The sequence below is a fragment of the Marmota flaviventris genome, chromosome 1 (assembly GCF_047511675.1).
Source record: "Marmota flaviventris isolate mMarFla1 chromosome 1, mMarFla1.hap1, whole genome shotgun sequence".
In the NCBI taxonomy this organism is placed as follows: Eukaryota; Metazoa; Chordata; class Mammalia; order Rodentia; family Sciuridae; genus Marmota; species Marmota flaviventris.
Window position 1 is genome coordinate 32,205,042 of NC_092498.1, and position 60,948 is coordinate 32,265,989.

Sequence of the window (60,948 nt, forward strand, 5' to 3'; positions counted from 1 at the left end):
CATTGTCAGAATGACTTTGGGGAAAGAATGAGAGTGTACTGTGATGAGAAGATAAAATTTTGTTAGACTTAATGAATAGACTATGCCAAGAGTTAATGTTCTCTTTCACATGACTGACCATAAAGCCCCCCTAAGAACTAAAAGATGTAATGTGCCTGATTTGGAGCAATATTGAAAGTCCCACAGATTGAATTTATATGGTTTAGATATATGCTCCTAGGTTTGGTTGTTTCTTTGGTGTGACATTTTTAATCTCCTTTCATTAGCCTCATTTCAATTTCTACTTATCCTGCCTCTTCCAAAAAATCTCTCCATAATTCCAAAGTGAACTTTCTTCTCTCGTCTTCATGACTTAATATGTACTTCCTACTCATGCACTCACTCCCTTTTAGGGAATTATTTCCCCTGTTTGTGAATTATCAGCAGAGTCCTGACAAGATTATTCCAGCCATGCTATGGCTGTGTTCCTGCTTCTCTGCTCTTCACAACTCCCTGGAGTCTTCCCCAGCCCCAAGCATGCCCCCCCTCCTTGGTCAATCTGGCCTCCAAATGATTTCGAGAGCACCTGACACTTTCAAAACAACCTCCATTTTTGATTAATTATTATTGGGCTTCTGTTGCTTGCAACTAATATTTCTTGTTAATATATCAAATATGGTAGCCATTTCTAATATATTTTCCCTAATTTTTATATTTAAATGTTGTCCCACCAACAGGATTTTAAATTGCCTAATTAATATTTAATAAATACTGAAAATCTCAGTATACTAGAAAGCACAAATTAAAGGGAAATTTAAAAATAAGTTACAAATGAAAAAGTGAATGCTGCAGCTAGTAATTTGCTATAGGCCACACAATAGTAGAGTCAGAACTAGAACAAGGATTACCTGTTCTGCTACTTATTACTCTTTCTATCAGAACAAGTTTCCTTCTTGTTCATTAAGTGATTTTAAAAAAATATTAAGACTAAACTGTGAATCATATTCTCAGATAATATTCAAATAGAATATAATATGCATTCAACAAGGAGCCCTAAGAGCAGTTACAGAGCACTCTAGCAAAACAATGGAACTGCATCCGTCATTTTAGGATGTCATCCCGTGGAGCTAATGGAACACAGGAAATAATTCCCAAGAATGTGCCAAAGAAAGTAATTTCCCTTAAGAACCTAAGGAAATATACTGCTATAATGATGACTGCAATAACTGATATACTATTCATAAGCCTTCATTTATCATGAGCTTTATAGAGTTATTTCCATACTGAACAGAAAATTTTTTCTCAGTTTCTTCCATGAGACAGCTGCAATACCTAATATTCCAGGATTAACTAAAAGGTATCATGTTGGATACAGAGTGACTATTAGCATAAGTGTAGCAGGTAGAAGTTTAAGGATTGTGCTGAGAGGTCTGTAATTCATATTAGAGGAGAATCCAGGAACATTGCTGCAAAAGAGCTAAGCACACGTCTCTCGTAGTCTGTGCATTCCTTAACATGGTTATAGAAGTGTCCCCTAATGAGAGATGATGCAGATGGCAGAGATTTCCACCTTTGGGGTTTAAAGTTAAGTCTAAGGAGGAAAGCTTTCCTGTCCAGGGTTTTAAGTCATAAATATCAAAGAGCAGAACTTTTAGTTGCTGTGTTTTCATTCTTTTCCATATGCTAGCAAATTAGTACCTTTCTCTTGGCATGACTAAGATGAAGTATTTATAGCAATACTTGGGCCTATTATTTCAATCTATGAACAAACTGATACTTCATTCAGATCCTAGATGTCAATTGTAACTACTTGAGTATGTGTACTCACTTGAAGGACAAGGATTGAATCCTTGGGTACCAAGAGCTGCCTGAGATGAAAATTAGAAGACTATAAATGAATTTTTCACAACTTTTTAGGTATAGTAGTACAAAAAAATCACAAGGAAACAAATGTGAGATATCTTAGTTCTTTCCTCTGAGATCAAAATTATTTATGTGATCCATTAAATAAAATTAGGTTAATAAATCTAGAGCCTTCTATCAGGATATAAGGGACAAAAAATGCTTAAAAAATTTTAAGGAAGGCAAATTTGTCATCAAAATATTTTACTATGGCCCATAAAGTCTTGTGTTACTTGGCCTCTGCCCACTTGGTCAGAAGTGTTTTCTCTCCCTGCCCAGCTCACTTCACACACCAAACTCCACTCACACAGGGCTTCCTTCTCAGTGTTAGCCTTGGGGCATTTTATACTTTTATCTCATTTTCTCTCTTGCCATTCTTGGAAGGAGTGGCTTTGGGTACAAAAGTCTCCCAAAACTCCTGTGTTAATGCAGGAATGTTCAGAGGCAAAATGATTAGATTATGAGAGCTGCTACCTAATCAGTGGATTCATCTATTTGATAGATTAATAATTTCAAAGGACCACCATACTGGGTAGTAAATTAGGCAAGCGGGGCATTGTTGAAGGAGGATTATATATTGTCCCCTGGCTCCTCTTCTCTTCTTCTTCTTCTTCTTCTTCTTCTTCTTCTTCTTCTTCTTCTTCTTCTCTCTCTCTCTCTCTCTCTCTCTCTCTCTCTCTCCTCTCTCTCCTCCCTAGCCACCATGAAGTGAGCAGCTTTCCTCTGCCATGCCCTTCTGCCAAGATGTTCCACCTCACTGGGGTCCAGAGTAATGGACCCAGTGACTATGGCTGAGACTGCTAAAACTGTGAGCCAAAATAAATAGAAGTTGTTCTTGTGGGGTACTTTGGTCATGGTGGTGTAAAGCTGAGCAACATATCATGGAAGTTCTCAGCCCAAATAGGGACTTTCAGACCACCACAACTGCATTAGCCTTCTACCCACTCCTACCTTCATAGTCACTTTCTACTCATTACCTCTTCACAGCATTTACTCTAAGCAAAATTAGCCCACTTATTTGCAATAAGTTTATTTGCAGTTGCATCTCAATGGAGGAACAAACATGAAACAGTTTTACACTTTTCCAGTCACTGCCTTCAGCCTTGCATGGGGCACTTTTGTTTTCCTGTCTCTTACCAATCTCTCAGGCAGCTCTCAAAGCTGTTGGGTGACTTTCAGTTATTAAAAAGGCAGTCTAACTCATTTTTTAAAAATATTTTTTAGTTGTAGATGGACACAATATCTTTATTTTTATTTACTTATTTTTATGTGGTGCTGAGGAATCTTGGACACAGACCGACTACTCTGGCTTTCCTCTTCTAACCTTCCAGCAGTGGTTGGAGGCTCTCCACAAAGTTCTTACTCACCAACTAAGTGAGTCAAGAGGTCAGTCAAGTTCATTTACATTTTATAGAGTCCATGTGAACTGGGAAAGCTTCACATCCTCGCCATGCAAAGGTATTAGAACAGGCCACTGCCTCTCTCTACTCGATCACTTAAGATTTTTTTTCCCTTTATGTCATTGTGGCATTGAGGCAGATCCACAAGTACTTGCATAAGCAAATGACCCATAAGAAAATGAGCTGCAGTCTCACTTTTGTTGCACATACCCCCAGTCTCTATGGGTGGTTCTCTTGAACTCCCTCATTTGGTTTTGGGGGTTAAAAAATGCTCACTTGACTTTTATGAGCTGTCTACCCAACTCCATCAAGTAGAGGAAAAGCAAATGTCAATTACTCTCACTTCAGAATGGTTCTCTTTCTTTCTCCCCATGTTCTCTAAAACCCTCTTCGAGAGATTGACTACAGTCAAAGAAAAAGGAGCTAGTGAGAAGTTGAAGAGAACCCAGCAAAGCAATCATAATCCCTGAGGGAATGTCTCCTCTCAGTCAAGGAGTTTAAGGAAGATTGTAGGTTGAGGGTTCCATCACTACTCAATGCTCAAGAGAAGAAAACGGGCATCCAGGACTGCAGTAATGACCAGATTGACATTCCTGTGACGCACTAGTGATCAAACTGGAACTAGAGTCAGACTAGGGGTATGTGCAGGTTCATTGTTGCTCCTTTCTTTCCTTCTTTCTTTGCTTTAATTGTCTTCAGGGTGTTTTTTTTTTTCCATCCCTGCCCCTCCTCCTCTTTCTCTCCTTGTCTTTCTCTTCTCCTCATCTTCCTCCTTCTCTCTCTCCTTGCTTTCTTTCTGACTCATCCCTCCCTTTTCTCTTCCTTCTTTCTTAACCTGGAACAACAACAACAAAAAAAAAATAGTACCTCATTCCCATATATAAACAGAAGAGACTGTATTAATAAAAGATGAAATTTTGAAATGTTGAAAAACGAGAACAGCAAATTGACTAGAGTGATCTTTGATATAAAATATAACTTCAAATGACCTTAAGCTAAGCAAACAGTAATTTCACTATAAAGGAAGATTCTGATGTTGTTTATATCTTTAATATGAAAAGGATCCCTAGTCACATAATTACCTTTTCAGCCAAACTTTTAGAAAAGGATAATATTTCCACAATTCCTCCTATTAACCTTTCTTTTTTAACTCAGAATATTCTCCCCAATTTTACAACAAGGAAGGAAGGCACCGAGCAATGTCTCTCTTGTTCACTTTAGGATTTTCCTAAACTCCCTTCAAAATATTTTCTCTGGGTTCATAAATTATTTCTGACCAAGTGCATCAAAAGGTGACATACTCTCTGCCAGTTCTGAAAGGGAGAGGCAAGGAGCAGCTAGAAAAAGCAGACACACTGTTTGCGATGGGATCCCATTATTAATTGAAGTGGCTGGAGGAGGGTGAGGCTGATAATGATGGAGTGGATGGCAACCTCCACCCAAGAGGCTCCATTTCAATGTCACAGAATTTGAGTTTCCAAAATGATCCCTTCTTTAAAAGTTTCCTTCCTATTTCCATTATTGACCCCAAAGCCAGTGTTAAGTCATTATCGTAGCACACGTGAAACAACCCATCCAGCACTGGCAACAGCCACACTCTCAATAGATGATCTTTAAATCCCTTTTCCCACTAACTATATCCAAGAAACTATCGATTTTTGTGGTTTCTTCCCTAAAGTATTTCCCAGATCTGTCCCAGCACCTTCCCATATCATCAGACAATTCCAGCCCACTATAGGGAAAGAATTGCACTTCAGTGTAAAAAGTATGTTTTATTTAGATTTTACCCCTCCAGGAAGCTGATTCTTGTCCTTACTTGTCCTTGAGCTATATTACAACTCTGAAAGATATAGATAAAAGATAACAATGCTCATTATCTATCAATGAGTCAATTCTATCTGGTAGAAAATCAATTGAATTTCTTCCCATCTGCCCCCAAAGACCAATTTTACCTTCATTTGCACATTTATTTAAATATTTCTGAATTGTAATTTTTCAAAAAGTTCTCTCTTGAACTTAAACATTCCACCTAAAGCTAAATAATATCTTTAATATATTTATTTTTATATTAATATGAAAATTGTGATATTTTATCTTTTTGAGAAATGGGATCTTTGACCATGCTTAGCATGTGCTCTACCACCAGCCATGACTTTACCTATTTTAACATATTTAATAGTGACATACTGTCATTTCTTAACATTCAAGGTCATCAGTAATGTGGCCCTTTTGCTCATAGTACTCCCCATGTAAACTTTAATATTAAAATAGCCTAAATTATGGTGCTGAAGAGCTCAAGAGCTTTCATTTCTTTCTTTCTTTCTTTTTTTACTCAGCAAAGAATAATCAAATGTTGATGTCTTCTCTAACCCCACAGCTGGATGGAGGAACAAGTGGGTACATCGGAACACTAAGATAGTCTTGATTTCATAGTCCAGAAAGCATCTCACTATATCTAAGTCTGATGGTACAAAGCCATATTTACAAATACTGCTGTTTCATTTAGAAATCTGGTTTTGTGATATAATCATTTGGTGATGTCCCTCAGGATATAATGGGGATCAGTTTCTATTGGATGAGAAATGAGGAAAAATCTGGTTTATTAGCCTTTTTCCATTTATTTCTCATTTTGACAATATGTGAACACAACTCAGTCATGAAAATATTTACCGTCCCTGAAAGTAAAGTCATTTCTTTGACATCTGCTCTAGTGATGTTTTATGGTTCCATGTCTGCTGCTTCATGAAGTTGTAGGACAGAAACTGAAAATTGTCAGTAGGTCTGTGCATCTTTAATTGTGAAAAACATTTACCTCTATTTGTATGAGTTTGATATTTTAACACCCCTGGAGTATATAAATAAATTATAAAGACTCTCACATCTAAAGTACTACATTCTAATTGGTGTATAGAGAAAAAACAAGTACTTATATAAATAGTATTCTCAAATTTCCCAGGAAATAAAGAAAATTGAACATCTAAAACTGGCTTCAAAATTCTTATGGAAACCTGAAGGTCAGAGGGAGTTTGGATGAAAACACAAATTCACATCACATAGGTGACTTTTTAACAGATTAGGCTTGTTTGACAACTTTTGAGGTGGGAACAGCTGTATGACTCTCTGGGTTTATCAATGTGGTTGAACTGGCTTCCCCTTGCCATAAGAATATTAACATACTTCTCAGCTTAATACAGCAAACATTTATTAACTCACAGTTTCTGTTAATTAATCAAAACTAAATTTATTAGGCACACTACACTTGAAAGACCACCACCTTGAGAGATCCTTGTATTGCTCAAAATGGAAAGGTCAGAGACAAATGTTTACAAGGTTTGTAGATTGGGTTTACGTGGTTGAGGCAGGTTTGCAAGACAGGAAACTGAAGCAGGGGGATAATGCATGACATGATAGTTGAGGATTGGGAGATATGAGGAAGTGTTTTGTTGTTGTTGTTTTTGTATTGATTTGTTATGGTACCAGGTATTGAATCCAGGGATGCTTAACCACTGAGCCACATCCCCAGCCCTTTTTTATATTTTATTTTGAGACAGGGTCTCACTGAATTGCTTAGGACCTTGAACTTGCCATCCTCCAGCCTCAGCCTCCTAAGCTACATGCACCACCACATCGACCAAGGAAGGCCAGCTTCTTGACATGAATCTTGATAGGTAATTTTTGTTTAACAAGCTAATTTTTTGTCTAGGTGATCAAACACTTATCTACATGGGAGAGCTCTTGACCAGATAAACAAACTTTATCAATAAATCGCTTTTCAGAAATTTCTTAGTTAACAGTGAAGTTGTTTATGGGTTTAGAGCTTTAGCTTCCTGGACAAGAATTTCTTACAACAAATAGTGAAGTCAAATTGATACAGGGTTTTCAAAAAGAAGGAAAAATTTATATTGGGGATCTCAGTTCTCAGTTCCAACCATTAAATTGTGTGAATACAATGCTCTAAATTCTTAAATTATTGTACTATACCTATAATAGAAAAAGTTGTAGTTTGTCAACTTAACCAAGATCCTTATTCAACTCTGAAACCTTGGACTATTTTTTGTTTGTTTGTTTTTAGAAAACGCACAAATTTATTAATGTGCAAAAGGGGAAAATCACAGTATAGGGAAAATAAGAGGAATGTGATTATTCATCTGCTTAACATGATTCATAAGCTTTTACAACTTTTTTTTTTCTATAAGAGAGGGGGAGGATAGGGAATTTCTAAGACATGGGAATAATTATTAGAGGAATTAATGGTCCCAGAAACAGTCTCTTTGGAATTTGAGTGCACCTTCTACTATTCTTAAGTTACTTAATGGATAACCCTGAACATCTTGGTAGTTTTTAAGCAACATACAATACTGAAATTTGGCCACCCAGTTTTCAATATATGCACGTTTTTGTTTTTTTTCTTATAGTGAATACATCTGTTGGCAAGTTAATGAGTATGCTTACCTTGGTAATTTAAAAAGTTTAAAAGATGTGTGTGTGTGACTCTTAAGGGGTTATGAGTACAGTCATGAGCTTTGCTAATTTGCTAAACTGTGTGATAGGTGCTTCTTATACTCCCAGTTTTCCCTTTGAAATAAAATTTAGCTAATTTGGCTGAAAGTTAAAATTCACATAGGAAATCAAAGACTACAGTAAAGCAATAGTTACCGAAAAGTATGACTATGAATGCAAGATCATGAAAAGTGTTTTTGTTTTTAAGGATAGGAGGATAGTTTTATCTTAAAGTAAAAGGTCTTTTTTTCTTCTAGAATATAAGAAAAGATCATGCAAGACAAATATAGAAAGTCATAGATATACAGAAAAAATATTTGCCTCAATTGCTGATTGTGAGTTTTAAAAGAATCCAATATATTCAAATTTGATGGGTTTATTTATTAAAAAAATTAAAAATAGGGCAGGGAGCTCATGAATTCTTTTCTATTACATTAATGTAAAGCTAGAATTTGGTTTTATGTATATTAAGATGATAGCTAATTAACATAAGCTAACTATTTGGTCTTCTCTTATCAAAGGATATGTGTGAGTCAGCTTTGCCTTGCTGTTACACAGATACCTGACAAGAACAACTTAGAGATGTAAAGATTTATGTTGGCTCATGGTTTCAGAAGTCTCAGTCCATGGCTGACCAAGTCCATTTCTCTGGGCCTGATGTGAATCAGAACATCATGGTGGAAGAGAATGGTTGAGGAAAGTTGCTTAGCTTATGATAGCCAGAAGCAAAGAACCAGAGAGAGATAGGAAAGGCCCAGGGACAGATATAGTCCCCTGCTGCCTACTTACCACCCAGTAGTCCATTCAAATTAATAATCCATCAAATGGATCCATCCAGTGATGAGGTTATAACCCTCAGGATGAGATTATAGATTTCATGATAATGGCCGCACCCTTCAACCTTGTCATATTGGGGACCATGATTTCAATATATGAGCTTGCAGGGGGGAATTCCAGATCCAAATCATAATAAGATAGTAAAAGGTTTCTCTTTCACATTTTATGTGATCTGTCTATATGGCATAAATTCCATATCCCATGAAAATATTTTTCTGTATTTTGTACTGATTTTGTCAAGCCTTTGATCATCAAGCAACAAAAACTTAAAGTTTCTCATTTCTGAAAGAGTTAAGACTTCTTTCTTTTGTGTCACCTTTTGTTATTTAAAATATTGTCACTTTGATTAATATGTGCCAAATTTATTGTTTCTCAGGCACACTAGATCCTGTCTTAATAGGTGATCTGATATACTCTGATGGCTGTTTTCATTTCACTTTCTCACTATCATATCCCAGATTCAGAAAAATAAAATCTTTAGGATTTTCTTTATACATAAAACTATCCTTGAAATTTCCCAGAAAACACCTGTAAAATCATTTTAAAAATTGTTTTTTTTTTGCCTTATGATAGAAGTGATGCCCAAAATAATTGATGCTAACATATTGTATAAATTGTTCAAGAGAATGGCCAAATTAAAGGATAAATTTTATAGATAAAATACTCTTTTTTCTGAGGTGCTAACCATTCTAATCAAGTTTCTATTAAAAATTTACCTATTGTACCTCAATAGAGAATTTACCTAGGGCTGGGATATAGCTCAGTTGGTAGATAGAGTGCTTGCCTAGCATGCACAAAGCCCTGAGTTCAATCTCCAGCACCACCCTAAAAAAAAAATTTCCCTGTCTTACATCTAATATTGTTGGATACCCAGTAAATTAACCATAATTAGCCATAATCATTAGTCTTATTGATAAATTTTCTATTATCTTCTGATGCTTGTTTAAGAGATCCTGGGTTAAATTAAGATTTTTGTGTTCAAAAATGGAGAATCTCAAAATTTCATAGAATGGACTGCATTTGATACATTTAATTATTTAAATTCTAACAAATAAGTTCCTAACAGCTTTGGAACATGAAGATAACATGGCTGGTACAATTGTCAGATGTATAGGAGAACCTGTGGGGAGTCTCAGGACTCCTATTGGAGCAAAAGCAGATGACTTCATAGGAGCAGCCTGATGACTCAAGTCACAGTAGAATAAGAAGTAAGTACTCAAACTAAATGAATTGATGAGTAATATTGAAGAAAGCTCTTTATTTCAGTGGGAATTGAACACAGGGTCTCACAGATGAAATCTTTTTTTTTTTTTTTTCAAGATTGGGTCTCACTAAGTTGCCAGGCTGACCTCAAACTTGCAATTCTCCTGCACTAGCCTCCAGAGTACCTGGAATTATAGGCAAGCACCATCCTACCCAGCTATTTCTATCTCTAACCGTTTGCATCAAATCAAATATTTAAAAAATTATTTCAAGCTTTCAATCCCCCTTTAGAATTTAGAACAAAATATCTTTACTAAATCTTCTCAACTTTCAATAAAATAAAGTTACTTACATAGGGTCAAAAAGAAGCTGTCTTCCTTCTTGCCAGGTACCAAAGTCTTCTTTAAAGAATTATATAATGGGGGCTGGGATTGTGGCTCAGTGGTAGAGCACTCACCTAGTATGAGTGGGACCCAGATTCGATCCTCAGCACCACATAAAAATAAAGGCATTGTGTTGTGTCCATCTACACCTAAAAATAAATATTTTTTAAAAAGAATTATTTAATGAACCCCAATAAAGAATTTTACCATCTTCAATAGCCACATAAGGTCATACCTAGAGTCATACTTGAGAATAAATGACATTTCAACTGATATTGAAAGACCATAATTATAGATGTTACCAATATCACCAAAAAAAAAAAAAAAAAAGACCTATTTTATTGTTAAAACCTCACAGGTGATAAGTACTATCACTTGCTGGCCAACCAGGAATCTCAGTGTATTTGGAGACTTCAAGAAGAAAGGAATTTGCCAGAATCTGTAAGTAATGGAAGTAAGATCTTCAAGGATGAATTTTATTAGCCTTTGTTTCCTAGTCTTGGATGAAGAAAAAATAATAGAAACATTTAAATTATCAAATTCAATATTCCTTAATGAAATTACTCTGAAGAATTCAGTTCTTCAGCACCAGTAGTTGATCAATACCGAATGCTCAAGGAAGCACAAATTAATTAATACCTCTTACTGAACTATGTAAACAATTAGGCCAAAACATAATGAAACTAGTTGTGTGTGTGTGTGTATGTCTGTGTCTATGCATGTGCATGTGTGAGTGAGAAAGAGAGAAATAGAGTGAGATATATCAACAATAATCTCCAGAGTATTTTATAAAAACTAGTGACTGTTAAGCAGATGCATTTAAAACTTAGAAATAAGGTGGAAAGGTGGATTGACAAAAGATGGGTCCTTTAATGTCACACTGTTTTTTTTTTTTTTTTACAGCCTCAGCAAAAGTTTATTTAAATATCTAAGGGTACGTATCTGCACTTGGCTATTTTCTGCCAATTAAACATTCAGTCTCTAAAATATGGGTTTACTCGTAGATTTATACTGGTGGAGGGCAATTTTAAGAGCAACTGCTCATGAACTCACCAGCCACAATGAAGTTTGAAGGAAGAAAGAGTTTTTTACTGAGATCATCTAAATGTCAAGAACTATACATTACTCATTTAGTCATAAAAACAACTTTGAGTGATAGATGTTATTATCTTCATTTTACAAGTAAGAAAGTTGAAGTTCAACAGGTAAAATGATGTGCCACATTGTTTAGCTGGTAAATGGTAGAGCCAGGTGTCAAACGCAAATGTTCTTTCAAAACCTACGCTCTTTTTACTACGTTATTCTACCCCCGTAGTAAAAACTTTTCTCTAACGACCACAAAGTTATACCTGCCACTCCTGCAAACTGAAAATGATATCTAAATGTCACAAAGGAATTTGCTAGTTAGAAAGGCAGAATTTCGTGATGAGAACTCTAAGTATATGTTCTGTGTGCATGGAGTAAAAAGATCTATGAGTCATCTCTTGCAACCCACTAAGTGTTTAGTTGAAGATTGTTCTTTATCATCTAGCTGGATGGCAATTAGAAGTGTGTGAGACAAAGTATGCCTTAGGAAAAAGTGGCTAAAGAATAAATCATTTAAAATGCTTTACAGAGGCTACCTAATACATTTTCACGCGTCCCTGTGAGCTACACAGCCTTACACAAAAAGCAATCCTAATTTGTTTACAGGCATTCAAAGGTGATGTACTGTAAAGTGGAGGCCAAGATGAAGCTAACAGCATTAGACTTACCTGACACCTGGGGCAGTTTGGGCCATTTCAGCTATGACATCTCTAAGTTAATTAACCTCCATTGTTTTCCTTAACCTGCTTAATGAAAATGTCAGAACCATTTGGGCCATGAGACTGAGACCAGGCAGGTCATTTAGAATTTTCTTTTCCCCTTCAAATTGCCCCACTCTGATCTGATCAATGGTTAACATCCTTCACCTTAGAAAAAAATGGACATATTCATATTCACCTTCCCTAAGGGACAAGGTGGCTTTTAAAAAGCAATGAACTGTGAATTCCCAGCTAATCTAAACCACTGTTCCACAGGAGGGAGAATTTGTCTTAGCCTTTGAGGAAGTCTCCGGGCAAAGTAATTATCACACTACCATTCCTTCTCCCAGTTTCTTAGAACTCATTGATGGAAAATGTGAATTTTACTTGAAAAAAAAAAAAAGTGTGGAAGCTGGGAATAGAAATGTACTTTTTGAATTTTTGTCCTGAGAGAAAAGGTATTAAGGATGCTAGAGAAAGTGTTTCAGACATGAACATTTCATATATGTTATATTTTTTGTGTGTTTTAACTTGTAAGTATACTTTAATGTAAACAAGAATAAAATGAAGAAATACCGTGATAATCTCTTCTAAACTTGTCCCTACTCCAAGAATAGGTTTCAGTCAGGAAGTGTTCATTGCAGCTACCAGTTTCCCAATACAGAAACAGAACTCACTCTGATTCTCCTCCCCCTTATCTTCCGCTTGCAATCCATCAGTAAATACATTTTACTTCTAAAATTTGTCTCTGATTTGTCTACTTTTCTCTCATTTTCTCTGTTTCCATCTTTTCCCAAGTTATCACAAGAAACTGAGGCTAGGAGTTCTCTCGTTAAGTGCAGATATTTGGTAAGCCCTACAACTGGAAGCAGAAAGAAACAAGATAGAAGCTTAAAAAAGGGTAGGGACTGGGGACAGAATACACTTGGAATAGAAGAGGATTTAGATAGAAAGGACCAGAAATTCTCAAGCACTTGCAATCTAAAGGCATACAGGGCAATTGTGAATATAAGGTGCATTCAGGGTGTGTTTCTTATATTGAAAAATTGTTATATAATGGAGGAAGCTTTTATCTGCAAACTCAAAATAATTATTCAAAATAATTGAGATTTTTTTAAATCTTTTTTTTTTCAAGGTAAAAATGTCCAAAAAAAAAAAAAAAAAAAAGTGACACTAAAACCAGAAAATAATTTTTAAAATTCTTTAGAATTTCTTAGGTTTATTCTTTTGTATTAGTTTTTAAATAGTTGAGTAAAAACAAATTGGATATTTGATTTTTGTTTTGTTTGGGACATACTCAACTCTATCCTTTGATCTAAAAGCTGATCAATATTCAAATTCATTGTGATAAAAATAAGCCTTCTTCAATTTTCTAGGGGAAGTTGTTCTCTTATTTAGATAAGCAAAAATTCGGTTTTAAAAATGTTTTCTACCATTATCATAAAAATTCTAAGATGAAAGTTATCTGTTTTCTAGTGTTATTCATAAAATGATCTTTAAGCTGAAATTAAGAATTATTGACTAAATTCAAGGAAAATGCCATGAGAAATCAGAAGAGGAAAACATTTATACTCCAGTAAAGAGCTATAGACACAAATTAATGAAAGAGTCAAACTAGAAAATCTTTAAAAGAAAGATTTTAAATAAGTAGAATGAATAGAATATGAGATGTGGGGAAAGTATTTCAAGCTAAAGGAGTAGTAAGAGAAAATCCACAGATATGTAATTTTCCTGGCTTATATTTACTCATAATTGGATAAAATGAGAGCTAAGAGGAAAAAGGGAGATTTGGGTCAAATAACTGACAATCTTAAACATGCAGAGGAGTTGGAAATTCATTTTTGTTCCAGTAGACAACTGCCACAATTTTTAAGCAGGCAAGTGACAAGATCAAATATGTCTTAGACAAATAATTCTAGCAGCAATTGGAAAAAGAGAGAGATTGAAAAGTGAGAAAGTAGAAATAAGGAGGGTTGTAGAGCCTGTTATCTTGGTTAGATTAGAGCCTAAACCAGAGTATTCTGAGAAAGAGTGAGTTTAGGGGAAGGCAGAACAAAGAGGATATGGTGATTCAGTGACTTCAGTGTTTTGTTGTTGTTGTTGTTGTTTTGATGATGCACTCATATCGGTTAAAAATTTGAACATGTATCTCTCCAACTTATGCACATTTATGAATTGTGGGCTGATATACTAATGTACTAAGATAATGTATATAGTATGAAATAGTCACGTGTGCTTAATTTTTTTGCTCTCAAAGAGTATTGATTTAATTCCTTTATGTTTTAGATGCTTAATTGCTAAATATCTTGTTAATTTTGATGCTCTCAAAGCAGTAGTTAACTCTCATCTCAAAGCCCTGTACACTTATAGCATGATCCATCTTTAACAATGAGTTGATGTGAATTATTATTTCAAATAGTTTTGATAATCTTTTTTTCTAATGTCTTATAGATTTAAGCGGTCATCATGTGTGTCATATGTATCATAAATACACATAGAGACACAAAGATTTTTCATTATTATTTACTTATTATTCTAACTTGTTATATATGATAGAAGGATGCATTACCGTTCATATTACACATATACAGCACAATTTTTCATATCTCTGGTTGTATACAAAGTATATTCACACCATTATGTCTTCATACATGTACTTAGGGTAATGATGTCCATCTCATTGCACCATCTTTTATAACCTCATGCCCCTCCCTTCTCTTCCCACCCCTCTGCCCTATCTAGAGTTCATCTAATCCTCCCATGACAAAGATTTTTTTTAAATGCTGTAATATAACTGATAAAGAGCTACTGTTCATGGAAGATTTCATTCTGGGTTTTTCTGTCTGCTGGTATTTGTATGATTAGAATTATCCACAATTCACAGTTACCTTAGAAGGATTTTTTAAAGTTCCTTTCCATTTTATGAGTTTAACAGAAGTAGATAATATAATCTCTTGATTATTTAAGAAAGTGACAGTTTGGGGAAAGGTGAAGAGATTTTTTTCATTGAGTCAGAGGGAAAGGATAAAGTATGGTAGTTTGTTTTAAAGTTCCTATCACAGGGATCTCCTTTCCTATCTACCCCCTCCTCCACCCCACACTCTCGTCTTCTTTCAGACTATTAAGAGGTGAACTAACCTGCTAAGCAGCAGTGAACATTCTAGATAACTTAGGGTTAGCCAAATAAGTACGGAGCCACTAAATAGTTTTCATCAGGAAATGACATATCAGATTTGAGTTTAAGAAAGTTTCCTCTTACCAGAGGGATAGTAGAATGAGAACAACATTGGATTTTTGAGCCAGACCTGAGGAAGATGAGTTAAACAAAGGCAAACAAGAAAGTATGGTACAATTTGGTGGATAGTGAAAAGGGAAAGGCATATAGATTGAAAGTAGATGAAAGAGGAAGGATGGTGATGAGTTTGTATTGGGAATGAGAAGTATTAAATTCCTGAGGGATAGAGAGATCCAGCAGACAGATCATTCTGCAATATGGAGATAAAGATGGACTGAAAAATTGAATGTGTGTGCATGTGTACCTGTGTGTATGGAAAGTAATTGATCCTATGGGCATGATGGGGATACACTAAATGATAGATAAGAAATTCAAAGATTGCTTAGGAATAGCCATGGACTAACAGATTCCTGGTTAATACCATTATTTAAAGGAGAGACCAAGGAAGGGTCTAGAAAGGAAGAAGGATAAATTGATGGATGAATACCAAATAAAGTAGAATGGAGCAATGTCAGACACTATAAAATGATTCAGGAAGATAAGGAATATAAGTGTTCTTTGCAATTATCAGAGATCTTTCCACACAATCTTGGTGAAGAAAACTGAAGTGTGCCAAGGAGTAAGTAAAAGCTGCAAATTAACACTACTCTTTCAAGGTGATTGTCAGAGGAGAGAAGAGATGGAGAGGTAAACACACACGTACATAGACCCATGGATGTTTTTCATTAAAAAGAGAAACTTATCAGTGGAAGGCAAATAGCCAGGAGAGAGGGAGAGTTTAAAGAGGGCACACAGAGAGGGTGATTTACATGAGGATAACTGATGGAGGCACCAACATCCCCAAGAAAGGAGGGCAGGAAGAGATTCAGAGCAGAAGTAGAGGGATTAGCTTTAAACTAGAGGAAAAGGAATAAAAGAGGTTCACAAGCTATTTACAATATTTCAGAAAGCCTTCTGGAAATCGCAATTAAATAAAATGTCAAGTTTCTTTACTTTTGGCAGGCATTAAATCAACCCTGTGGGCTAACACTGGTTATTGAAGTCTGATCAGAAATTCTAATTTGCTGTTGATGACATCATAGAAATGTCTACGATGTGATTGGCAGACCATATATTGTTAGCAGAGTTATTTATCTGGTTTTTACAATATCTGATTTAATTCTGCCAGCATGTGATCAACCTCAGATCAGAAGAATGACAGCCAAAATTAAGCGACCATTTTCAGGGAACAGTGCCTAAGTGTTTGTACACTTATTTAACTTTATTGCTTATTAGCATTACATTCATGACAGTGATGTATGTGATTTCATTTAAGTGACAAAATCTTTCAAGATATGAGGCCCATGGCTGAAAATATAATAAAAAGAGTCCTTGGATGAAGAGAATGGGAATGGCTAGACAAGATCTCTACAGTCCCTTCATATCTAACATTCTATAATTTTGCAAGGGGCCTATAAGCACAAGTTCAGGAATGGCTGCTAAATGGGAAAGTTGTAAAGAAAGCTCAGCTCAACAACACCTCCAACTAACCAGTGGACTCATTCTAAGCAAGGCAAGAACCACAAGCAATGTAAATAATCATTCCCAAATGAAAGGCATCATAAAAAAAGACCAAGTATATATGTACACACACACACACACACACACACACACACACACACACGTTCGTGATAACAAATGATTTACAAAGGAAAAGGTGGGATCGTTTATTAATAATGGCCTGCTCCGCCCAACCTTAGGAGCAGGGATGATTGTCATATGCACATTTTGTTTTTCCTTTTCATATCCTAGTCAACCTTTGTGTAAATACAAGTAAGAATCCAGCTCTTTTCTTATTGACACTTTAGGCTCCTTCTGTACCTTCCACTCTGTACTTTGGTGCATTCTAGGTCCACTGGAACTGGGCAATCAGGACATTAAAAGAAAAAGTAAAAGTTTCAAGAGATAGGGACAAGTCAGTACTAAGACCGATCTTACCCAGTGGGTTGGGTGCTAGGACTACCAGCAACCCCAACACCTGGCCAGCACCTGGGAGCAGCCAGACTGGCCAGACAGGTTGGGGAGAACCTCACACTAGCCCCACGACACTGGGCGGGTTCGGATAGTAGAAAGTTCAGAAAAGGGTGTGATAGGGAAGGAGGGAGTGGAACGATGTGTACTTTTCTCCCGGAACTATAGTTGTATTGCCTCAACCTGGCTCAGGTAGCGGCCGATAACCAGCAGACTGCCCAAGGGCTCCCATCCAGGCCAGGCTGGAACCCCTGGTCCCCTCGCCCAGCAGCCCCATGTCTCTGCAGCCGCCGCCGCCCGCCGCCGCCCGTGACCCTGTGACCCCGGAGGGCCGGATGGGGCCAGTGACCCCGGAGCACCGGGCATCCGGACCCCCCTTGCAGGCGCAGCCGCTATTAAGGCAGGAGGCTAAAGAGGAGGAGGAGGAAGGGGAGGAGACAGGCGTCCAGGGCGCCTGGGGAACCGGCACGGCGGAGCAGCGGCGGCGGGGCTGGGGGGAGGCCGCTGAGGCGGCCGCGGCCGAGGAGGGGCAGGCCGAGGCCGAGGGTGCCGCGGCCTCGGGGTCAGGCTCCCAGGCAGGAGGCGCGGGTGGCGGCCGCGGGGGCTGGCGGCGGCAGCCCCAGTGCTGCCCCTGTGCGGCGCCCCTTCCCCGCTCCGCCGCGCACTGTTGTCATGGAGGAACCAAGATGGCGGCTCTGGCCTACAACCTGGGCAAGCGGGAGATCAACCACTACTTCAGCGTGAGGAGCGCCAAGGTGGTGGCGCTGGTGGCTGTGCTGCTGCTCGCGGCATGCCACCTCGCCTCCCGCCGCTACCGAGGTGAGCGGGCCCTCCCCCTGGCCCGGGCCGGCGGGGGGAGGCGGCGACGCGGCTGCGGAGGCCGCCCCCTCGCCCAACACACGCCCACGCTCACGCGGCCTCCCGCCGGCCCGGCCCGCGGGGGAGGCGGTACCCCCACGTGCCCCAGGTGTCCCCAGTGGCGGGCCGACGGCCCAGGACAACTGCGCGTCCCCTCTGTGGGCCTTCAGGTTGAGGGCACCTGACTCTGGGCCCCCCAGCTACCCGCGCAGAGGTCAGGGGCTCTCGCCCACTCCTGGCCTGAGTGGCCTCGGGGGTCCGGCTCCCGTGCGAGCCGGGCTCAGGGATGGCGCCAGGCCAGGCTTTCCGGCAGGAGGTCGGATAAGAAGCCCTGGAGACTGCCTAGTCGCGAGAAGGCCAAGGCCGCCCTACAAGGGCACCTCCTTTTGGAGCCCGGTAGCAGATCTGCATCTTAGGGGTCAGGCGCTATGGCCTTTGTTTAATCTGGCCTCTGCCTTGAAATAGCCAGGCCCAACTGTTGGACAGCGACAAGGGCTGCCCCTTTTCCCTTGCCAAAAGGGCCACCCCTGGCTAAAGATGCCTATGGTCCAAATGGAGGAGGTGCCACCCAGTCTTATGATTCACACATGTTTAAAAGGTTTGGGTTGCAGATTTCTGTGGGACAGAGTTTTGAAAAGAAGTTATGAGTTGACAGTAGTAGGGGTGGGTAGTGAAAGAAAAGTTGTAAGCAGTTGGAAAGCAGACTTTCCTTATGGATTTTGAAATTGGTGTAAAAACAGAAAGGAAATATGACCTCCTTATTTCAGAATGAATTATCTTTCAGTAATCAAGGATATTTACTTGTCCTTGCTGATTGATTTTTTTTTTTCCTCTGTAAAAATGCCACCAGGAGAGAGGCTGACAGGTGGAGGAAAATTAATAATGATAGGATCTTTTATTTTTGGCTCCTAGTACTATCAAAGCCATTATCTGGACAGTTCTTGGTGACTGTGAGATTAATTAGTCAAGATCTAATGTGTAATGGACAGGTGCATATTAACAGTGTGCCCATTTAACTTCACACCCACTTTGGCAAAATATGCAGTAAACGGGTCCTAGAATCTGAGCTGTCCTCTAATCCCAAGAGACCTTTCAGCGCTTGGGCATTTTGATAAATTTTGCTGCTTTTGTTGTTATCTCCAACTCTTGAATATTAAAAAGTTTATACTTTAGTACCATATGGATGGACAGTTCATGATATAAATATACTAAGTTGAGTTAAAAAGATAGATTCTTTCTATCCTTTTGGTCTCTCTCCTCCAGCTCCCTACAGATTGATGGCCATATGACCTGGCAGGCCATGGTGATAGAAACCCAACACTTTCTTAGGCAGATATAGCTAGCAGTGTTAATGCACTGATTTGTGACAATTTGGAGAGAGTGTTTCTGTTATCTACTATTAATCATTTTACGCTGGTTTGGTATGAGATGGCAGTAATCTAAGGTAATTTTGTGTATGTGCTGTTAGAGATATATATTATAACTATAATGCTATTGTCCTAAAGGTAAACATCTAATCCGCCCCTTTTGACTGTGCATTTTATTTTTTCAATAAGCTTGAAATACTAATTTTTATATTTAGATTATGGATCTCATCAAGAACTGTCATCAGCAGGGAGAATAGAATGTCAGATGGTTCCTTATGAGTCAGTGTAGCAATCTGGGATTGTTTGTAAAGCCTCCTCCAGAAGCTAGTCATCAGTTTCCAGTAGGTACTTCAGCGCCTTGAGTGTGAAGCAGTACACCTGGTGTGTGTACTTGCCCAGACTGAATGTCAAGAACTTGAGCTAGAGACTGTTTGGGAAAAATAAACATCTTACCAGGAACATTTTAGCCATCCTTATGCAGTGTCAAACTATGCCAGATATGATGCCCTTTGCATAAAGAAACATACCCTTGAATCACATTGTAAATTTTTAGAATAAGAAAGGATCTTGTATTGGAGGAGGGGGCAAGCAGGTAAAGCTGTGTGTTAGGAACTTGGGTGTGGGGATAGGAGTGTGCTCTGGCAAGGTGGAGTAAGGACAGTTTGAATCCATATTTCATATTTCTTGGTTTACAAGCTAAAGGAAGTAAGAGCTACACACTACGGAAAATATAACTTGGCAAATGCTGTGTACTAACACTGAGCACTTATTAAATGCCAGGCACTGTTTACTAAAGTTTTACATGTTTTAACTGATTTTGTCTGTACAACCATTCTATGAGTAGATACAGTTACCATATTGCATCCCCTTTCCTTTAAAATCTCTGTAACCAGGATGAGTCTTTTTAAGACTTTACATATCAAATATTGGGAACATTTTTTTCTATGACAAAATGTGATATCACTTATAATCTTACAATCAGTGGTCTTAGATTAAGTGAATTCAGTAGTATATACATTTTAAAGATGAAGCTGGAGACTGAGTGAATTGCCTAGGAAGGATACACTACTAGTGTATGCGGATACAGTGACTCAGTGACTGAGCTAGGATTTAGGGTCCTATTAGACTGCCTCATGCCATTATCTTATAGTATGCCTTCTCAGAGCTTCTTAGACATGGAGAAATATAGAAGATGAAGTGAGCAAGCATTTTCTAGGGGGTTAAATAATGTGGAAATACTAATTTAGTGTAACAGTACAAACCAAGAGTCCCCCCCCCCTTTTTTTTCAGTCAAGAGGTAATTTTCTAAAAGTTGTATGTGTAATATTTAAAAATATGACTCAGGCCTACTTTTGCTACCTGTGGTTTTCCTTTATTCTTCCTAACCTCCAAGCTTACAGTCTAAGCATGCTTTTCTCTTCTAGACTTCTTACAGATGGGTGATTTTTTTCTACTTGCAGTGACCTCTCTTCCCTTGAAAGAAAGTATAGGTTTTTCCTTGAAGGGCTGGTTAAAATGTCACCACAACAGAAGTAGGGATTAGAAATTCAGTTCTGCCGCAACAACTTGCAGCTATTTATCACGATGTATTGTAATAATTGGTATCTGCCTCTTCCACACAAACTGTGAGCTTCCAAGGGTATCTTCATCTTTAAATCATCAGAGCCTAACACACAGTAGGAACTCCATAAATAATTATTGGATAAATAATTTTCAAAGTCTTTATTTCCTTCCATTTTTCTTCTTGCATTTGGTTCGTTTGTAGCTTTTATTGAAATTCATGTTCTAATCTCAATTTTAGAAAGTAGAGACTTTTTCATTATTAATAACACTTCCATATATAATACTAGAATGATGTTTAAAAAATTAAGCATATTTTTTCTCAATTTTATTCAATCTCTTACATTCTTGAATCACAAAGTGTCTAATAATAGTGTGATTACAGATTAAAAACATAATTTCTGTGACAAGAGGCCAGTAACTGTGACCTTAAGGATAATTCCAATCTGGATAAATTTTAATTTCCTAAATTGATGAAGTTAACTTACTTCAAATGTCTTAATTTTGTTGAAATTGAATTCTTTTCTGTCACTAAGTATATTAAATGCCAATGTTAAGTATTATTGCATGTTTTAGAGAAGAGGACATTGAAGCTTTAGGAATTAAAAGCAAGAAAGCAACTCCAGTCTTTTATTTCTTTGCTAGAAAGATGCTGATCTATATGACATTACTTGTAATGAATCACTCAAAGTGTTTCTAAAGAAAAAGTTAAATGTTTTTCAACCCAGAATACAATATAACTTGCTGAATTTTAGGCAAACAAAAATATTTTACAGATCATATTGTAAACTTTATGGTCTGGAATTGTCATGGTTGGAATAGGAAATACAGCTTTAGTAAGATGATTCAGTATAAATAGGCACAGAGGTAATCTTTTCAAAAAAAAAATGTAAATTGTGAATCATTTAGGAACTTGGATGTTTTCTCTAGTTTTTACATTTTGTTTTTCAGTTTGTTATTGTGTTAGCTTGCTTGCTTGCTTAGTTTGTTTGCTCTTAAATATCTATTACAGAAAAATCCTGTATAAAAATCTAAAGCTGTAGATTGGTAAACTAGAATGCTTTTCCTTAAGAAAATAGAATAAAGAGGAAGATAGCCATTCATCTTAGTATTGGAAATAGCTGAAATAGATAACTCTGCCCCTTTAGTTCCTTTTTTTATTGTGTTCTTGGCTTGATTTATCTGAGCACTTGGCAACTTTCATTTCTTGATGGTTGTACTAAAGGAACTATCAGAGTTATGCTAGACAATTGAAAACAGTGACTGGAGTTTTTGTTTTGCTTTGTGCCAGAAGATATTTACATATATGTATGCAATAAAATGTGGCTACATTATTTTGGCATCTAGATTTATATTTAATTTAATCTGAAAAATATTTCCTAATCAAAAAGAATTTGTTTTAGAGTAAAGAATTTTACAGGGTTTTCTAGATCAGGTTTATTTTTAATCAGGTTATAATAGTACTTATTACTACTATTATTTTTATTTTGATGACAAATGTAAAAAAGCCATTCTGACCTTATTGCTTTTTTTACTTTTCTTTTTGACTTTTTACTTCTTTTACTTTTCTAACAATTCTTTGTATTAGATTATCTCTGTTAAAGTAATTGGTGTCATCTCTGTCTTCTGATAGATACTATTAATTTCAGATGAAAGGCTTGTAAAAATCTCAGCAGTATGACACATATTAAGAAGAATGATCATTAACTGGCATTTACTAGTAAATTAAGATTTTCTGCCAGACAAAGTGGCACATGCCTGTAATCCCAGCTGTTCGGGAGGTTGAGATAGGAGGATCATGAGTTCAAAGCTAGCTTCAGCAAAAGTGAGGCACGTAAGCAACTCAGTGAGACCCTGTCTCTAATAAAATACAAAATTGGGCTGGGAATGTGGCTTAGTGGTTGAGTGCCCCTGAGTTCAATCCCTGGTACCACCTCCCCCCGCCCCCCCCCCCAAAAAAAAAGATTTTCTTTCCTTAAAGGCTCAGTGGTTTCTAAAACAACAGTGTCTGTAGTGCCTTTTGGTTAGTGACCTCTTAAAACCTGTTTTGGCACAAGATTTTTCTAATATGGATTCATCAGATTAGAGTTGTTGTTTTCTTCTAGATGAACTTTTGAAAAACCAGTAGTACTGATAAAGAACTTTGCATTTTCGACACATTTTCTTGTGGTTATTTTAATATGTTGGTATAGAACTTCCATCTCCACAAAATCATATTGATAACCCATGAATGCATAACAGCATAGTCCCAGACACTTAGCATTGTTCAATTTCTATATAGGCTTTTATTAAGAAACAAAAATCAAATGACAGAGAAAAGAGAGAAAGAAAAGGAAGGAAAATGCCATGAATTATTGCCTAGTTTTTGCAATTCATACTTATTTTAAAAATAGATGTGCTATTACCTTGGTTTAATAAATGTGTCTAAAGAGGTAGAAAAGCTATAATTATTGAATTATCATCCTGATTTTAAACATTTACTAGACTTAAATGGAATTCTACTATGTGGCCATTATAAAAGAATGATGCAGGAATGCTGTTCTTAGGAAAATAACTTAATTGTGTGTTCCTACAGTCCTTTCTTTACTCATCCCTGGTTATTTATTTAGCCTAATTTTTGTTTTAGAACTAGAATTAGTTTTTAATAATTGGAAAGAATTAAGATCTAATTATTTATACTTTAGAGATGCCTTATTAAAAATCTTTGAAATAAAAATGTTCAGACTAGTTATATAACTACAAAAACTTAATCATCAAGTATCCTCTTTATACAGTTTTCCACCAACAGCACAATGTAGTATTCACTTTTCCTGTTTTTTTTTGGGGGGGGGGGGAATTTAGGACACTGAAGCAACAATATCTTCAGTATTTTTGTATACCTGTTTTGCATTTATATTACCTTTTCTTTGTATTTTGGCCAAATAAATGAATAACAGGATTGAGAAACGAGATGTATTGTTCTGCTTTAAATCTTTGAGTCTTCCCTATCTCCACCCTGAATGGGTCAATACTATTTTATTCTGTAGTGTTCCTTTTAGCAGATTCCTTAGCCTGACCTGAAGTAATCATAAGACAAATTTAGCTTGCTTTTGACTATTAATAAGGAACTAGTGATTACATTTAGTATACATTTAATTGTGACCTCACAGTTAATCTAAACATCTCATTTTTCCTTCATCCATTTGACATATCTGAGCTCTTAGAGCCTCCATATCCACTTTTCACTTCTTTGGTCATGTGGATTTGGCTAATATATGGTTAAATAGACAAAGGATGTAGAATGACTGTATCCCAGTTCATACAGGACAGAAGGGTTTCCTAGCTATGGACTCTGTTTAAAACCAGGTTTCCAGATATGCTAATACACATTATGCATTATCATAGTTGAATAGGAAGTCATTTTTGAAGTCTTCTCTTTTATCCCTTCAACTTTTCTCTCTCAAGTATAAGTTTGAGTTTGGGATGATGTTTCTGGAAAGAAAACTTGAAGTAGAAGGAAGGCTCTGCCAGAGCAGTGATCACAGCATTTAGAAGTTAGGAGTCTCTTACAGGGTAAAGTGTAAACCATAGTGGCTCTTATCCTCTTGAATATTAATGTATTAATATTTGCCATGTTTTTCATGAATGGTTTATATGTACCTGGAAAGTACAGATAAGCATAGAAAACTGTGTACTATCTGATCTCAAAGAGCTTAAATGGTATCAAGAAAGCCATATATAAAAAATTAACTGATGTTTATAACACTCACATTTTACTGTTATAGGCAGTGATTCATGTGAATACCTTCTCTCAAGTGGCAGATTTCTTGGAGAAAAAGTTTGGCAACCCCACAGTTGTATGATGCATAAATATAAAATCAGGTAAAATTTTTTTTATTTTGTTGATTTTCTTTCCTTAGCATGTGTGTGTGTGTGTGTGTGTGTGTGTGTGTGTTTTATTGGTCCCTGATTGAAGTCAGGGCCTCATGCATGCTAGGCGAGCATTTTACCACTGAACTGTATCCCCAGCCCTTTTTTGATTTCCTTTTGAGATAAGGTTTCACTAAGTTGCCAGGGCTGGCTTCAAATTGCAATCCTCCTCTCTTATCCTCCATAGTGGCTGTAATTACAGACTTACATCACTGCCCCCTTGCCTAGGTCCTAATATCTAGTGGAGGGATGTTGGTTAAGTAGAGTACCATATTTTTCTTCTATATATGGGACAGATTTCCTGATTGAGGGTAAAACTTAATTCCAGATAAAAGTTTTTGCCCTAAAGCTTTAGTGCAACAGTTTTAGCCAAGCTGCTTTTAGTCAAGTAAGAGCTAACCGTGTTTGAATCTTAATGCTTGAGCAAAGGATCATTGCTGCTCTTCATGTTGGATATCTACCTTATGGAGTTATTCTGAGATAATGGATATAAGGCACATAATACAGTTAGAGTACTTTTTAAATACTTAATGAATTAGTTCATACTAAGTACATGGATTGGTTAAGTTAAACCTGGCCACATAACTTCTAGAGCAACCTGACTGAATGTGAAAACAGTCCTATACAGCTTTTGTCATAAATCATGTGATTTGAAGTGCCAATTAATGTTTGTTTGTTTTTTTATTTCAGTGAAGCGAAGAATTGCCTTGTAGATAAACATATTGCATTTATTGGAGATTCCAGAATTCGTCAATTGTTTTATTCTTTTGTAAAAATAATTAACCCTCAGTTCAAAGAAGAAGGAAATAAGGTAAAAGTCTTTTATTCCTTTCTCTCAGTTATCGTTTTAGAAGTTAATCAATTTAACAATTATAGGAGGAATGTGCCTCTCCATATTAACATTAAAAACTCTGTTTTACTTTAATTTTGAGAAAATTGAGGGGAAAAGAGGGATGATTGCTGTAAATGGGGAACATAAGGAAAATAAGTAGAGCATAGGTATTGGCAAGCTTTTTTTCACTTTAAACATTTAGTTTTCAGAAATAATAAATTCTTACTGTGGAAAATTTTCTAAAAATTCCTTAGAAGACAAAATATCCCTTGTTTTCCTGTTAATATCTCGCCATATTTTTTTTCAGTCTCTCTTTTTAAAATATACTTATAATCTTTCTTTTTTTTTTAGTTTCAATTTTTTTTTTCAATTAAAAAGGGCATTTCTACTTTGTGTAAAAATTTTGCTTTCTAAGTTATTTCCTTAGGATAGAATTTCTCAACGTGAATATTATGTTAAAGAATGTAAATTTAAATATTATTAATTGTATTACTGAATTATTTCACTTTGTCTTCTAATTAGCATCATGTTGGCACCCAAATTTCTGCAACCTTTGAGGCACTGGATGATCATGCTACCCATTAAACAACAGTGTGATAAATTTCTGCTATTTTGATGGAAAATTTCTCATTTCAAAAATATGTTTTTAGCTGGGGATGTAGCTCAGGGGTAAAGCACTTACTAGCATGTGTAAGGACTTGGGTTCAATCCCCAGTCCTGGCAAAGTAAGAATAAAAGTGTATCTTTCTTTGAAAACTAATAAGAATTAATATCTTTCCACATTTGATTAGTTACTTATTTTTTGGTTGACATATCTCATCATATTCTCCTTTTTATACACTTTTAAGTGATCCAGCTTCTTATCTCTGGCTTTAAATAGCATAATATTAGACATGGGGAATGGCAAAGAGTGAAAAGTAGAATACAAGAAAATCCATAATTGTAAGAGTAATAGCACATGAATTGATGATGAAAATCTGCTTTTGCACATCAATCCACCCTGTGGTAAGGAACTGAAAAATTAAGGGCTTCATAACCAAGTAGCTATTCCATAGTGCTAATGATGGTGGTCCTAAGTTCTTGTGAACTTATTCCTTATAAGAATAATGGAAAAGAATAAAGTTGCTTTTTGTATTTGTTACCTACAAATGTATCTTTCATTATTATTTATACACAAAAAAATATACAGGAGAATTATTGCATTTTAAAGACATGGGAATTATCACAATTTAAAGTAAAAACTGCAGTAAAATTTTAGAAAGTAAATTTCTGATTTCATAGTCTTTAATAATTCTGGGCTTAGAGTCATGTGACTTTCTAAAAATTACATTAATGGATTTGACAATAGTTGAAAAAGCTATAATGGCCTAGCCTGTAGCCAAAAGTAGATGCAGTATGTTATATTATTTTTAAACCCTAATAATAATACTTAGGTTTTCAGTTTTTATATTCTAGGGATGCCCCACTATCCCAAAGTTAACAAACAAGATACATTTTAATCTGTATGTTTTTGAAAAAGAAAGTAGTTAAAGACAGTGTGTCTCAGTCTTTGAGACAGTTATCATAAAAATATTTCATTCAAAGTTCTAGTAGAGCGTTTGCCAAATTACGGTTCACATATTTTCTTGTCTCTGCCCTTCAAAGGCAGAGGTTTTCTATCATTAATTGTTTTTTGTTTTGTTTTGTTTTGTTTTTAAAAATTATTTTTTGTTCCTAGCATTGTATGGTGTATTGCAAAGGTGTATTAATTGTTTTTTAAAGCCTCAGGATGAATATTGTTGAGTGGAATAGAAGTATTACAGATTATTTGTTTTAATTTTGTTTCTTTTTTGTATTGGGGTAAAATTTTTTTTAAAAGATTTCATAGCAAATGTTTTTCAAATTCTATTTTACTTAAAAAACTAGTTCTTTGAGAAATTCTGATCAAATGAATTTGGGCAGAGCTGGATCTCATATCTCCCTCTTAGATGGTTTTAATTTAGGTTAGGATATTAAAAACTTGAGAAGTCTTACAGTAAAGAAACCCCTTTAAGGTTGCTTCCAGCCATACCTCAGACTAGATACTCTGGGGGCCACTTCTACTTGAAACGAATTGGATCCTAAATTTTAAAAAATATTGTAGATGTATCTCTAGACTTTGAGAAAATGGGAAATACTACTCAAAAAGAAACAAAGTATAAGGCAAAACCAGAGATAAGAGCAGTGATGGTAGGCAAGTAGTAAAGGATCAAGTAGCCCTGCAGGTAGATGCCAATAGCTATAATTCCCTTTATATAGAAAACTAAGCTTTGAGCCAGTGTATTTCTCAGTAGCAATATTGGCAGCTAAAGGCCAGTAGAATAATATCTTTAAACTTCTGAAAGAAAATGTGTCAGTCAGCTTTCTGTTACTATAAGAAAGTTTGGAGATTTCAGTCTGATCGATTGGCCCCATTTGCTTTGGGCTTGTGGTGAGACAGCACATCATGGTAAAAATGTCTCGTGGAACAAAACTGCTCACCTCATGGCCAAGAAGAGAAGAGTGGGGTCTTGTGAGCCCTTTTAAGGGCACGCCCTCAGAGACTTACAGACTTCTCACTAGGCTTCACCTCTTAAAGTTTCCAGCACTTTTAGATCCAAGCTATAACATTCAGTTTCAATTAGAATTGTATACCTAGGATAAAAATGTCTTTATTTTTCTTAAAATGTAGGGAATTTTCAGATATCCAAAAACTATGAGGATTTACTATCAAACAAATTTATATTAAAAAGAGTTTCTGAAGAACAAACATACATAAAAAGGGAAGGGGAAGGGGATTAGCAAGGATGATGGAATGTGATGGTCATCACTATACAAAATACATGTATGAAGATTTGAATTTGGTGTCAACATACCTTATATACAAACAGAGATATGAAAAATTGTGGTATATATGTGTATTAAGAATTGTAATGCAAAAAAAAGAGTACATGTATAATGGCATAAATTGGCATGAACATACTTTATATACAGAGATACAAAAAAGTGTGCTCTATGTGTAATAAGGATTGTAATGCATTCCACTGTTGTCATGTATTTAAAAAATAAATTTGAAAAAGGGAAATATTCAGAAAAAAATGATCTGAAATATAGTAATCAATGATTGTAGAAAATAGTAAACAATATGTATATAAACCTATCTATATAAAATAATGTTGTCTTTTTGCACTTAGTAAAAAGATAACTAAAGAATTGTCCAATTAAATGCTCTATTGTACTCTATACTAATATATTATCTTTCTTTAAAACTTAAGGTAAAGAAGTACAGTAAAACTTCAAGGGTAAAAACTAAAATAATGGAATGAGGATGTAAATTCTAAACCAGAAAAGGAAACAAAACAGAACAAAACAAAATTTAATCTAGTGTCAAACTGTATTTATATGTGCATGCAAACACATTTCTATTCCCCAAACTACGTGTAGGGGAATAGAAATCAAAAAGTAAGATGGTAGAAATATAATCCAAATAAATGCAAGGAACTAAACTTTTGAGCTAAATTTTTTGAGCTAGATTTTCGGATGTTTTGAAAAAAATTTGAAAACTTCCTGCTGCTTAAAAACATAAAAGGACACGGAAATATTTTAATTAATTAAAAATGAATAAAGATTCACCAGATGCTAAAGAAAGTTAAGCCATATCAATGCAAGACAAAATAGATTTTAAGGCAAAAACATTATCAGGAATACAGAAAGTTGGTAATGACTAAAAAGGTAAATCATTAAGATTTTAAACTTGTAAACCATCTACTAAATTAGCCTTAAAATTAAAGGAAAAATATAGTACACTGTTAACATGTTTGATTTTTACAACTTTATAGCTTAATAAGTCATACTGTAAAATTAAAGAATGTATTTTTCCAAAGCAACACAAGAAACATTTTGATCACATTTTATACCATTAACCATGTCTCAATAGTATCAGAAAATTGGTATTATTCTTTTTTTTTTTTTTTTTTCAGGTAATGTATTTTATAGTCACACTTAACCTGACAAAAATTCTAGAATTCTACAGTAAGTGTTTTTAACGTGCAATGTTGGATATGGTATAATTTACATTAGGAAAAAGACGATGATATTCATTATTACTGTTTCTATTCAATATTGTATTAGAAGAGTTAACTGAAGAAAGATAAAAATTAAGCATTAGAAAGAAAGAAAACTCAAGAGTCCATACGATACAATTATCTACATAGAAAAACCCAAAGAATATATGGAAAATTTACTAGAAGTAATAAAGATTTTAAGGTAGCTGATTACAAGATGAATGTACAAACATTAGTTGTAATGCTTTAATGAAGTTGTTAAAAATTAATTGCATGGGCTGGATATGTACTCAGTGGAAGATCACTTATCTTTCATACACAGGGCTCTGGGTTCAGTCCCCAGCACTAGTAAATAAAGTCAACAAGAAAAATTATTGCATATTTATATGCCAACAATATGGAGTTATGGTGTCTACAATATATTTTTATATAGTTCAGGAAAAGAGAATAACTCTTTGCGTATATAGAGAGGGAGAGAGATGGAACTGACATAGGAAAACCCATTGCCAAAGGGTTTTAGGTGTTTATTTAACTGCCTACTTTGCTATAACTTTAAAATTTTTCAAAATTAAAAGTTGGAAAGTTAACAGCACTAAACACTGTATTGTTTAGGGATGCATATATACATGATAAAAGCAATATAATAAAGTATAACACAAAATTAAAGACAGTGGAGTTCTTTTGACAAAGCCAGGAATTAAGACAGGTAGTGAACTACACAGGCAGGTCATTGTATTGGTAATGCTGTGTTTTGTATCGTGGATTCATGAGTATTTGCTTTTTACTTTACTTTGCAACTTTATATATCAGATATTAAAATAGTAAAGGAAAGGAAGAAAGAGATTGAGTTGAATTAATCAAAGTATGCAAAAGAAGGAAAAACAACACACTTCTCTGAAGAGAATTTATTTGAAAGATAGGGGATGGGATAGAACAAAGAGTGATATTGTTTGGTTTAGTTTGCCAGATTTATTCCATCAAGGAAATGCTTTTCATATGCCAAATCTTAACCTTTCATTAACTTAATGGTCCCAAGATTTTTTGGGGGAAATGAAGCTTTAAGAGAATCAACAAGAATCTTAAAAGTCAATTGATAAAAGTAAACTTTATTTCATAGAGAAAATAAATTTAAATATTATTTGATTAAATTAATGAAAACATTTCAACCTTATTTTTAGAAACAGAATTTACTTCTTATTGACCACCCCTACTCCCACCCTCCCAGGATGTCTAACTCTGAAAGGATTTCCATTCTTTGTATGGACTGCCTGATAACAAGAAGTTGTAGTCTCCAAATTTTAATTTTGTTATACAAATGGATATTTATCTCCTGTTTTCAAAGTAAAACCTCTCATAACTTAGAGTCATGTACATCTATTCCTGTTCAATCAGGGCCCATTACTAATATGTCATTGGGAATGGACTGAAATGTTGCTTTAGCCACAAACTACAATCTGAACAAAATGCAAGATGATTCCTCACCTAGTGCTACATGTTCTTCATAGGTTGAAAAGAGGCTTTGTTCCACACAGTCATTCAGGGATTTCTGCTATTGGAATTTCTAATACCTGGTATTCTCTGGAGCATTCAGCCTCCTCAGTCTCTGAAGTCAGGTGAGCTAGTTCCAAAGTACACTAGAAAATGGTAAAAAATTCCAATAGCAGCAATCCCTGAATGACTTGTGTGGAACAAAGCCTTTTGCCAGCCCATCTAAAATACATGGCACTAAATGAGGAATTACCTTCTGTTTTGGGAAATTCAGCCTGGAAGTGACCCACATCACATCGGGCCTTATTGCATTAGCCAAAACTAATCATGGCCTTGACTAACTGGCTGGGTTTTAGGCAATGTAGGAAAGCAGTCTGTTTCTGCTACAGATAGTAATACTAGTACTTAATTAGATTCATAGCAGGTTTGGCAGAAAGATAATTTATATAGGTATGTTCATGCATCTACTTGTTTTTAGCTCAAGTTTTGTCTTATCCACATCTTAGATGTTGAAAATTGCACATAAACAACTGGTGTCATTTTTTTGTTTTGTTTTGTTTGTTTGGTGCTGGGGATTGAATCTAGGACCTTGCCCTTATTAAAGCATGTGCTGTACCACTGAGCTATGCCTTCAACCCCTACTTTTTTGGTGTGTTATGTACTTTTTGTTGTTGTTGTTGTTTATTTGTTTTGTCCTTTCAAGTTGAACATATAGATAACCGAGAATTGGTATATAAAAATAGATCAACAAAAGCAGCTAAAGGGAACATTATTTACACAAGTTTAACCTATACAACAAACTTCTCTGTTGTCTCCTTTTTTAAATGGCAGCATGAAAACATTCCTTTTGAAGACAAGATTGCATCAGTTAAAGTGGTAAGTTTCTATACTAGTAAGCTAAGTGTATAATGTTGAAGCCATATTCATTGGTCAGTTTATTTGTAGATCAACTAGTGCTTTATACATACTAAATAGATTTAAGTGTATTCTTGAGAGTTGATACAGTAATTGGAATAAATGTTTTATGTAAGTTGTTTCATGTAATAAACATTTATTATTTATCTCTCAAATTTTTATCCAGGAGAAAATAACCTTGTATGATAATTTGAAATGAATATGTATACAGGATTAATGTCAAGAAAAGAATATATATATATATATATATATTTTTTTTTTTTTTTGCGGGGCTGGGGATTGAATCCAGGGCCTTGTGCATGTGAGGCAGACACTCTACCAACTGAGCTACATCCCCAGGCCGAGAATATATGTAAATGTCCTTCACCTATGGAACTTGTAGGTCATTATAGTTCTCTGCATGCAAATACAGGTGGGATAGGATAGCAGGAAACAAAAAGTGGAGAAGTAGGAATGTACAGAGCAAAGAATTAAAAACAGTTTTCCTCCTTGAAGAAGAGATGTTTTAACATAGTCCTCTAGGATAAGTAGGATTGGTCAAACTCAGTGGAAGAGTCCACGAACATTAAAAACAGTACGTGTAGAAGTAGCAGTGTATGGGAAAACTCTAGAGACAAAGGAGCATGTGGAGCACTCAAGGAGCTGAAAGAGAACTGAAAAGGTACTTAGCATGTTAGTCAGCTTATGGTCACTATGACATAATACCTGGGGAAAATAACAATAAAGGAAAGATTTATTTTGGTTCAGGTTTCAGAGATTTCAGTTCATTGTTAGCTGGAGACCACACCTTTAGTACCCGGCCAGCATATTAGATCCAAACTATAACAGAGCAAGGAAAAGGAAGCAAGAGAAAAGTCAAACGGGACAGGTAGAGGCCACATTCTCTACCTTCTTAGCAATTTTAAAGAATTTTGGGTTTTATTCTGAGGCCAATTAAAAGTCCTTGAATATTTAAATAAGAATGTGGCAAGATCAGATTTAAATTTCTTGAAGATTTCTCTGGTATAAGTGTAGAGACTGGAAGAGAACGAAAGTGCATATGAGGAGACTTGCTTGAGATTCTTGCAAGTTTGAGATAGATAGGAGATGAAGATGTTTTAGACTGGGTGTTTTTAAGTATTCTTTAAGAGAATGTTGTCAGTGTTTATTTTCAATGGTGGAAATATTAGTATTTTGTACTTTTTTTTATTTCTAACATTTCTCTTTTAGGATTTTCTGTGGCATCCAGAAGTTAATGGTTCTATGAAACAGTGTATCAAAGTGTGGACTGAGGTCTGTATTTGCAAATATAGGCTTTTTTTTTTTTGGGTGAGCAACCAAATTTTTTAAAAAACTCACGAGCAACCATGTTTTTCTTCCCTTTACTCACTCTCCTGTACTTCTCCCACCTTCTTGAGAGCAATTAAGCTGTACCAGACTGATGCTAACACTTCACTGAAAACAAACAGCAAGTGTAGCTCCTATGTCTTTGCCCTGTTATCACCATTACAATCCTAAGGCAGATGATGCTTATACCAGATTTTCTAGACTGAAATTTTTCTTTTACTGAGATAACTCAGCTAATTGAAATCTGAGTTATCTTTTTTCTGCACAATACATGTTTTCTAATACATGAGCATTTTTCTATACTGTCCTTCAAACTCATGTCCAGGTACTTAAGAAAACTTTTTTAGTTGTGTAGACTTTATTCCCTTTTAAAGGGAAGACCCAGCAGATAAGACTAGTATATTTTAGCTCATAATTTTTGAAGATAAATTAGATACAAGGGCAAATATGCTGTTAACCTCAGAAAAATCCCTAAATTCTCATAAATCCTCTTTACAATCTCCGTGGTAGTCTCCATAAAGTTTCAGATCAGTCTTTTGACTATACCTGTATTTTTTCCTAGAGACATTTGCATTTGGTATGGATAAACAATATTCAGTTTTGTTGACCTTATTTTTCTTACTTGTTTGCAACAGTTTTTTTCTTTTGGTCTGGTTTGGGGTTTTTTGTTTTGATTTATGTTTGGTTTTGGTGTTCTTTTTATGTACTTTATTTTGGGAAGAGTTGATAAGCAATGAAGTAGACAGATACTAGATTATTAGTTATTCTAAATACTTTAAGTTATTTTTAGTGAAATAAGGACACTGGAACAAATCTTTTGAAGGTAGTAGAGAACATTGAAAGTTTTAAACAGAATGGAGAGAGATAGTTGAAAAGTGGGAGGAACTTAAGGTAAATTGTGGAGAAAATAGCTCAACCATTAAGATGGATTTGAGAAGTCTTGGTTCAAGTGATGCTTGAAGTTGTTTGAATGGAATAATTTGAAAAGGTAAAGAATTTAGAAATTTAAGAGAAGAGTTTGTGGTGAGTGGAATTATAAAAAGCTTCTGAGAAGTATAGTAGAAGGGGTAGAAAGAAAAACAAAAGAGAAGTAACTGTGATATTACATGTAGGAGGGGGAGGGAATAAAATGTAGATAGTAGTGTGTCCTTAGAAACTAGATAAGATAGAAAGAAGATCCAGGATTTGGCAATCCAGAGTTTGTTAATGAGCTCTAATTGCAGTTTAAATGGATGGTGAAGTACAACTCAAAACATAATAAATTGAGGTGATGCTTGAGAAAGAAAGAAATTGGAATACTAAGGACAGAATACTCTTTCAGGTAATCTGTGGGTGAGGCATGTGATGAAGAAGACTAAGAATAGACAGCATTAAAGGAAACAGTTTTGAGGATAAATATGATTGAACTTTTAGGTTAAGAGAAGGAAGGAGAGTGGAAGAGGGAGACAAAATTGACATTTTGAAAGTTATCATGGACCATAGCCCTAGAAATGAAAAGAGAAGTATTTAAACACCATAAGGAATGAGCTGTTGGGAACAGGGACACATTTCTTTCCTCTCTTGTCAGGTAGATGAAGTCATAAGAGTGGAGGCAAGAAGGCAAGAGCTCATGTATTAGATGAATTGTTTCTTTGTAAAGTTTGAGAATTAGACTTTATGCTGGGGAATAGGACCAACAAAACGTGTTTGAGGAATTTAAGACTTGGGATTCTTCCTGAAGAATGAGAAAGGGAACTACCCAGGGATGAGGATGAAGTTTTTTTTTTTTTCCTTCGTTAGTGAAAAATTAATGAAATCTCATTTTAATGAGAAATTTTTTTTTTATCAAATTCTGTAATGGTATAAAATGAAGCAAGCTAGACTGGAAATGGGCCTATTTCTGAAGACAAATGATTCATTTTGTTATTCTTTATTTTCTTAGAGTACTATACTGAACATTTATTATCTTGATAATGGGAAGGTAACAACTGTCATTTTAATTTTTTATATGGGGCAGATAAAAAATCTTTTTAAGTTTCTTGCTTATTTTAAATTGTTTCTTGTACACATTATTATAATATTGGGTTGTTCATGTGGTGAAAAGTACATAAATTCAAAAGTTGAAAAGTGAACTTTTGACTGTTCCTAGTAGGCACTAGCAATAACCTTACAGATCAGTAATAACTGAGTCTGTATCCTTGTTTTATAGGTTTTATATCTTTGTGCCTATTTCATAGGGTGGTAAGAATCTATATTAAAATGAGATAATTTAAGGGAAAATAGTAAACTACTAAATATTATATAATCGTGATGCTATATATATTACTATATGTACATATATTATTATAGCATAACTGCATATTGTAAATAATACACTCTTAGTGTATTATTCTAGAGATTTCTCCTTTTTGTCTGCATGGAACCTTTAATAATGATCAGTTTATTTATTAAATACATGTTAGATTCAGCTTCCCCAAAAGATTACGTTTCCTTAGGGCACTGATCTTGTATTTTATTTAACACTTATACTGTGTACCCTGTAGGCTTCCACGAATACCTTTTAATTGGTTGATATAATTGACTAAAGCTTTACTCTAAGCAATTTACCCAGAATTCAGAATAATATTAGGTCATGTTAGATTTCAATAGTGTTTTTTTTTTCTAAGAACAACAAAAGAATTAACAAGTGTTTTGCCATTCTGTATAACCACACAGCCTTGTAAGAGTTTAGGCATCATATATATCTTTGTTATAACAAGAATTCAGAGAAGAAGTCTAGAAACTTAAAATGCATTTAGGAGGAAGAAGAACTTAAATTTTGAGGAAAAAGGTATTCGGTCTCTGTACTGGTGTAGAATAATTACAATGGTTTTTCTTCCTTTAGGATTCTGTTGCAAAGCCCCATGTGATTGTAGCAGGAGCTGCCACAGTAAGTACTTATCTGTTATTCTACGTGATGATTTTTGTTTCAGACTTAAGGTCATGCTAAGAAAAAGTTAATTCTTGATTGTATTTATATTTAATTTCTTATTTGTATTATAGTAGATTAATTTTAATAGAAAATCTGAGCAAATGGTAAACTAGTGTTAAATCTCAGTATTATTTTATAGCTATAGTTTTATTCCTCTGAAGTGTTATATTTGAACGTCTAATTTTGCAACAGCTTTTTGTAACTATTTTCATGAAATAATTTTACCAAATTTTATTCTAATATTAAATAAAATGGAAATTTACAATAGGTAAATTATATACTTTAAACTTTCTGTGACAAATACTGAAAAAATGCTAATTTTTACTTCTTAGTGGTCCATCAAGATTCACAATGGTAGCAATGAAGCACTTTCTCAATATAAAATGAACATTACCTCCATAGCACCGCTTTTAGAAAAATTGGCAAAGACTAGTGATGTTTATTGGGTCTTACAAGGTAAGAGATCAGTAATGAAAAAATGTCATTTTGTATATATTTTAAGGCATGTGCTTTATTATCTCCTGCTTCAAGAAGCAAAATTATTGCTTTATGAGAATAAACTTTGAAATAAGGTTTGCAAGATTAGAATAATCTTTAATTATTTGCTTTGTTTTTTTTTTAATTTAAGGAACAGATTAATAAAATATAATAAATAAATAATAAATAAATAAAAAATATTCTCCAAGAACCTCAATAGGCAGAATGGCTATAGAATGTAATAAAGAGATAAATCCAAAACAAGTAAGTTGGTTGCCTCTGATTCTTTAATATTTTACAAAATATATTTATTGTGATTGCAAAATGCATAAAAAACTATTAATAAATCTGTTTTATAACATTACAGTCATTGGAAATAAATCATTTTCAAATTGACAAGTAAATTTAAATTCACACCATCTACTTTATATTTGGTAATGAAATTCTTAAAGAGAAAGTAGTTATTAGGTCAGCTCATTTCAGGAATTTATTGAATGTCCATTACTTAATGCCTAACACAATATGAGATGCCTTGGATATTTTAACGACTGAAGTTGTTTGTCAGAAATTCTTATGATTACTTTCTAGTTGAATGTCAAGGTGAAAAGAACAAGAAAGGGCAATGATATTGTTCCACAGTTCCTATTTATTCATAGATTCATAGCATTTCTCTTACTAAAATGAAAAAAAAATTATTTATAATAAATGACAAGAAAATAGACAGACCTGAGTCCTCAATATTACTTTTGAATTATGTGAACAAAGTTTAGGTGAAAAGAGAAAAAAATTAACTGCTATTCTTTATTAGGCAATCTTTTATAATCAAGTTTTAATTTATTACCAATATAAAAAAATTTAAACTCTTTAAGACATACTAGAACACAAAAATGGTTCCTCAAAGCTGTGTATATGGAAAAAGGAGTAAACATTCTTTAAATATGAGGGAGCTAATGACTGACTCAAAAATTAAATGTAAGGTAGGGAATTTATTGCAAACCTTGGTCAGCTTTATGTAAAAAATCATTATTTGGTGCCTGTTATCAACTGAAGTTTAAGAACAAAATATAATGTATGATCCACTAACTTGCATGATCACAATTTCTACTGGTAGGGATTTTATAAATTTGTTTTTAAAAATGTGTTTCATGTACAGATCCAGTTTATGAAGATCTATTAAGTGAAAATAGAAAAATGATCACTAATGAGAAGATAGATGCCTACAATGAAGCTGCAGTCAGTATTTTGAATAGTAGCACCAGAAATTCTAAGTCAAATGTTAAGATGTTCAGTGTTTCCAAATTAATTGCTCAAGAAACCATCATGGAGTCTTTGGATGGCTTACATCTTCCTGAATCAAGCAGAGAAACTGTAAGAATTCTTATATTTTTCTGTAATGGAGACTATAACATCGGTTGGTTATAGTCTCACAACATGATTATACATATTTTATTACAGTCTTAATCACTCATAGTTATTCTAGCTAAAGATATATCTGGAAATAATTTTGCTTTGACTCATCTTGCTGAACACATAAGTGAGAATTTTAGTATAAGAGAAAAAGAAATTAGGGAAGGAAGGAAATGAAACTTCATTTATTGAGTGCTAATCACTGTTAATATATCTTCTAAGGAGGATATAAGTTTGTAGCTCACTACTGCCCTATTTTCTCACTGTAACCCTTAAGCTTATAAGATTAAACTTCGGGGAAGAGCACAGTTTTTAATATAGAAAATAATTCTTTATTTTTTTTATAGCTGTTATACTTTAAGCATTATTCAAGGTATAGAGTTGACAGTGAACAAATTCAGGCTAACCAATAGAAAGGGACTTATATTAAATGTGAAAATAAACCTGCACATAATTATAAATTTTCATACGTAGTAGAACAGATTATTTAACAGTTGTGTTTTTGTGTTTGTTTTTTCTAATAAAGTAATGGTGCTTAAGCTTTTTGAGGGTCATATAAGCCCTTTGGGTATCTGGTAAAAAAAAAAAAAAACAGTGGTTCTATTTATCTCCTGCAAAAAATACATGTTTGCAAATACATATAATTCTCCATACTTTAAAGGATGTTGTGGGAGCTGGGGATGTGGCTCAAGAGGTAGCGCGCTCGCCTGGCATGCATGCGGCCCGGGTTCGATCCTCAGCACCACATACAAACAAAGATGTTGTGTCCGCCGAAAACTAAAAATAAATACTAAAATATTCTCTCTCTCTCTCTCTCTCTCTCTCTCTTAAAAAAAAAAAAGGATGTTGTGGACTCCTTCAAAAATGTTTTAAGAAATTTGTTATGGAATTTGTAGGCTCGGACCTACAACAGTACCAAGCATCGAACTTCCTGAAGTCCCAGGGCTAAAATGATGAGATTTTTCTGAACACTTGATTGAGTATTTGAATGGCTAAGCTTAATTAAATAATTGATCTCAAAGAGTTTCACAGATGTCTAAACTATAAAAGTTTTCATAAAACTAGAGTTTGAGTCTTCAAATAGAACCTCATCAGCTTACCTAGAAATTTTTATTATAATCATACCATGTTGAAGATTCCACATTTTATTTAACGTTAGAAATCTTAAAACTGCAGAGTCCTAAATGTCCATAAACTATTACTAAAATACTAAGAATTAATAATTTGCTAAGAATTAATTTTGTGATGGCAGTTATTTTACATTTTTTTTTAACCTCAAAAGACTGGAATGCTAAAATATTTTGGTATGTTCTGTTTTGAAAGTCTGCCAATTAAAATTCTTTGGTCCTTGACTCATCATTATTTTTTTAACCAAAGGTTATGATCAATTGGCAGCCATGAAATCCATCTTTTTCTCAAAGGATAGTGCCATATCAAAAGTGTATTTCAAGTAATAAAGACGGGTATCGTTTCCTATAAATTGCTTCCTGCGTCACATTATAAACTGAATTTTTTGTCATGGATCATAGCCTAGAAGTTTGAAGCACCCTGAGCTACTCATTGCAGATTGGTGGAATACCATTATTTGCATGAGTTTTTATGGAAATGGTTACAAAATATACAGTCCATTTTGGTTTCAGTGTTGAAAACTCAGCAATATTCATAGGAGAAAAATCAAATGTGAAATACATCACTGACAAGATAATAACCAAATAACTTGATTTGTTCACAGAGTGCAATGATTCTTATGAACGTGTACTGCAATAAGATTTTGAAGCCTGTAGATGGTTCCTGTTGTCAACCCCAGCCTCCTCTTACTCTCATACAGAAACTAGCTGCTTGTTTTTTCACCTTATCTATTATTGGATATTTAATTTTTTATGTAATTCATCGTAATGCTCATCGAAAGAATAAGCCATGTACTGATTTGGAAAGTGGTGAGGAAAAGAAAAATATTATTAATAACCCTGCATCTCCATTAGAAATACTTTTACAATCTTTCTGCAAACTTGGCCTGATTATGGCTTACTTCTACATGTGTGACCGTGCAAATCTTTTTATGAAGGAAAACAAGTTTTATACCCATTCGTCTTTCTTTATTCCAATTATCTACATCTTGGTTTTGGGAGTATTTTACAATGAAAATACTAAAGAGGTAAGAATCGTTCTCTTTTTAGTTTCTACTGTCCATCTTATCTCATTCCAAAATTTAGGTTAAAGAAGTAATATTACTTATTATGCCAGAATATACAAATATGTATACAGATGAGGATAAAGGAATTTTGTACTTCTACTTAGTGGATTTTTTCTTAGAAAAATAATTTATTTTATTGATACATTATAATTACACATAAGAGTGGAATGCTTTGTAACATATTTATACATGCATATAAGATAATTTGATCTATTTTATTCTTCAACATCTCCCCTTTCCATCTTTTGTTCCTTTCCCCACTTAGTGGATTTTTAACTTAATTTTTTTGAAATAGTTTGGAGAAAGTTCAAAGGGTTGAGTGAAGATTGTTGAAAAGTTGGAAAAGTATGACCTGTGCAAAAGAAGTCATGACTTAGTGTTATTTTGCCTACTTGGGGATGGAGAAAAGTAGAAGCACTTCTGATTTTATAATGGTCTTTAAGCCCCATCTAAGGCTTAACTAGAATCTACTATTTTATTTTCTTTTATTTAAAAAATTGTATTAACAAATGCTTGTGTGTGTGTGTTTGTACGCACGTGCACGCGCATGTGTGTGGGTATGCATATACATATACACACACAAATTAGAATTTACATGATGATGTGGCCACTACTCCTAATATGCTTAATTTTCTAATTTAGAATTGCTGTCATTCCTCAGAATAATGAGTTACTTAAATTAATTCTAACTTAAAAAAAATAACTCTCAAATGAGGATGATTAATCGAGTGTTCATCTCCAATGAGAGTATATAGTAAAATAAATTATAATAATAGAGCTGTCAGTAAAATGTAAGAGAACTGTAAAATCTTTTTTTAATCTCTGAAATTCTAAAATTTGATAAATTGTTGAATGCCATTTTTAGATTTATAAATACATCTGTCATAGTTTAAAGATCACCTAATAAGAATGTAAAGATCAACTTAAGAAACATTCAGAATCTTTTTAGTTTATAGTTTTTTTAACTTCAAAATAATTTATTAGATCTTTTTAAATAATAATTTGTAGCCATCTCCATCACTCACATAATCAAGAGTCTTTTGACAAAAGCATTAGCTTTATATACTATAAGAAAACTATTAACATAGTTGATATATATTGTTCAAATAATTACTTCCTGGTAGATTTTAAAACAGATTTTGATTCCTTTCTACAGACTAAAGTATTAAATAGAGAACAAACAGATGAGTGGAAGGGCTGGATGCAACTTGTGATTTTGATTTATCACATCTCTGGAGCAAGTACTGTGAGTATTTTAAATTTTAAGTTCAGAAAATATAGGAAATAATGTCAGTTTAACAATTTTTTCAGGGATACAGGTTTTTTGTTTGTTTGTTTCTCTCTACAGGTTAGAGACCCTTTTTAGTTCTCAATCTTTCTCATTCTCCTACTCTGAGAATCTATTAGTTTAAAAGCAAAATGAATTTAAAAAGAAAAGCAATACTTTACTTGATTTGTATTAACTTGGCCTTAACATAATAGGAACAGCTGATATCTCAGGGTATTATTTGATGTCATCTTATTGAATAGCCAATGCAAGGTTTTCAAGAAACTTTGTAGATGACCAACTATTAAGAATAGGCAGGTAACTATCAAAGTAAACAAATTAGTTTATATTTTACTCTTCACTATAGTTTGTGAAGTTTACCAATTAGTTTTACATTTTTAAAGTTTAAGAAGCTTAGAACTGTCAGGCTGAGTTCATGGCTCAGTGGTAGAGAGCTTATCTAGCATGCGTGAGGCACTAGATTTGATCCCAGCCCACGTAAAAAAACAAAGTAAACAAAATAAAGCTATTGTGTCCAAAACAAAAAAGCACAAAACTCTCTTTCTTCAGTTTAGAGAATCCAGATACACATGGACTGAGATTGTAGACTATATTGGGTATACCATACTTCCTGAGCATTTCCTCCTTGGTACTGTGGAGGATCCTTCTATACTTAAGCAAACTCCTTTTGATGTTCCTAGGTGTCTTAAAAGACAGTATTTTCATGATCTGTGGCTACCTTAGATATGGTAGGACTAGATAAAGATGTGTTCATTCTGGGTTGTAACATTCCAGCTAACTTACAGATAAAACATGCTTTTGCAGGTGAGCCTAACAACCTGTATTCACACAGCTGTTAGAGTAAAGAAATTATTGTATTGCTGTATTTGCTTATATAAAGCACATAATCTGCTTGAATCAAATGTATGAAATATGATATGTCAAGAGCTTTGTAATGTTTTGAACAACTAATAATAAAAATAAATAAATAAAGCACATATCTATAAACAGTATTTGAATCAATGATAAATTAAGATAAGAAGAGAAAGTGCTCAAAACAGAGTAATTTGAAAATTTAATAGCAGCCAATTAAGAAGGTAACTAATATTATCACTGGGGTATTTTCAGATGACTTTAAAAATTTGAAAACAATATTATACTTCATTTTCTCTATTATTTCCAAAAACTGTTGGTGATTTTATGGATGTTTTGTTTGGAGGGTAGAAGGCAAAGGAATGAAATGTAATTTTTACTGGTTATGATATATATATTTGTGGGAGCAGTGAAAATTCTGTCATTACTGCAGCTGAAAGGGGATGGTGGATTTAAGTAACTCTGGTTGAGCCAGGAAAGTAAAAGAGATCCAAAACAAAGAAAAATGGAGATGGTAAGATTTAGTTTGTAAACCTAGTTGAGAATTAATTGGATAAATCCTTAGGTTCTCTAAGAAAGATGTAGGGATGAATATTGAATCCTAGAAATATCTGACATATGAATGAAGACTGAATTAATTTGGGGAAAAAAAGTGTTTTGTTTGAAAATGCCATTTAGAGACATAATTAATTGCTGACATATTAAAAGGTGATACTACTATTAAAAAAAATTAGGTAGAAAGAATTAATGGCAGATTAACTTCCTCGATTCAGTGATTCTAGAAAGGATTTAAATCATAAAAGAATGAAGGCAATTTGGGTTTTCTTATAATCATTTACCAGCCTAACATTCTAATATATCTTCTTAAGCTACATCCCAATACATTCTAATATATAATTAAAAAAAAAAAAAAACCTGTTCTAGAAGGATATACTTTTCTTTAACAGATCATTTATAATGATTAATCAATATATCCTTGTTGTATTAGATAAGATTTTGTGGTTAAAATTACCTATTTCTGGGCTGGGGATGTGGCTCAAGTGGTAGCGCGCTTGCCTGGCATGCGTGCGGCCCGGGTTCGATCCTCAGCACCACATACAAACAAAGATGTTATGTCCCTGAAAACTAAAAATAAATATTAAAATTGTCTCTCTCTCTCTCAAAAAAAAAAAAAATTACCTATTCCTACATTAGCAAAACATTGTTAATATAGATGTTTTTGGGACCTGATTCTTAGATCGTTGAGACATTAACCTCACTAAAAACTTTTTAACTGCCATGATTATTTTTATTACCTAATCTAATATTTTGAGTACAGGCACTGGGGTTGTAGCTCAGTGATAGAGCACTTGCCTCGCTGGTATGAAGCCCTGGGTTCCATCCTCAGAACCACATAAAAATAAATAAATAAAATATTGTGTCCATCTACAATTTAAATAAATAAATAAATAAATGGAATATTTTGAGTAAAATATGCCAAACTTTTAGTTATACTGTTTTTATGCTAAAAGAGAAAAACTGTCAAAATTCAACAGAATTATTAAAATAACCCAGATGGTCTGGCACATTGTACTTGTTAGTACAAACATGCTTTAAAAATGTAATATGTAGCCAGGTGCAGTGGCACATGCTCATAATCCCAGTGGCTTGGGAGGATGAGGCAAAAGGATCACAAGTTCAAAGCCAAGGTACTAAGCAACTCAGTAAGACCCTGTCTCTAAGTAAAATACAAGATAGGGCTGGGGGGCTAGAGTTGTGGCTCAGTGGTAGAGCACTTGCCTAGCACGAGGGAGGCACTGGGTCTGATTCTCAGCACTGCATATAAATAAATAAAGGTCCATTGACAACTACAAAAATTAAAATAAATAAATAAATAAATAAATAAGATAGTGCTGGGGATATGGCTTGGTGGTTGAGTGCCCCTAAGTTCAATCCCTGCTATTCACCCCCTCCCCCAAAAAGTGTATCATGGCATAGTCACACATGCCTGTAATCCCAGTGACTCAGGAAACTGAGGCAGGAAGAGCACAAGTTCAAGGCCAGCCTCAGCAATTTAATGAAACCCTGTCTCAAAATAAAAAAGGAAAAAGGGTTTTTAGGGGTATAGGTCAATGGTAGAGTTCCTCTCCTGTGTTCAATCCCTAGTACCCCCCGACACGAATAAATATATTTGTGTATAAATATGTATGTATGTATGTATGCATGTGTGGACAAGAGATGATTTTGTGTTCCATTGTGCCTTTGTGTGTGTGTGTGTGTGGTGGTGGTGGTGGTGGTGGTGGTGGTGGTGGTGGTAGTGGTTTTTCCTTTCAAAGTTTCAGAAGGAGACCTGAATGAAAGTTTGTGAGGAAAAATTGGGGACACTAGTAAAACAATAGAACCAGAAGTCAGCTTAATTATTAAATCTAATGAAGTTAAAATTCCATATATATATTTTAATACTAAAATTTTGTTAAAAGAAACACTGAACTCATGAAAGACTTAGGAGTCCAGAAAAACAGTTGGGATTAAAAGATGCTGAAGAGCTATGACAACTAAATACAAATGATCCTTGATTTAAGAGTCCTAGATTAAAAAGCAGTTTTTAATCATATAGGATATTACTAAAATAATCAGAATTTAAGTAGAGCTTGTGTAGTAGATAAAATTATATTCATATAAATTTCTTGGATATGATCACTATAATGTGGTCATGTAAGAAACTATCCTTTCTTCCTAGGAGATAACATGGTGAAATATTTAGGAGTGCTGCTACATATTCTATAACATAATTTTAATTTTTTCACCATGCTATATAGATGTTCATTGTACTGGTCTGAGAACTTTTCTGTTAGCATAAGTATCTTAAAGAGTTATGAAAAAGCCAGGCACAGTGGCGCATGCCTACAATCCCAGTAACTTGGGAGGCTGAGGCAGGAAGATAGAGAGTTCAAAGCCAGCCTCAGCCTCAGTAACAGGAAGGTGCTAAGCAAGTCAGTGAGACCCTATCTCTAAGTAAAATACAAAACAGGGCTAGAGATGTAACTCAGTGGTTGAGTGCCCCAAAGTTCAATCTCTGGTACCCAAAAAGAAAAAAAAAGGAAAAATATTTCATGAAGTTTATAATAGGCCAACATTGGTAAGAATTTAGAAAATTGTTGTGATAGTATTTAATTCAGTTTAAGTTAGTTGTATTTACTGTTTTAGTATAATAATCAAGCCCAACTTTGCAGTCTCAGCCGCAGTATTAAAGCAGCTTGAAAACATGTTATAAGAAGAGTGGTTGGAGTCATTGGGGATAGTTAACATAGGTTTGACATTTGTTTTCAAGTACTTGTAGAGCCATCAGATGTGATTTAACCCAAGAAAATGGCTCCAGAGCTAGATTCTCCATTGTGGTAGCTCTGCCATATTGACCACTTGAAGTACAAGTAGTAAAAATTAAGATGTGCTATACACTTGAAATACATCACAGATTAAATATGATTATTTATAATAAATTCATACTAAGGTCAAAAACTTTATATAAAAAAGGAATGCAAAATATCTCCTTGCATGTTGAAATGATAATATTTTTAATATTTTGAGCTATTCTGCAGATTAGAAGTCTCAAAGTCATATAGCTAAAAAGTGACAGAACTAGACTTTGGATCTACACCTGTCTGATTCCAAAATCTACATTGTTGTAATTCCTGCTATGATCCTTAACTATTGAGAATAATCTTGTCATTGATCTAATACCAAATTAAAATGCTATTTTATTATCTTCATTAAATGTACTTGTTATGATGATACAAGGTATAGTTTATTCCATCTTATATTTTATCTATTTTTGTCAACAGTTTTTGCCTGTGTACATGCACATTCGAGTTCTGGTTGCTGCATATCTGTTTCAGACAGGGTATGGACATTTTTCATATTTTTGGATAAAAGGAGACTTTGGAATCCATAGAGTATGTCAGGTAAGAATGTATTCTCTTTTTTTTTTTTTTTAACTTAACATGCTTTTGTAGGGATAGAAGGAAAATATAATTTAGAGAGTATTTATGAATATATAATAAAAGCACTGATCCACAAGGAACAACATTTTTAATTTAGTTTTGTAGAGATATGCACAGTTACCTGGAATTACTATTATATTCTGTTTTTTCTCTCTGAGGATTTCTGTTTTCTACCTCATGCTAAGTAGTTTCTAACCATTATTTTTATTTATCCTCTGTTGCAACTCTTAGTTATCTTCATGTTTATAAATGAGGAAACTGAGGTTCAGAGAGATTAAATAATCAAAGTCACATAGTAAGTGGAAGAGCACTATTTAAATCTACTCAAATTTTGTCCTTTGAGTAACTTCAAACAGGTATCTGAAAGACTGTTATAAAGGCCCCAGGGACATTTTTTCTCTTGAGTAATATTACTTCATAGTTAAAACAATACTGAATTTTAATTCCAAATTGGGTAAATTAACATCATTTGTGTGCAAGAGACAGGCACGCTTTTCTCGAGGTCATCTAATCACTGCTTACCTATAGCCCTATGAAGGAGGGTCACAGTTTTTCCCCCTACATTTAACAAGGTGGCACTTGTAGCCAGACAACTCAGGCTAGGACTTTGCTAGGATGTAGTTAATATAAGGATTATAAGGATGCATCAGCTCTTTACAGTGATTGTTAAAAAAAAAAAAAAATTAGTAAAATGTACTGTCATTTGAGTCTTAATACTCTGTCAGAGAAAATCTGTCTTTGCTTTTCACATATCTTGAAATGTAAACCATTTTCTTCTCCTTTTTAATAGGTCTTATTTCGTCTCAATTTCCTGGTAGTGGTGTTATGTATAGTAATGGATCGGCCTTATCAATTCTATTACTTTGTTCCCTTGGTCACTGTGTGGTTCATGGTCATATATGTTACTTTAGCACTGTGGCCACAGATTATCCAAAAGAGAGCAAACGGTAAGTATACTTTCTTATTAATTTCTTTCAGTGTGTTAAATTTCTCTTTAGTCACTAAAAGCTATTATTTTTATTAAGAGAAGTAGACAGTTTATATGTAGTTCTCATATTTTGAAATTAAAAAAAAAATTGTTTCTAAAATGTAAGTCACTCACTGTAGAATATAATATAATGTAATATAACACTCCAGAATACTAATTTACATTTATGTTTGGTGTGTGTTTGTTTTTTAAATTTAAATTTTTTAAAACAATTTCACATGTTAATTGAAACAGTTTTCATACTGCCTTATAAAGAGCCAGAGTAAAAGTAGCTGTAATAGAAAAGGGAAAGCCAAATATGGCTTCAGGCCCCTTATATCTTGTTTCAATATTAGCACCTTTTATATTTCTTAAATATATTGAGATTTTGAGTAAACATTCACTTGTAGATTTTTTTTGTCAAAGTTTAAAAGCATTAGCATACTTTATCATCTAGACAACCATTTAAGCAGTTATTATCTACCTGTTTTATATATAAGTAACTAAAGTGTTCAAAGGGTTGTTATTTTCACATTTACCATACCCTGTTATTGATCATTTTCAAAGTAAGGCCAAGGTCATTTATATAGTGCTTTTTTCTCTCAAGATTATATCTTTAAAATGAAATCTTCCCCTTTTTGGAAAAATAACGAAATTTTTATTTTTACAAATGTTTCTAACTTTCAAACAAATGTTGTGTATCAAAAATATTTTTCCATTGGTGTTCATTATAATAACGAATAATTTTCAAGAAAGAGGTCCATCCTCTGTAAATGTTAGTGTCTTTGTGCAGTTTCTATTGTGTAATTTCTGTATTACAAACCTAACATATTAATTACAAACCTAGCATATTAATCAGCTAAACAATCAATATACCCAAACTTTGAACACATAACTTAAAATCTGCATGTTAAAATATGTTTTATGATTAAATCCTAGTCCATTAGAGAGGTTAAACTCTCTTCTTGAAACTTCAGTGTTATAAGCAATATTACCTAAGTTATATTCAGCATGAGTTTTTAATAGTACATTGAGCATATCATTCTATATTTTGTTGTATCTTTTGATAATGGACAGGTATAATTGAACCCAGATGTAATTTCTAAATATATTTATAGTACATGAACAGCAGGTACATAGGGTGTCAGTTATATGTTGTAGCCTCATTCATCACAAGAATCCTCTGCCTTTTTTTCTTTTACTGTAATTTATACTATGTAGTTATATTTTGCATATCCCTATAAGCAGCCTTAAATTATTTTAAGAACTATTCAGGGTATAAATATGTTAAATTAAGAATATTTAATATGCTTTCTAATATAAATTTCTATTTCTTAGTAAACTAAATATTTTCTCTCTTAGGAAATTGTTTCTGGCATTTTGGCTTATTGTTGAAACTAGGCTTTTTGCTGTTATGCATATGTTTTTTGGCATATTCTCAGGTTGGTACAGTCTTTTCAGTTTATATTTTATAATTTATTTTAAAGTTCAAGTCTATTAAAGTATGTGAGAAGAATCAGAGCTTTTTTTTAGCTTCATTTTTTAATGACTGTAATAAAAGTGTCACTCTGTAGTTGACTACTCAGTATAGTTCTTTTGAGACCTATCTACTTTTGTTACCACTGTTTTTGTTGTAAGAGCAATTTAAAGCTCTTCCTCTGGCAATTGTTCAAGATCCATTTTACTTGACTTTGATCAATCAAACGTTTATTGAATGCCTCTTATAAGACACTACTCTAAGTGGAAATCAAAATTCTCTTGACAGAATTTGTAACTTAGTTTGTGCATTATTCATTGCATCAAACTGTAACTTGATTTTTCTGTAACTGCACGAAGTAAAATTTTGGCAGTTAGTAAAACCAACTTAGGCGAAGAGGGATTTGTATTTGTGTCATATGTTTAATTTATTAAAATTTTTGGTCATCTTCCCATCTCTGACCTTATATCCCCCTATTCTGATGGTTGGGATTTTTCTGTTATTTTGTCAGGGTGACAGTCTAACTAACTCCTGATTAAATCTACCCCACAGGCATGCTATTTGGGCAGCATGATATTTATAACAAAATATTTTAATTTGAATGCCTATAGTTTTGACATATTCTACAGTTTACTCACATCTCCAACACTGTTTTATACCTGATTGTGTCAGGTGTAAATACACTGTAGATACATTGTGTATATGTGTGATTCTGCAAGGATGTTTTGGGGAGAGATTTGGGGTAGGAAAGGGAGGATTTTGTACTTACTTTCATACTGGAAAGTACTTAAAACATTTCTATTCTGTGACATCCAGGGTTTTTTATAGGAGATAAAGTAATAAGAAAACAACTGGGCTGGGGTTGTGGCTCAGTGGTAGAGCACTCACCTAGCACGTGTAAGGTGCTGGGTTCGATCCTCAGCACCACATAAAAATAAAATAAATAAAACAAAGGTAGTGTGTCTAACTACAACTAAAAAGCAAAATATTAAAAAAAAAGAAAAGAAAGCAACAGGCAAATGCATAAAAAAATAGGCAACAGGAATGACTACATGACATTAATTCATTAATATTCCCAATACTCTGTGAGCATTTCTAAGGGAAATAAAAGAAAGCTGATTCAGTAGAAGATATTAAAAGGTTTCCTCAGCTTTAGGTCAGTGTTGACCATTGGATAACAAAAAAGCACATAGTCTAGTGTAGCCCACTATCTTTTTTAAAATGAATGCTCAATAAATACTTGTTTGTTGATCACATAATAAAAGTTTAGATTATAAATATATCAAATATATTGTCAGATATGCTACACATGTGATCTATGAGATACATATATCTGTATTTAATATAGATATATATAACATAGCTATATTTCAGTGTATTTCAGGTTGCAACTCTGTAAAAATTATCCTTAATTTTCTGAGCTGTAGATTTTAATAGAACCTATTTTTAATGTGCTATATGCATTTCTTAATTCTGTGCTTAAGTGAAGATTATTGCATTTTGTTATAAAGTAATAAAGTTCTTCTGACCTAAGGATCCATCATTACCTAAAATACAATATTATTTTCATTTATTTCCTTGTTTTTTAATAACTTTTTTAAAGCCATATGCTGTGGCATTAGGGATAAAAATGGAGCTTTCCTTAATAAAGTTTGTCATCATTCCTTACCCTAGAAATTGAGGGTTTTGTTCTCTTTTTTAAAAGACTTCATTAATGTGCAGGAATGTACCCAAGACTTCTGCCTCTTCATTCCCAGATTTTCCAGCTGTCAGATTACTAAGAGGGTACCATTCACTAACTTGACCAAAGTAAAAGTATAAACTGTTTCAAAGGCTAGTAATGGCATTTGGGTAAGGTGACTAATTCAGAGCACTCTTTTAACTCCAGTAGTTAATTATAGATTACTAAGGACATTTAGAGGAAGAAAAACTATATTTTAACGTTAACAATCATTCTTTGGAATAGTATTAACATATTAGTGGAATTATTTTGTATTTTTCTGGTAGATTAGTAAATATTAATTGTTTTGTATATTAGACTAAAAATTTGAAAAAAATAATTTCCTAATTACTAGAGTTTTTTAAATTTTTGCAGTGTCAGTAGCTTTATGTGAAATCCAAATCAGTTGAAAAAGCTTTAAGTCATTTTATTAGCCATGGGTAAATTTATTTTAAAATGAATTTCAAATGAAGTCATATTTTCATATGAAATGAATAGAATTTAAAAATTGTGAATGAACCCTTATTGATCCTAACTTTAGAAAACTAAATTTTACAATAGGCTTACAAAGCAAGTATTGACATATATCATCTTAGCTTAATATTTTTTTGGATTCTTTTCTTAGGGTGCATTTGAGAAGATCTTTTCTCTTTGGCCATTGTCCAAGTGTTTTGAACTGAAAGGGAATGTATATGAATGGTGGTTCAGATGGCGGTTAGACCGTTATGTATGTATTTACTTTATGATATTTTGCCTTTTCAAATTATACTGTTACAAAATGATTTGGAGATTTTCTGTCTAGTTTTGACTAATTTTAGAATAAAGAAACATTGATTTAGTAAGGCAAAGCAGTCCAAACCCACCCATGCGTGGGTGTATTTATTAGCAGGAAAATGTAAAAATGTTGTCTATGAAGTAAGTGACTTTTGTCTGAGTTATAATTTTAACTTATAGGTGATTCACATATTTATATACACACAAACATACATTTACTAAGTTTCAGTGCATGTCCTAGGTGTTAGTGTGATGAAGTATATATTAAAGATTAAGAAGATGTACTACTGGGCTTCTAAGCCTTAATAATGTAGTTTAAAATCCACTATAACTAGTTATAGTGGGATACTAAACTATGTGATATGGGTTTTATGGTAGATATATGCAAAGAAGAAAAGCAGTGAGTTGAATGAACTTAAGTTCCATGAACTTAATTTTGAAAGATGGTTAAGATTTAACAGGCTGAGAAAATATAGAACATCTAGTACAGCACTGGAAAATACTAAACAATAAATATTATTTCATTCCTCTTTTCTTTCCATCTTTTGACTCTTTTTTCTTTTTTTTGTCCCTTTTTTAAATTGATTTTAAAAAAATGACAACGGAATGCATTACAATTCTTATTACACATATATACCACAATTTTTCATTTCTCTATTTGTATATATAGTATTTTGACACCCAACTCGTATCTTCATACGCGTACTTTGGGTAATAATGTCTATCACATTCCACCATCCTTGCTAATCCCCTGCCCCCGAGATTGAGACAGGAGGATTGCAGGTTCAAAGCCAGCCTCAACAACAATTTCTTTTTTCTTTCAACAAGTGTTTTCTTACTATCTATTCTGTGACATTCCTGGTTTTCAGTACCTATGCTCTTTCCGATGTACTTCACTGCATTTCCAAACTGCATAAATAAAAAAAAATCTTTGCTAAAGTCTCATGGGAGTACTCTACATGATATACCTACCTTAGTCTTTTTGGGTTACCTTAACATCATACCATAGACTGGGTGGCTCATAAACAATTTAAAAATTTGTTTCTCTTGGGAAGTCCAAGATAAGGTGCTGGCAGATTTGGTGTCTGGTGAGGGCCTACTTTCTGTAGACTGCTCTCTTCTAGCTGTGTCCTCACATGATGGAAAAGGCAAAAGGGCCCTATAAGGCATTAATCCCATTCATAAAGGCTCCATCTTCATGACCTTTTCTTTTCTCAAAGGGGCTCCTCCTCCAAAACTATCACATTGTGGATTATGTTTCAACATTTGAATTTGGGAAGGGGGACACAAATATTTGTTCTGTAGTAATAATTCACATTGTCTTTGTGTATGTATGTATGTATGTCTTTTTTAAGACTACATACATACACAAAAAAGTTCATGTTCTTTCTGCTCCAACATTTTTTTCATTCTTATGTGCATATACTCCTTTTTAAAAGAATGATTTGGTGGTATTGTTTTTTATTTGACTAAAAGGATCAGTAAAAAATGTTTTATCATTGTTGGGTATATTTAAATTTTATCATGTTTCTTTAGAAGAGTTTCTTATTACTTTTAATTTTTTAGGGCTGTAGGTATAGATCAGTAGCTTAGCATGCTGGGCTCAATTCCCAATACCAACAAAATTTAAATAAGTAAATTGCCTTTGTTACAATTGCTAACTTTAGAAAACTAAATTTGATTCTAACTTTAGAAAACTAAATTTTAGTTGGGATTTTGAGTAAACATTGAGTGGGATTGCTGAAAATGAACCAGGTTTATCTCATAGTTTTTTGTTTTGTTTTGTTTTTAATATTTATTTATTTATTTTTATGTGGTGCTGAGGATCAAACCCAGGGCCTCACACCTGCTAGCTGAGCGCTCAACCACTGAGCCACAACCCCAGCCCTTATCTCATAGTTTTGCCAGACATGTTTGCCTGTCTGTTGCTGGTGGTTTCTTAACTATCATCGGCTTTATTTTGTTGTTTAAAGTTTTACTTTTGAAGTTTAGCTTCTTGATAGGAATTCTAAATTTTAAAGCTTTCAACCTACTTACTGTTATTAATATAGTTCTTATTAACCAGATATATTTGCTAGGTTTTGAAAGTATCTATTAAAAACAGATTTTCTCTTTTTCAGGTAGTCTTCCATGGAATGCTGTTTGCTTTTATTTATTTGGCTTTACAGAAGCGTCAAGTACTTTCTGAAGGAAAGGGTGAACCTCTTTTTTCAAACAAAATTTCAAACTTTCTATTGTTTATTTCAGTAGTTTCTTTCTTGGTAAGTTTTAAGATATAATCTTCTCATTTACCAAAATCTTAAGTGGTATAGAAAATGAACTTTAAGATATAGGAACATAATCAGTTATTTTTAATAAGTACATATATACTTTTAAAATTCCATTTTTAACCTTATAGTTTCCAAGTGGCACATAAATTCTATAAAGAATAATTGAGAGTTCAGTGAAATAGGAGTTTCAAAAGTTATATTCAGTTTGGCAAAAAATATATTATAAAGTGTTTGACATGAAGAGCTCATGTTTGATATCACTGTTTTATGATCATTATTTCCAGAAAAACACAAATCTCTTTTCCCCTGTTTTCTTGTGTGCACAATAAAGTTAGAATATTGATGAATACACCTGCAGATAGTTGGAACTGTAATGTTTTAAATGAAGAAAACTATTTTAAAATTGTGAGAATTTCCTGTTTAAGAATTACCTATTTTTGTGAACTTATGGGTACATTTTTTGTTGTAGACCTATTCCATCTGGGCTAGCAGTTGTAAAAACAAAGCAGAGTGCAATGAACTCCACCCATCTGTTTCTGTGGTGCAGGTAATTATCTTGATTTAGGGAAAATTTTACTCCTTAATTTTTTATAACAACATAGTCTTTAGAGATAGAGATTTCAATTCAAATTCCAGAAAATGTAGGGAAGTAACTAAATCTTTTCAAGACCTGCCTTCCTCTGTAATAATAGAGTTATTAAAATCTCTCTCAGAATTGTTGTATTAAACATGTGGAAATCATGTAACTCAGTTTTTGTCACTTAGGAAATGTTAATTCCCAGACTGGGGATATAGCTCAGTTGGTAGAGTGCTTGCTTTGCATGCATAAGGGCCTGGGTTCAATGCCTAGCACCACCAAAAAAAAAAAAGAAAAGTTAATTTCCTTCTCATATAAAAACCTGTCCACAAGAAAATTACACCCTAATAGAGATATGGGTCAGTAAATATTTAACACTTTTTTAATTCATTTAACAATTTTTTTATACTATATGTTAGATATTATACCGGGGATGCGGTGGTTCCCAAATCAGGCATAGTTTTTACCCTCATGGTGCCTACATTCTTATCATACAGATAGTAATAATATGATAAATACATAAGTCTGAGCATAAATACATAATGCTATAATGGAATATAATAAGGGTATGAGACCTACTTGGAGTTGAGGGGAAGGTGATCAGGAGCCAGGGATGATTTTCCTGGGAAAATTAAACTGAGAATGAAAGGATGAAGGCACAGTGGGAAGCAAAAACTTAGGCCTTGTAGTGGAGGGGAGCATGGTATATTCAAGGAACTTGAAGAAAGGGCACTGAGGTTGGAACTCAGAGAGCCAAAATCCAGAAAAGTATGCAATTAGTACAGAGATGAAGACAACTAAAATAAGATTGATATTTTGCAGAGGTATAGCACCTCTAGTAGTAAGTACGTTGTGATTAGTATGGGGATGATTAAGTACAGATTGCTTTGGAAACATATAGAAGTTCTTTCTAACTTATCTTGACTTCAGAGCAGGGTTCTTAGAGGAAATAGTGTCTAAGTTGAAGTCTGAAAGATGAGTAGACCAACCTAGAGGAGCAGGGAGAGTTCCTGGAGAGTCTTCTTTTAAGTTTTCTTTTCCATACAGAGACTATTTTGTTTTCTTTAAACCTTTGTATACTAAGTGGCACCAAGCAGATGATAGATTTTTCCAAATTCAATTGATAATGAAATTTTATGCTATATTCAAGTAACATTTTCATGACTTCTGTAGACAGTACTAGTAATGCTTTGTATATCATATATCAGCCCCATGACTCACAGGATGGGAGGGAACATTAGCATTACAGTGCACCCATACAGAAGAACATAAGAAAAGCAAAGGGAGAGGGTACCAGCACATAGAATGACACTAATAGAAGCACTCCATCCTCCATATATTCCTATTTTCACAGTTACCATTTTTATGAGAGCTTTAATTTCTCCATTGCAGACTAAAAGAATGTACTGAAAACATACATTTTGAAGCAAGCACAAGTTACATTGACTGCTACTTCATATATATATATATATATATATATATATATATATATATATATATATTTTTTTTTTTTTTTTTAGTTGGATCAATATCGTCTTTATTTCATTTATTTACTTTTATGTGGTGCTGAGGATTGAACCCAGGGCCTCTCACATACAAGGCGAGCAGTCTTCCGCTGAGCCACAACCCTAGCCCAACTGCTACTTCTTTTCAAGAAAATTTGTCCCACATTATAAAAGTCAACAGCATCCAAGTAGCTTCATATACTATAGGTTACATTCTATTCCAGACCATATTTCACTTTTTTTGTTGTTGTGGTGGTGGTGTGGGTGATTGAACCCAGGGGCTTGTGCATGCAAAGCAAGCACTCTACCAACTGAGCTATATCCCAGGCCCCATATTTCACTCTTACTTTAAGGTGTGAACAGATGTATGTATTTGTGTGTGTGTGTGTGTGTGTGTGTGTGTGTATTGAGTGTGTATGTGTGTATTTGTATATCATAGGACATTGTGATTATATGTCACATAAGGATGTGTGTGTGTATAATATATATGTAATATAATATATATACATATATATACACACACATATATATATACATATACATACATATATATTATATATATATATAATATGAGGGAGCTCCTTTAAAATTTTAAGCATATTAAAGATTTCTAGTATTCTATTGAAACTTATTTCCCTGACCCATCAGAAGGCTTATGTATTAGTCTTGAATTTCAACCTTTTCAGTTTGCCTATAAGTCTGGTTAGAAATTTCAGAAAGGGCTTACCTGTATAACAGGTGATTAACCATAAATAATGTATGTTAAATACTTAGCACAGTACCCAGCAAGTGATAAATCATGGTCAGATTTTAAACATTATCATTATGTTTGTGTTAAAGTAATAAGAAAAAATTTTCAGACCTCACCTTTGTTCTCCATGGTTATTATTTCTTTGAGTTTCTCCCCCAATAACATTCCTAAGAATATGACAAAATGAAAGATTTGAACATACTAAAGAAATGAAATACATCTTGGAAAATAATAGATTACAGACAGAAAGAAGGGAAGAGTCATGTGACTATCTCCACATTTTCTGTCCCTCAGGCTAATGATTTATATGTGTCAATTTTTCTAGTATTTTATATCACAACTTATGTAATATTTTAAATATAATAGTCTATTAAGTAGTTTTATGTTTGAGGATTCTACTTAGGTCTCACCTTTATGATTTTTTTTAACCACTTATGTATACTACCTATACTGTTAATTACCTAATGTTTCTTTAAAGGACTTGCAATGTATGCTGTAGTAAGTACCTCATATAATTTTCTCAACTTAATGGTCACATCACCTTTTCAAAGTTATATGTATATGTGTCAAATTTGAGAACATAAAGAACAAACTTTTTACTGAAAGGAAAAGCTTTATGCAAAATACTTTTTAATAAATATGTTAATGAAATTTACCTGTATGGTTTTTCCTTAGATTTTAGCCTTCATCCTAATAAGGAATATTCCTGGATATGCCCGTTCAGTTTACAGTTCATTTTTTGCTTGGTTTGGAAAAATTTCATTAGAGGTTGGTGCATTCATATTTTGCTTTATGTTTCACAACCAGATATTGTGTATGAGTGTACAATGTGAGTGTGTAGAACTGACACACCTTTTTTAAACCAGAACTATTTTATTTATAAAATTATGAAAAGACTCAGAACTTTAAAAAACATTAAAGTACTTTAGAATATTTTTAAAGCCTTATTTTAAAATGACTAGATGAAGATAATTTCGAAACATTCTTCATGATGTCTTAAGCATTTGAGCACAAACAAGATACTGAGATCAGAAGAGAAAAATACTCATCCAGATATAAATGGGATTTTGATTCGTTGTTCATCTCCATAATTAAACATGTTTCTGTAATTCAGATTATTGATGCTTATCATAATAAAATTTACCTTTATTATGATTGAAAATTGTGGGAAAATATTTAAATTCATTACATTTTTGTGAGATGCATAATATAATATTACCTGTGAAGTCAGTTTAAGTAGATACATACTGCATAGCCTAAGTTTTATTATTTAAAACAGAATGTCTTAAAACAATAGAATTTATATCATAATCAGATTAATTTTAATATTATGAAGTTTATTAAGTTTTCTTTTAAAGTAGGAAAAATTTGCATTCTCGAGTTAGTCTTCATTTTGTTCAGCTTCACTTGTAAGAAAGAGCATACAGAGGTTGGAATTCTGGAGAGTAAATGGCACTGGACTTTTCAGGACCAGTATTGAGTAAATTAAGAAAAACTGTGATTTATTCATGGACCCTATGTACATGTCTAACTTCAAATATTTTTTCTCCTAGCTGTTTATTTGTCAGTATCACATATGGCTGGCAGCCGACACAAGGGGTATTTTGGTACTCATACCTGGAAACCCTATGCTCAACATCATTGTCAGCACTTTCATCTTCGTTTGTGTGGCACATGAAATTTCTCAGATCACTAATGATCTTGCACAGATTATTATTCCTAAAGATAACTCATCTCTCTTGAAAAGGTTGGCATGTATAGCTGCGTTTTTTTGTGGACTACTCATCTTATCGTCCATTCAAGATAAATCAAGACATTAGGTTCCTAAAATCTCAAAAAACTTAAAACTCTTCAGGCTTACTTTGTATCTGTCTGGAGAAGAAAAGGATCTATCTGGAAATACAAATGTCTGTGTAAATACAAACATGTGGCAAAAGAACAGTTTAGGGATGTCTGTTGAACAGTGTGGTTGTATATATCGGCAGTGTACATACCTGATGTGAAATACTAAGAAAAAATTGATGAACCAGAATGCAACATAGGAGTGCATGTGAAAAGTCTTTTCTACTGGAGCTATTTTCCATTTATAATGATTTTAAGTTAACATATGAAGGCAGGGAAATGATTACCTTTCCAGTACAAAGTATAGATAATATAATTAGCCTAGTGACACCACTGTTTTGATATTTACTAAATTTGTGGTAATAAGTTTGTCTGTGCCTGTCTTCATTGTGGAACTTCTACTTCATTGAAAACTTTTCTACTCAAGAATGACTTGCAGTATTGTGTTCTTATGTGCAATGACATGGAATGATGAACAGTATGCCTTTAATTTATATGTATTCATGTTCTGCTTGTTCATGTTTGCTGACATGATTTTTGTCCTTACTGTAGTTGTCAGGTATACAAGTCTAAATCTTTGTACCCTTTGTCTCTCAGAATTGTTATAAGGCTCCATGACAGGGTTTTATCTTTGTTGATGTTGTCATTGCTTCTTTTTATAAAAAGGCCAAATTTTCCTTTTCAGTGCAAACATACACCCATTTCTTTTCCTTAAGCTCTAGCAGTGTAATACCAGTTACCCTGTGGTTTAATGTTTTCCCCTCCCTAATTAATTTTTGTATATTATTTCCAATGTTTGGAAAGTTCTTTATAACCATTTTGGTATTTCCTATTATCCCTCCCATTAAAAAAAAAAAAATATTTATCAGTCTAAACATGTGCAGTAAAGATTCAAGTTGTTATGATGGAGATGTTTGACTGTAGTAGAATTTTAAGTAAACTGGTGACTTGGTCAATAAATAATTTTTGTTTGGTTTTTTTATAAGCTAACTGTTAGAGGTAAATGTTTATTTATCTGTTGTACAGATTTGATTATGATTTTTAATGTTTGAAAGATTGCACTTATTTGCTTTTACTATGTGTGAGGTAAAATATATTTTCTGTTCACAGTATGTAAAAATGTGGAGTAATTTAAACAGTAAATAAACATTCTGTGGATGCTTATTTTTGTATTGGCAAAGGATCAATTAAACTACTTATGTTCATTTTTTTAAAAAGCTCGATCTGTTAATAATTGGTTCAGGTTTCTAATTCATTTCTTTACTTTCAGTGTGCTTTTTCAAACTCATTAAACAGGAATAGATCTCTAAGTTACAGTGAGTAAGGAATAATTTAGTTGTTAGTGCTTGTAAGGATAATCTCTTCTTCTACCAGAAAGTTTAAGCTTCATGGTATATATGTAGTTTTACTTGAATATTTTTAAAATTTAATTATTATTTCTGTAGCACTGGGTTTATGTGCTACTGATATGTTTCCACTAATTGAGGAATATTTCTTGGACAGAAATGTGTGTTTTTTCCTTTTCTCTCTTCTTCTGCCCTTACTTAATCTTTTGACATTTCCCGGATAGACAATTGTAATGATTCATTGCTCTGCCTCCTAGACTGCAGCCTTATAAGTAGAGAATAGTACAGTTATAAATCAAAAACTTCCAAGTACTGTGATCACATTATTCTTGCTCATGTAGCTTGCCAATGAGTAGAGTGCATTTTAATTTAGCTTGTAAGTTTTATCACCTGAAAAAGATTCTTCCTGATGAAACAATTGAAAAAGAAAGATGACCAGTAACTTACATCTTTCAGTAGTGATTGCCATGTGATTATATATAAGCTTTTCTCTCTTATTTGAACTCAGGCCTAAAACTTAACTGGTAAACCCTATTTCTTCATCACATGTTCTTATTTAATATACAAAATTATTTTTTTAGGTATAACTATATTTAATAATTAAAATATAGTATATTTATACTTAAAATTATTTAATATGTCTTTATAAGTAAGAGGTTATTGTGGAAGTGGGCACAATGATAAGCATCTGTGTATGGTAAACATCTTAAATTTTTTTCTGCATTGATTTATGTACTGACCAGTTTCTTTACTCAGTCATGAGATTCTTCAAATAAGATGTTTTTTTTTTTTTTTTTTTAAATAAGATGTTTAAAAAAATATTTGGATATGCTAAAATTGAGGTAAAAACCACAAAAGTTTCTTCACTTAGGCTTTCTGTAATAAAAATTACATTCAGAAATCAGCCATCTGGCTCCAAAAGGAACTTGCCTGACTCAATTCTACCTGGATCTTTCCTTCTTCCTTGTGCCATACCTTTCCATTTTGTGGATAGCCAGCAGGAGTATTAAAAAGTCAGCCTA

General features: G+C 33.7%; 1 protein-coding gene across 1 annotated transcript; it reads left to right on the forward strand.

The window, feature by feature from the left end:
* Nucleotides 1-17,652: 17,652 nt before the first annotated feature.
* On the forward strand, nt 17,653-60,642 carry Casd1 (CAS1 domain containing 1). The gene is made up of 18 exons (XM_027955442.2): nt 17,653-18,052; nt 24,783-24,879; nt 25,618-25,738; nt 32,140-32,184; nt 33,433-33,495; nt 36,413-36,457; nt 36,832-36,955; nt 38,130-38,344; nt 40,116-40,538; nt 41,734-41,823; nt 46,539-46,658; nt 47,488-47,644; nt 49,027-49,106; nt 51,487-51,588; nt 53,756-53,896; nt 54,375-54,452; nt 57,414-57,506; nt 58,292-60,642. The coding sequence occupies exons 1-18, from the start codon at nt 17,920-17,922 to the stop codon at nt 58,556-58,558; spliced, it is 2,394 nt and encodes a 797-aa protein (XP_027811243.1). The 5' UTR covers nt 17,653-17,919; the 3' UTR covers nt 58,559-60,642.
* The last annotated feature ends 306 nt before the right edge of the window (nt 60,643-60,948 follow it).

Bases quoted from the DNA above. Each gene is read 5' to 3' on its own strand.
- Casd1 (XM_027955442.2), top strand. From the start codon at position 17,920: ATGGCGGCTCTGGCCTACAACCTGGGCAAGCGGGAGATCAACCACTAC. The intron at 49,107-51,486 runs GTTGGTACAGTC...TTCTTTTCTTAG, and splicing joins GTTTTTTGGCATATTCTCAG to GGTGCATTTGAGAAGATCTT. The intron at 57,507-58,291 runs GTTGGTGCATTC...TTTTTCTCCTAG, and splicing joins TTGGAAAAATTTCATTAGAG to CTGTTTATTTGTCAGTATCA.